Source organism: Perca flavescens, chromosome 3, assembly GCF_004354835.1.
Source record: "Perca flavescens isolate YP-PL-M2 chromosome 3, PFLA_1.0, whole genome shotgun sequence".
Classification (NCBI taxonomy): Eukaryota; Metazoa; Chordata; class Actinopteri; order Perciformes; family Percidae; genus Perca; species Perca flavescens.
Genome location: NC_041333.1, coordinates 7,433,530 through 7,503,746, shown reverse-complemented (window position 1 = coordinate 7,503,746; position 70,217 = coordinate 7,433,530). Strand labels below are relative to the sequence as shown.

General features: G+C 40.4%; 1 protein-coding gene and 1 long non-coding RNA gene across 4 annotated transcripts; one reads left to right on the top strand and one right to left on the bottom strand.

Annotated features, from left to right (window-relative positions):
* The first annotated feature begins 9,472 nt into the window (after window positions 1-9,472).
* On the top strand, window positions 9,473-53,939 carry LOC114552282 (vascular endothelial zinc finger 1). 3 transcript variants are annotated; one of them, XM_028572949.1, is made up of 7 exons: window positions 9,473-9,613; window positions 31,776-32,530; window positions 41,125-41,194; window positions 41,288-41,456; window positions 47,171-47,212; window positions 47,919-47,984; window positions 48,172-53,939. In XM_028572949.1, the coding sequence occupies exons 1-7, from the start codon at window positions 9,581-9,583 to the stop codon at window positions 48,537-48,539; spliced, it is 1,503 nt and encodes a 500-aa protein (XP_028428750.1). In that variant the 5' UTR covers window positions 9,473-9,580; the 3' UTR covers window positions 48,540-53,939. The 3 variants fall into 3 exon arrangements, with proteins under 3 accessions (XP_028428750.1, XP_028428751.1, XP_028428752.1); XM_028572950.1 differs by lacking the exon at window positions 47,919-47,984; XM_028572951.1 differs by lacking the exons at window positions 47,171-47,212; window positions 47,919-47,984.
* A 3,955-nt stretch (window positions 53,940-57,894) lies between these two features.
* LOC114550713 (uncharacterized) lies at window positions 57,895-58,779 on the bottom strand. The gene is made up of 3 exons (XR_003691724.1): window positions 58,671-58,779; window positions 58,373-58,464; window positions 57,895-58,015 (listed from the first exon to the last, which is right to left on the bottom strand). It is a non-coding gene; the product is annotated as an uncharacterized LOC114550713 (long non-coding RNA).
* Between the last annotated feature and the right edge of the window lie 11,438 nt (window positions 58,780-70,217).

Genomic DNA, 70,217 nt, shown 5'->3' with positions numbered 1-70,217 from the left:
GATGATTGTATGAAAATAATTGTTACATGTACGCAAGATAAGCAGAACGTGTTAGACCTATGAATCTACATATTCTATGTTATAAGGGTTATAATGGGTGGGTGACAGAAATACATTAGTACAATATTCTCTAAACTGTAAACGCAGCAGCGAAGTGATTAGCGCAACACCTGAAAAGCACCGTTGGTACTCTCTGCTCCTCACCACGGGGCTTCACATGTGGAAATCACTCCGGCCAAGTAGCAGAAGTTGCATTGCGTCACCTTCTGAGAATATAGTTCCCAGTTTGTATACGGTTAGAAGATGGCTGTCTTATGTGACCTTGTTATTTGTATACGCTGTGACTATACGAATCACAACATGTAAATAGGAAAATGTTGCTGCTATTTTGTCACTTATTGGGAGCAGTAGGCTAGTTGGAGCTGGTTACCTCCAGGATCTGTGCTAAACTAGGCTAGCAGTGGGTGCGCCAGACAGAGTAGGCGGCAAGCTACATAGGCCTACCGTGCACCCCCCCAACACTCCCAACAAAACCATACTTTTTTGAAAGGTCTGGATGTGTAAAATATGAATCTGAATGTTAACCTTGAACATTTTGGGTTGCACTACCTGTTAGCCCTGTGAATAGGGAAACCTTAAACGATTTTAAGCGATTTTTAACACATCAAGATGGTTAATACTTATTGGTAGGTGTCTAAAATTAACATAGGTAAGGCCTTATATTGATATAATGAGCCCATTTCCCATATACAGCATCCACACACACACGCACACACAATAACTATATACAAGAACTACATACAGCATGGAAAAGAACTATATACAGCATGCGCACACACAAATGCACAAGAACTATATACAGCATGCACACAAACACACACACACACACACACACACACACACACACACACAAAAACATGCTGTAAAAGAACTATACAGCATACAGCATTTCCCTTTCCCAAAGAAACACTGAACAAATAGTAGGTATAATTACCTACTATTAGGGTAATATGTTTTACCAATCAATGAAATGCATGCATCTTTCATTCATATGTCAAGTGTAACATGATACTCAATCCTGGTCTGACTCAGAGTTGTCATCATCAGGTAAGTACTGTTCATCTGTTACGCTATCATCATTTGATTGATCTTCCTCATCCCTGCCACTCACAGATTCAATAATATCTGACAATTGCTGTGGGAGAACACATCCCTCATACCACAGAGGCTCAATCTTTTGGTCAACCAGTGTCCAACCATATCCATTGCAAGCATTGAGATTTATCAACGACAAAAAAGAGACAAATTTAGCCTTCTAGCTCCACAGACTCCCATTCATTTTGCACTCGCCCGCAATCAGCCCCAGTGGAACTCTGGTGGAACTGCAACCAAATTCGGTTTTTCTGCCACATGGCATCATTTTGTCATAAATTACATGCCACTGCATCAGCAGAGACCTAATTTATTGATATTGATTGATTTCAATATCGATCAATCCAGTTTACTGTTAGGCTACAAGTTGCTAGTTGACAAGTAGCTAATGCTTGGTGAATAACGGGGTTCCGCCATCCATTCCGACATACCCCTACTCCGACATTGACGTCTAATTGCCGGAGTGGCGGCACTTCCATTGTTTTCAAACATCCCACCACTCCGACAATTTTTGTTTCCATTAGGGTTAGGGTTAGGGGTTAGGGTTAGAGAATAGCAGCATGTCGGAATAGCGGCATCTCGGAATAGCGGCATGTCTGAATAGAAGCATGTCGGACTGGCAGCATGTAACTGTATAACGTTAGCTAATGGTAATACTTGGTGGGTAACATTATAAAATTACGACATCGTTCAACACGCTCATATCAAGTTATTTTTAGTATGATTGTTTTCCACGGTTAACAGCAGTGGCTAACCCACAAATTCATCAGTAACGTTAATATTAGCTGTATAGATAGACAACTAATCTAATGCTAATTCTAGTTTTAAAAGTAGACCTTTCTCACAGCAGACACAAAAACACACACACACACACACACACACACACACACACACACGTCATATATATATATATTTAACATTGACGTGAAATATATTGTGATAGTGTGGTTTTAGCTGCTGGCTAATGTTAGATTACTTGCTCACTAGCTAGCTAACTGGTCAGCTACCAATACAAATCAAATCAAGAAAAACTTAATTATGTCGGGGAAACTGCAGCTATTTTATTAGAATGACATGAGTAAACGTTCCTAAACATAACGTGAATAAACTTGAATGGGTAAACTCTTTCGTGAACAGATCAAGCCCCCAGGAACAGCGCCATGTCTTAAAGCAACCATGGGCTTAGCGGTGAATGGTGGAATTGCAACGTCTGACAACTTTCTGGCCCAGAAAGACTTTTCCCAAAGACTTTGCATGGCGAAAGAAACTTCTATATTTCACCCGGAAATGGCGAGCGGAATGAGCGTGACTAGAGTCACTCAAAATCTGACGAAAATCTTTTAAACTGACCTTTGTTGATCTAAAATGAAGAAAGATTCAGCAACTGCATGGCCTATTTTCGCTTAAATTGTTTTCAGAAACATGTTTCAGTGAACTATTTTAGTACAATATGAGATTGTATTCTGAACAAGCCGCCATGACAGTCTGGCTTTGAATTTCCGGAGAAAACAAACCCACATGACGCGTTTGTCCAATCAGCTGCCGGTTTTTATTTTTGGGCAACAATACAGATTAGCACTCCGACTGGCTTTTCTGCTGACGGTTGGCCATCTGGTTGATGTGTAACCGCCTTTACAAAGAAACCTCAGACAGACCCAGGTTCTTGGTAGGCGGTGTCTGACGGTGGCGGTTGGGGGTGTGATGAACAGTGGCAATAATGGTCACAATAAAGATAATGGATCAGTGACTAGAAATAGTAGCTGTAGTAGGTCATGGCATAGCAGGTCACTGCAGGGTGTCACGGGAGGTAGCAGGGCATAGCAGGGCATCACAGGATGTAGCAGGGCATAGCAGGGCGTCATAGGACGTAGCAGGACGTAGCAGGGTGTAGCAGGGCACTGCAGAGCGTAGCAGGCGTAACAGGGCATAGCACGGCGCGCAGCAGGACCACGGCGACAGGCTGCAACCATTATTTAGGGGCCACCATAATCCAAGGAAACATGCTGGATGAAAAAAGAAAACATATGGACTTTTGAGAATAAGCTCCCCAGAGCTAGGTTAGTAACAAGCATTTCTGGAACATGGATGCACACAGATGGATAGAGAGAGGAGATAGAAGCTCAGTGTGTCAAAGGAAGTCCCCCGGCAGTCTAAAACTATAGCAGCATAATTAAGAGAGATGATAAGCATAAAACGATTAAAACACAATGTTTAAAGGGGTGATAGAATGCAAAACCGATTTTACCCTGTCATAGTTGAATAACGACAGTTCGGTGGGTAAATAGGACATACATAGAAGCTCAAAATCCCATTGACACCCTTTTACTATGAAAATCTCATATTTTGAAACTGCCGCTGAAAACGGGCGAATCTCAACAAAGCTGGAAGTTGCTGTCAACCTCCCAAGATCTGTAACTTTGTCACGCCCATGGGTGTATTAAGAGAACAGTCACACACCAACATTAACATAGGCTACTGACCTGAGATCAGGTAGTCTTCTGAATCAACTACGTAAAGCTCAAATATGGGCCGTTTTACGAAAATGGATGGCTAATTGCAAATTTTGTCCCGAATGTGTGTCGGAGTTCAACGGCCGGTGCTGCCTGGGTTGCTACATCGCCGCTCTGCCTGTCCTCCATCACAGACCCCAGCCTGCTGTGAGCTCGATTGAGCTTGGCCGGCAGCCCGGTGCTCAATACCCGCGCAAACTTACCCTTTTCTGGATGACTGGACTACCAAACGCTGCTGCCCTGACAGAGCTCCAGGGCCTGCAGCTCGCTGTTCTCCCTCCCCTCTTCCTGCTACCGGCCGGCCGGTGAGTGACATAGAGCGCGGTCAGCGAGCTTGTTACACCCGCAATCTCTTAACGCAGCCCGCAGGTTCCAGTTAATCTTATAATGCATATGTGTGTTGAGTTATATAAACAAACAATCGGGGAAATAAAAGCCTCTTGTCCACGAGTCTCATTGATAGAGCCCGCGTGAGCTGGAGTCCATCAATGACAGCTAGCTAGCCTCCTCCTAACGAGACCTCTGACATTCACAAAAATGCATTCAATTGAAATCCGAAATCGGACAAGTGTTAGCTAAGCTTTGTAAGACCTTGGGGAACCTGTAATATTCATGCTGTGGCGAAATTCAAACTGTAATATACTAAACTATACTATATAATATAGACCCTTTGCAAACACCTGACCACGACCACGTGACGACACCATGACGGACGGCAGAATCACCGGAAGCACAAGCTAAACAGTGTAGTAGACGAGCGGAAAGTTTCATTAGTTTCAAATAAATAACACTAAATAAAATGTAATAATAATAATACTATCTTCTTCTTTATGGCTTCTTCAGACATTGTTTAAATTCACCTACCCTGGTCCCTGTCTCGATCCTGCCGGTAGCTATTTGCCCCGCTAGCCGTTAGCCGTTAGCTGCCGTCCGGTGAGCGTAGTCAGCCAGGCTTCTGTGATAATCATCTCAATAACAATCCATGGAGCGGTGGTGGTGTGGCTATGTCCTGCAGTTACTGAAGGCTAGCTTTAGCTTACGCCTGGAGCAGCAAGTTCATCTGCCTGTTGCCCCTCTGTCTGTCTTGTTCTTTCCAACTCTTGTGAGGCTAGTTCTTCGTCTGTATACTCGGATTCGAATAAATAAGGACGACCAAATAAAGGCACAAAAGGCTCTTCCGTGTGTTGTATATCTGCCATGTTCTCCATAGTTACGTTACTCCAAGCTTCTTCCCTTGTAAACAAATCTGCCCTTCACTCTTCACACACTACGCTCTGATCGGCACACTACTGTTTACCTCTTCCTACTACAACTAGCAGCTAGCAGCTACTACCGCACTACTGTTTTTTTTTTAGGGGATGATTATCACAGAAGTCTGTCTGAATACACTCACAGGACGACAGCTAGCAGCTAACGGCTATCAGCTAGCAGGGCAAGCTAGCTACGAGCACGTACCGTTGTTCACTGGCTGAGCCGATGCAATTTTCTAATGGATGCCTGAACGCATCCCAGCTCTGGGAAATAATTCATCACACGTTAATCCATGCAGTAAATCACGGAGTGTCTATGATCAGTATTAACTAGGGGTGTGACGAGACGCTTACTCCACGAGACGAGACACATCACGAGATTGGGTTCACGAGAACGAGACGAGACGAGATTTTAATTTTTTTTTTTAAAGAAATCCTCAATGATGAAATATATGAATGGAAAATAGTTTTTTTATTCAACTGAAAAATCACAAAATGCAAAACAATTTAGGTGCCTTTTGAAATCAACTATTAATGATGAATGTTATTTAACTTTTTTTTTACTATTTTAATGAATCATATGCAGTAAAGGACATGCAAACACTGCAAAATGTTTTGTATAAAATCTACCAACTGGCTTCTGCCCTGTGAAATCTAACTCCTTTCCACAAATCGAACATAAAAAAATAAACAGTATAAATAAAATAAATGTGTAAACAACAGAAAATGTTTAAATGCAAACAGTAAGTGTATCAATAACCAAAGTACTGCTCTCTCAAAACTACAAGTGCAAACAGAAACAATTTTTTTCTATAAGATAAACTACACAGAACAGCCTAAGATATGGTCATGTTATTTTTCAAGAATATAAGCATGTCGACTATTTCTGGCAGCAGTTGAGACCTTTGGGCAGTAACTATGTCTCCTGCAGTAGAAAAAACACACTCACTTGGAACTGAGGTAGCAGGGATGGAAAGGTATGCTTTGGCAAGTGGAGACAGCAAAGGATATTTAGGAGTTGCCGAAATCCGACATTTTCCACCACAGAAAATGGCCTCATATCAGCTGCAATGAAAACGCCTATGTCCCTCGTTATTGCCGTGGCTCTTGCACTTACCGGTGGCAGAGATGCAAAGGCTTTTAGAGTTGTTTGGCCTTTTAATGTTTTCGTCATGGTGCTGTAGTTGGTAGAGAGCTGTGGTGGTGCTGTAAGTGTTTTTGCATAGTGCTCGTGTTAGCCGCGGTATACGGCATTTTTTTCTTACAATATTTACATATTGTGTTCATCTTGTCTGTCACTCTTTCGCCGTTTATTATTTCCGCAGGAAAACCAAAATGTTTGCACACAAATGATTTAAAAGTGGCAGGGGGATCTTCAATAGTAATTTCACGCTCCATCACGCTGACATAACATCGCCTCACGAGACAACTTTTCACCTCGACGAGAAGTCTCGTCACGTTTTAATCTCGTCACACCCTTAGTATTAACCACACATAATGTAACATCCAGCCATCGTCTTATCTGTGATTATATTCGCTGCTGACCGGTGGATATTTCGACAGCTAGCTGGTCGGCTAACCGGGGTGTGAGCTCCGCAGACCCGCATTCAATTCAGTTGTTTGGCCTTTTTGAAGCTAGTTTCCGTGCCATGTCATCTTTAATTTAACCAATATTTTTTGTATGCGTGTTAAGTTAAATGATCAAGGGAACGGCTTACTTTTTGGGATATGTAGGTCAGTGAATAACCGATGATAGTTATGTGGGACCTGTTAGCAGGAACAGCTGGTTAGCACGGCAGCTAGCTGGGTGAGGAAGTTTTATTATTATTATTTATCAGTCATTTAAAACAGAAAGGCAAAACATACACATGCTTGTGTTGGTGAGGATTACTCTGCATATTGTGTATGTGAGAACAAGAACAGCGAACCATAGACGGTATATGAGCAGCGAACATGTTTGTTTGACTTGTCGTCCGTCTACAGAATAGCTCTTCCGCTGTCCGTCATGGCTAATAAGACCCCCTCAGATTAAATTCAAATCGGACACAACGGTTAGCTTTGTAAGACCTTGAGGTAGCTGTGATATAAGTGCCGTGATGAAATTCAAACTGTAAATATATTATAGTTATGCCGAAAGTGTAGCTAGCTAGCTAGCTGTGATATTTCCCCATTGTATTGAATGGGACATATAGCTAGCAGCTGCTCATCCTAACAAGACGCCTCGCGTTCATAAAAATGCTTTAAAATCAAATCGGACACAACGGTTAGGTTTATAAGACATTGGGGTAGATGTTATATAAGTGGCGTGACAAAATTCAAACTGTAAATATACTATAGTTATGCCGAAAGTGTAGCTAGCTAGCTGCAATCGTTTCCCATTGTTTTGAATGGGACATATAGCTAGCTAACTCCTCGTCCTAACAAGACGCTTCGCGTTCATAAAAATGTCTTAAAATTAAATCGGACACAATGGTTAGCTTTATAAGACATTGGGGTAGATGTTATATAAGTGGCGTGACGAAATTCAAACAGTAAATATATTATCGTTATGCTGGCAGCCGGCCGCGGAGCCCCGGTAGTGCAAAGGGTGACTTTGCCCTGGGTATGGAGCTTTGTCGTCAGACTGTGTGGAAGCTCCTAAAGTCTGACACATCTTACCAAATTTGCAATTAGCCATCAATTTTCGTAAAACTGCCCATATTTGAGCTTTATATAGTTGATTTCTCGCATAAAAAAGTCTCAGAATTGAATTTGGTAACGAAACATTGCAGTGTTTGAAATATGAGATTCTGTCGCGTCTCTAATGTGTGTGTATTGGGGATTCGCTCAACCAATCAGCGCATGTCTCTAATGTGTGTGTATGGCGATTCGCTCAACCAATAGGCGCACGTTTCTAATGTGTGCGTATGGCAATTATCTCAACCAATCAGCGCGCAGCTCATCTAAATATTCATGAGCATACCATATTTGGAAGAAAAGCTCTTGTTACAAATAGGGCCAAAACACAGGGATGCATAAGGGCCAATACAATTTTCAGCCCAACCAATGTTACATACCCCATTAGGAGACCATAAGGAACAGTGTGAAATACCCTATATAATCATTCTATCACCCCTTTAACGTTAGTGAATATTTAAGACAATGAACGCAAACGCTGTATCCAGTTCTAATCCAGTTCTCTTAAAGGTGCTCTAAGTGATGTGATGCCTTTTTTAGGCTAAAACATTTTTTGTCACATACAGCAAACATCTCCTCCCTATAAGCTTGCTGCCTGTCCTCTGAACACACTGTAAAAAAACACGGTCTCTGAAGACAGCCCAGCTTGTAGCCTAAAAAACACGTCACATCACTTAGAGCACCTTTAATAAATGTAACGGAACAGATGCATTTCTAATCAGCAATGGAGTTTGACAATGAAAACTACAATTCCCATAATTCCACGAAACTTCACAACGTCATCAAAAGTCTGTGATCCATTGTTTTGATTGAGAGACCCCTAGCGGCAGAAAAATACATATTGTATGGTTTAAGCAGCAAAACTAAATGTAGTTATAAACTTGACAGAGGAAACAGAACTGGCCTTTAGCTTCTGAAATAATCCCAATGAAGTTAAGTTGCTGTTTCTCAAGCATCTCTGCAGACACACTTTCAAATGAAGCTGTCTATCCAACAGCAGCTCTGCCTTGTTAACATTTTAGAGCACGTTAATAATATTTTCCTTGTTGATTGTGTATTATTTCACCCCCGCTAAATTTCCCTGTTAGGCCTACCTATATATTACCTACTCCCATTCCTCTACGGGAGTGCCTGAAGTTTGCTCTTTTGCACGTTTTGAGATGAAACTTATATTTCTCAGGTTTTTACTCATTATTCACTAAATGGACAGTAGCCCATGGAACAGATTATTTATATATTTCTTAAAACGGAATTGAACACATAACAAGATTATATTGATCTCTAGTGATGGAATGTAATTCAGCAATTTACTCAAGTACTGTACTTAACAAATTTGAAGTAGGCCTACTTGTACTTTATTTGAGTCTTTTATTTTCATGCCACTACATGACACTACATCTCAGAGAGAAATATTATACTTTTTACTCCACTATGTTAATCTGACAGCTTTAATTACTAGTTACTTTACAAATGTTTTTTTTTTGCAAAACTTAAACTACCCAACAATTTCCAGGCCTACAGGTACAGCTGAAATGATTAGCTTTAAACACTTGGTTAATTGACAGAACTGTTTTGATCGTTTCCAGTTTCTAAAATGTGAGGATTTTTCTGCATTGAGTAAGCTATTTTTACTTTTAATAGCCAGCTTTAAGTACATTTTCCTGATGATTGGTTACTAACATACTTAAGTAGCCTAACATTTTCAATGCATGACTTTTACTTGTAATAGAGTATTTCTATTTTATATATATATATATATATATATATATATATATATATATATATATATATATATATATATATAATATAATTGGGGTTGTAATGGAACTGGAAATATTTGAAATGAGATGTCTTGTAAAAATCCAAACGCCCAAAAAAGTCCATTGGACTTGGTTCAGCCCTAGGGGTTACAGGAAGTTGTAGCTACCATGTTTAGCTGCTTTGTTGTAGATTCCTTGTAGGTTTCCTGCAGATTTTAGCCTAAGTGTTGCAATGGAACCGAGCTGGAGTACGTTTTTATTCCAAGTAAGTGGCACAGTACAACAGTAGTCTGAGAAACAGCATTCGCGTTTTTGAAATGACGTAAATGTTGTTAGCCAAATATTTGTTATCACTTTCTGAAATGAATTAGAGTTAGCCAAGCAAAACAAAGGTGTTAGCGTTAGCCTGCTAGCTAGCTTCACTGTGTGGGCTGCTGTAGCAATTTGCTAACCAGTTTTCTGTCGAACCCGAGACCTCCGGCTGTGTCTGATTCCGATATAGCTAACGTTACGGAGAGTCATCAAGGCCGCCTCCGTGGTGTTGGTTAAATGTTCTGAATTAGCTAGCTATATGTCTTATCATACTGCGACGTTTGTCTCAACTTGCACCGTGAAGTCACTTTATGGTGCCATTGCTGTTGATGCGCGCGCGTTAGCAAATTAGCTGGTAGCTCGAGCTATTGCATTTCGGTATGCTAAGCTAATTGGCTAATGTGTTAGCTAACCCGGGTACTTTTCTCGTCTTCACCACATCAATCCTCGCCACAATACAGATAACGATAATTGGTAGGCGGGGATTTATTGTGAGTGCCAACTGAATTCTGTTGATGAAGCAAGGCAACAAAATGAGTTTTAATAACGTTGACGTTACACCAGACACTCGTCGGTTAACGAGAAGCTAACAGAAGGCTAACACTGTAAATTGGAGGGTACCAAGCACGCGGACAGCAGCGACTTAACCACACTAAAGACGCCAAACGTTTTTCTTTCAGTACAAATCTGTAGCCATGGATTGCAAACAAGAATGCAAATAACGTTAACCATCAGTCTCCATTGATCCGAGAGTTCTATACGCAAGCCCTATGTAAACTTCAAAGTATAATGTGGCCTTTTGTTTAGAAAAACATACATTACAGCATGTGAAACTTGTTTTAAGAACTTTTCTAGATTATGGCAAGGGACTCATTAGTTCGACACACATGGCAAGCCGTTTAACATTCAATCGAACCAAACTCCTATCTGTAATTACATGTTAGATATCCATAATAGCATTTCTCTGTCACTAATCATAATGGTGCTAAAAGATATCCACAATAACATTCTTACTAGTAGAAATTGTTTTCAAGATATCTACCACTTTGATTGTGGTAGTCAAAATAAAATTTAAATTCTTAAAAAGAATAAGTGGCAGTCTAACATTTATTAGCCAGACTGGATATTTATTGCAGGTGTCGGTAATTCAATTCTTCCTAGTCAAAAAGAACATTTCAGATATCCACAATTATATTCTTCATAGCCACAATTGTCATTTCAGATAACAACAAATAGGGCTGGATGATTAATCGAAAAATAATCAAAACCAAAATTCAGAGCCTATAACCGACGTCATTTTACCAAGTCGGTTATTTCGGTCTTTTAATCCTATTAATATTTCCGCGGCCGCCCACTGTGTGTTAATGTATTCAAGAAAAAAAGAGGGAGTTCTCTGCGCTTCTGCAGACCACAACAATCCGGTGCAACCAAGGCAGGACACAACAGAATAAATAGCAAAAAATTTCCTGTGCAACACGGATGTCTTCTACTGGATGAATTTATTTCTTAAGGTGCATAACAGTGACTAACGTTTCGATGTATAGTTACATCTTCATCAGAGTCCTGTTAATGTACTTTCCCCTTAAAACATATTACGGCCTCTGCGTGTGTACTCACGTGACTCCGCCCCGTCCAGTCTGCGACATTGAAGCAACATGGAGGAGAACTCAAACACCGAGTCAACTCAGCAACAGGAGCCGGAGCCGCTTGTACCAAAAAAACACGCAGTGTCCGTCGTTTGGACACATTTTGGTTTCAATAAAGACGACACCGAACAAACTCAAGTCAAATGCAAACACTGCAGAAAAACTGTTACAGCGACCAAAGGTAATACCAGCAATCTATTTCAACACCTGGAGCGCAATCCCATTACCGAATATGAACAGTGCATGGCTCAAAAAAAGAAAGAAAGGGTGACAATCGCCCAGCAACAAGTGCATCCACAAAGCAGGTGTCAATAACACATGCATTTACAAATGCTACACAATATGAAAAGGATTAAAGAAAATTGAAAGAAATAACTGACGCCATTAATTACTACATTGCGAAGGACATGGCTCCCATAGCTACGGTGGAGCACAGTGGGTTTAAACAACTCGTTAAAACACTCGACAGAAGATACACTGTGCCATCGCGACACTATTTTTCCCAAACTGCGCTGCCCAATATGTACCAAACATGTCGTAAAAAAGTAGCCGCTGAACTTAAGTCTGTTAAGCACTTTGCAGCCACATCTGATCTGTGGTCATGTAGGACGATGGACGCATATTTGAGCCTTACATTGACGATGAATGGAAGCTGCGCAACAGGTGCCTTGAGACAGCATATTTTCCAGTCGATCACACGTCAGAGATGAACTTTTTTTTACATTAAAACTTAAATTACTTTTTTATAAGACGTTTTTATTTCATTGTAAACTCTACTGTTGTAGATAGGATTATGCACTCTTTCATTAGACAAAATAACCGTGAACATATTTACAGTATAAGAAAAGTTTTTTTTTTTAAATAATCGTTTAATAATCGTAGTCGAGGTAACTTGTTCGATTAATCGTGATTATGATTTTAGCCAAAATCGTCCAGCCCTAACCACAAAGTCATTCATCCTAGGACAAATTACATCACTTTTGTCATTCATGTGTATTGGGTTTTTTAATTTCAGATATCCACAATGTCATTTTTCCTATCCAGAATCAATATTCTAGATCTCTGTAGTACCAGTTCTTAATAGGAAGAACTTTAATTTCAGATATCTACAATTCAATTGTTACTAGTCATAATTTTAATTTAAGATACATAGATATATACGGATATCTACAATAGAGGTGTGAATCTTCACTAGGGCTGTCAAAATTGCTCAAAAATTACGTTTGAATATTCCCTCTAAAAAAACACAGAATATTCTAACTATTCGAACATCTGGTTGCGCATGCATCCAAGGTGGCGCACGACATCGTGACGTCAAAATGATGTAATATCCGGCCGGCGCGTCCGATTTTTATTTTTTATTTTTTTTATGGCGCTCGAGCCAAGGTCGCGCACGGCTCTTTTTTTCAGCGGCGTGCGACAAAGCGGAAACAGGAGCCTGAATGAGTTCGCCGACAATCGCATGTCAGGACTCTCACAGTGACTGCAAGTCTCTCTGGTAAACTTACTGGGTTAAGATGAGCTCTTTTATGGTGAATGAAAGGCTTGATCCGACAAAGTAGGTCATTGAATCAAATCGAAGCATTAACGGCAATGCTGCTGCCGGTTCTGGCGTTGTTTACCTTTTTCTTCTAGTCCGTAGAAAGAGCAACGTCGGTAGCATTTGTTCATTAGCGCCACCGCAGGTATAAATAGTCACGGCGATCTTATGATGTCACATTAGTATGCGCCAGCTGGGCTGCGTCCAATATGTAACGGCTTTCAGGCGCGCTAGCAAAGCAGACAGCCAGACAGCCTCTGCTACCGCGAGCGTTTGTTTTCCACATTTTTTTTTTTTTTTTTTTTTTTATTTGAATATTCATTTTCGCCTTCGAAATTTGTTTTTTAAAAACTATTCGAATATATATTCGAATTTAGAATATTTGTTGACAGCCCTAATCTTCACTGATCTCCCGATTCGATTACCATTATCAGGTCTTCGATTCGATATCTCGATGCATCAAAAAACATTTTTCTATTCGAGCCATATAGGATATTTGACTTGACAAACAGCCCAAGCTGTAATACGTAACTTTAGACTGGAATGATGAAGTGTTTGGGTCATTTCACTGTGTTAACACACACCTACCCACACACACACACCCACACACGCAGCCTTTGTGATTAGGAAATTGAGAGAGGAAAAAAAGTTGCGGGCTGGATGGTAGCTCATGTGGACGTGCAGCAGGACGTTATCTTCAGTGAAGCAAACACAGAAATCCAACTTACAGTTAACTGTTAGTCCAAGAAACGCAGCTAAAAAACACAGCTACGGCAAAGTCCTCTTCAGCAGGGAAACACGCTGTTGTCCTCCCCAGTCCAAAATCAATATTCTCCGAATCAGCAACTCTCCAACTTTAGCTAGTCCGTTAGCTCCAATTTTAGCTAGTCCGAGCTCCAACTTTAGCTAGTCCGTTAGCTCCAACTTTAGCCAGGCACACTAGTACGTTTGTTCTAAACCAAGGGTGTTAGACAGGAAAAGTGTCGTAGTGTAGCTACATCTCTTCAGCTTCGTTATTCCACTTAGATCTTCTCCAAGCTAACTAGTGTCTCTCGATGTTTCTCAGTGTTTTCTTTCCTCTTCTCGATTTGTGATTCTCTCCACTCTCCCGTGTCTCCACTCAGCCGTTTTGCGTGTGTGTGTCTGTGTTTGTTTGTTTGTGTGTCTGTCTGTCTGCATGTCTGCCTGTGTATGTGTGTGTGAAACTGGGTTGGCTACCGAGAATGTTATTTTTCGTTTGAATGTTTATGCCGCGGCCGGAAAATTAACGAGCGACGTCATTGCGTTATATTCGGTTATGGTGGGCCACTGCATCGATGCAGCATCGTCCATGTCCGCATCCAGATGCATCGATTATTTGATTCATTTCAACACCTCTAATCTACAATAAATATCCAGTCTAGCTATTAAATGCTAAAAACGACTTGCCATAGACACACATCCTGTCACAATGGGTGGGCAAATAAAGCTGTATAAAGTATTCCAGGAGGGGAAATTGAATTTAAAACACGGGTGCTAAGTAGTTAAAACGAAACTATGCGTGGAGTTACTAAAGTAGCTTTACCTCAAATAATTCTGAATTTGGTCAGTAAAGTCTTTAATGTTTGTGTTAATAGATTTGATTATGTCAGTGTTTCTGCTTATTGACAACAAAGTAAAACTTTTTAAATCTATTGCACATTAGAGGCTTATCTTTTACCAACTGACCGAGAAATGCATCTCCAATTTTTGATTTTTTTTTTGCTCTTTTTTTTTTTTTTTTTTTCAAGTACTGTCAAATTGCAACATAATTTTACTGCCATATAATTTAATAATGTGATTACAGCTAGGGATGCACCGATCCGACTTTTTCAGTCCCGATACCAGGGCTTTGTGTATCTGTCGATTACCTATCCGACACCATTGCTGAATTAATAATAAACTGTGTACCTTACACCTACTAAGGCTGCAACAACGAATCGATAAAATTCGAAATCAGCAATTATTGTTGACAAATATATTTGTGTGTTGTATAAATGAACTTAACTTGCACTTACTACCATGATGGTAATTAATGAATAAGCTTCAAGTGTGTGTTTGTTTGTGTGTCTGTCTGTATCTGCTCTTTGGGTTACTTACACAATTATTAACTAAAACATGTATGTAAGCATGTATTGAGTTGCTGTAAATTAATGCTTTTTTTTTATCCAATTCATCGATTAATCAAAAAAATAATCGACAGATTAATCGATTATTAAAATAATCGTTAGTTGCAGCCCTACACCTTCCTTCCACCATGTGGAAGAGACTAAAGGCACCAGACTTTACTAACTAAACATTACTTTCCTAACTAAGACAAAATAACATAGATGTAATATATTGAATTCTTATTCATTTATTTAAAAAACAATTGTGCATTAAAATCGAAAATATAATGTAATCAAACTTCTTAAAATAAATTTAAATAAATAACAATAATGGGCCTTCAATAATGTGCCACCTTTTATATAGGTTGATAATGGCTTATTTTACGGTCTCCTAGAATATCACAAAAACATTTTAATGGCATCATGTTTATTAAAAGCTTTGATTACTAAAGGGTTTGGCTCCACGACATTATACAATAACTTTATATGAAGGAGAATCCATGAAACAGTTATAGAAGCTAAACTATTTTTATTGTGCAAAGTAGTAAAATAAACTCAAATCAAATGAATAGCAAACACATACAAACAACTTTAACATTGTTTCCCTTTCAAAGCTAGCTAGTTGTATAAACACTACCTTGGCCACAGGTAAGTTAGGTTGTTGTAATGTGGTTGTAGTGGGTGACTGAACGTATTTCCGCTGTCAGCCTCCTTCGGTGTTTGAATAATGTTAGTAGGTTGGTGGACGTATTTCAGCGGGGCAAGACATCTTAAATCCAGTGTTTTAATCATTGCTCTGAACTAGGGCTGGGCGATATGGACCAAAAGTCATATCCCGATATATTTTGGCTGAATATCGATATACGATATATATCCCGATATTTTTTCCGCAAAGTGAGAGCAAATGTTCAGTCAAAGCCAAAATCAAATATGACATGTCACATGTAGTTTCATAGAAACAGTTGCAAAATCAAATAAATAATAAACCGGTTTCTTCACCTGGTTCATGATTAAATGCTCAGCTGTTCAAATAACAATAAAATGTAAACCTAAATACTGTATAACAGGAGTACCTTTTTTGAAATCAAAGCTCCATATTTGTGATTCGTTCCAAAGGTCAATTAAGCTTTTGATATTAATATAATCTACTTTGTTCAAAATGTAATGCCTCATGCCTGTAAGCCTAGGTTTATAGTCCCATTCTTCCACTTGATACTGCTTCCACTTAAGTAAACTAAAAGATGAACTATCGACTACAAAACAAAGAAACTAATTAATGTGTTAATACAAAGAATATTTATTATGATCGGTTCACAGATCTGAGTCCAAACGGAAACTTCACCCTTCTGAACTAAGAGTTTCTGCTTCAAGGTGAAGTTTAAAACAGACTGAAATGTCCAGGCTCATTCCTCCACTATTTATTTCTGTATGTATTTATGCGTTACATGTAATTTTAACGGGCACTGAGCTCCAGATCCTGCAGCCGCAGACGGTCTCTGCTGCCCCGCTGTAGCTTCTCTCCGTCCGCCTGCCGCCGCAAACTTAGTGGAACTTTCCGCCGATATCGACATACAGGTCGTCCTGGACTACGTGTAAGATCCTACCGATCACCACTCTGTCTTTGGCTGGTCCGATTTGGATCAGCGGGGACCCGCAGCAGCGAGGCAAAGCTGTGTTTTTCCCGGGGAAGAGACGCTGCGGCCGGCCGGAGCTCTCTCCGCCTCCCGCTGCCGCCGGAGCTCAGATTCCTGGTCGGGCGGCATACATAATCATAAAACACATTGTCACCTGTTAAATGTTATTCATTGCGGTTTGTTCTTTTCATTTCCTCTATCGAACATAATTAAGCAGTACAAAAGTCCGGCATCTTTAGCGTTGATCTGAATGCTTCGGACCCCTGTTCCAAGATGGCGGCGGTTTTGACGTATGTTTAGAACCTCAAGGCGACATCTGTGTATATATCTATGGGAGCAAGGATCACATTTGAACTATATCGATATATGCGATATGGTCTAATTCCATATCTCATTTAAAAATATATCGATATATTTTTTATATCGATATATCGCCCAGCCCTACTCTGAACCCTTCCTACTCAACAGTCTGTAGCGGGACCGTAGGGGGATTGTTATTGCGTTCATAATGTTGGTCTGCTGCATGCTTGAAGTGACATGTCTTTAACGTTAGCATAGTAATGTTAGCACGGTAACGTTAGCACGGCCGAGTAACGTTGGAGCGACGGGCAACAACAGAAAGAGTTAGGTAGGGCTGCCACCTCTTAGTCGACTAATCGGTCGTTTTGGTCTTAGTCGACTAAGATTTCTTTAGTTGATTAGTCATTTTTTATGCTTATTCATGCTTAATTACTTATTTCCAAGAAACTTCTGAGCACATTTATGGTAAACACAAGATTTAAAGTGGTGCTTTTGCAGGATTAATTGTGGAGAAACTCAGTTTTACAGATGGTTAATTAACTACATTTATATTGTGCTTTTCTAGTCTTAACCACCTCTCAAAGCACACAGCTCTGTCAATTAAATCAACTAATCGATTAGTCTACAAAATCGTATAAGTGTTAGTCGACTAAGAATTTCTTTAGTCGAGGACAGCCCTAGAGTTAGGTGTGGGTTATTAATTGCTGTTATAAAGTTACTACCATGAGTGAGAAGGGTACGCAGTTAACAGGGGTCCCGGTGCTAAGGCGGAGGAAAAAAAAACTGGATCGGCCGTAGGGCTTAACGATTAATTGCATTTGCAATAATATCGCGATATGTTAAAACGCGATTTCCTAATCGCAAAGGCTGCAAATCAGTCTGCACTCCGCAGAGAAAGCATCAACTTGGCAGTCTAACGCCACGCCGTACCTTGAGCTGATTTCTGTCATTCAAACAACTCTGAGTTGAAGTTTAAAACGTTTACAGCCATTTTAATGAAATGAAGGGTTTTGTTCAGGCTCGAGTCCATTCATGCAGTTAATGGATACAGGCACGCAGAACTGAATGCTTGGTTGGCAAAGATTAGCTCTGATTAGCGGTTAGCTCCAGTTAGCGGTTAGCTCCAGATCAGATCAGAATCAGATCAATAAATGCAGCATGGCTGCGGTGTTTCAACGGTTTTATTAGTACAGTTAATCGCACGGCAAGAACACTAGCAACTAACGTAATGACAGCCTGTCTGAGCAAGTGCAACGTTGACGGTGTCATGCACATGGCACGCAACTTCACGAGGGGGAGGGGCTGGATGCAGCTCCTCTCTGTGCGCTGTAAAAAAAACCACACCATTTTGTGTGTGTGTGCGTGTGTGTTAGAGGTGTGAATCTTCACTGATCTCCCGATTCGATTACGATTATCAGGTATTCTATCTCGATGCATCAAGATGCTTCAAAATAAATTTTTCTATTAAAGCCATATAGGATATTTGACTTGACAAACTTGCATTGTCAGGTGCAATGCCCAAGCTGCAATACATAACTTTAGACTGGAATGATCAAGTGTTTGGGTTCATTTCTTTAAGGTAGCTACCACAAAGGTTTACCTATTTTGGATTAGTCATATGCCACCCTACTTTTAGCCAGCAAATCTATTGTGCTGTATTGGAATAACTAACCCCAGACAACTCTTTAACAAAAAAAGGTGTTGTTGTTTACTGAACAATAACTTAAATGTATAAATAACATTTAGCCGTTAGATTGAATAACAAAAAAATACTTCACATCCTTCAAATATGCTTACTGCAATATTTCTTCAAATGATATTACACACAACTACCCCTTTACCCGTTTCTCTATCAGTTTCCACTTATAACACTCCAGCTACACAAAATTATTCTTCCTTACAGCAGTTTCAATGTAAAACTTACTCAAACCCTGTTAAACCATGTGTTAACACACACACCCCTGCACACACCGAGAGGAAAACAAAAGAAAAAAGTTGCGGGCTCATGTGCAGCAGCCAGCAGGACGTTATCTTCAGTGAAGCAAACGCACAGAAATCCAACTTACAGTTAGCTGTTAGTCCAAGAAACACAGCTCAAACACGAAAAGTCACCAGCTACAGCAAAGTCCTCTTCAGCAGGGAAACACGCTGTCGTCCTCTCCGGTCCAAAATCAGCGTCCTCCGAATCAGCAACTTTCCGCTGTTAGTTCCATCTTTAGCTAGTCTGTTAGCTCTAACTTTAGCCAGGCACACTAACGCAACGTTTGTTCTAAACCACTGCTGTTAGACAGGAAAAGTGCCGTAGTGTAGCTACACCTCTTTAGCTTCGTTATTACACTTAGATCGTTTCCAAGCTAACTATTCTAGTGTCTCTCTGTGTTTCTCAGGGTTTTCTTTCCTCTTCTCGATTTGCGATCCTCTCTCCTGTCTCCGCTCAACCGTTTTGTGTGTGTGTGTGTGTGTGTGTGTGTGTGTGTGTGTGTGTGTGTGTGTGTGTGTGTGTGTGTGTGTGTGTGTGTGTGTGTGTGTGTGTGTGTGTGTGTGTGTGTGTGTGTGAGAAACGGGTTAGCTAGGCTAATGTTGTTATTCATTTGTATTAAAAATTAACGAGCGACGTCATTGCGTTATAATCGATTATGGTGGGCCACTGCATCGATGCAGCATTGTCCATGTCCGCGATGCAGTGCATTGATTATTTTATTAATTTCAACACCTCTAGTGTATGTATGTGTGTGTATATGTATGTATATATATATATGTATGTGTATATATATATATATATGTATATATATATATATATATATATATATATATACTGTCATGGCAGCTCGTTCAGAATACGATCTCATATTGTACTAAAATATATATATATATATTAGGGGTGGTACGGTTCACAAAACCCACGGTTCGGTTCGTATCACGGTTTTAGGGTCACGGTTTTCGGTTCTGTACGGTTCTTGTTATTTTTTTCTTTTAATCTTTAACACTCCAGAATATACTTCAGCGTATAGCTAAAATTACCAGTGGCAGTTCTATATTGTTTTATTTCATCATAGGTAACATGAAATCCAAAATGTTCCTACACACCAGACTATAAACGACGCTGGCGCATCCTCCAGCTCTGGGCAGCCTCTCTCCCGCTTGACATTTCTGCAGGTGACGTGACCTGCAGCGGCACCGCACTCCACTTGAGGAGCGGTCAGCTCGGTGTCTCTCAAAATCTGACGAAAATCTTTTAAACTGACCTTTGTTGATCTGAAATGAAGACAGATTCAGCAACTGCATGGCCTATTTCTCGCTTAAAATGTTTTCAGAAACACGTTTTGGTGAACTATTTTAGTACAATATGAGATCGTATTCTGAACGAGCCGCCATGACAGTCTGTTTTGAAATTAGGGACCAGCCAGACCCATGTGACGCAATCGTCCAATCAGCTGCCATGGGTTGTTTTAACATAGGTGTCGAAAGTGGGCACTACGGCAGTAAGAGGTTAGTGCACATTAACAGTGTACTGACGAACCGTGCGGTACACACATGCTCCAAACCGAGACTAGCGAACCGAACGGTTCGGGTGTTTTTTCATGAACCGTACCACCCCTATAGAGGATGTTAAACAAGATCTTATTCATTATTTTACCTACTACTGTTAAAAAAAGCAAATACAGGCTACTCTTTTTGCATTTGCTCTGTTTACTTTAAGTTTTTATTTTTGTATTCCTCCTGAAAGTGACTATTTTGTTGTTGGATTGATAGCCTACATCTGGCTTCAGGTTGCACTACAAATTCATTTTACTTGAACAGTGCAGTGTTGAACAATTTTAATAAATAGACTTGAATCCTATTGAAATTTGTTTTGTGTAAATTGTTAATAATTGAGCAATGGGAAGACCCCAGCTCTGTGTATTCTGGGTCTGCTGCCAGACAATAACACTGACCGGTAGACAAAGACTATGGATACGTCTGGCTACTACAACAGGATGTAGAATAATTCTACGGCACTGGAAGTCATCTACTCTGTGCTGTTTTAGGGAATGGACTGAACAAATGACAAGAATGGCTACATATGAGCGAGTCACTTACAGAGTAATGGGGAGAGAGGATATCTTTAATCAAGTCTGGGGTTCCTTCCTGATGGGAATAGAGGGGTTGTCTGTCTGAATATAAGGCACCGGTTCTGATCCAATCCAATATAGCGTTTGACTAATAGAATAATGTATTGTAATGTAAGGCACATGATGTTTTTTTTATTTTTTTTATTTTCTTCTTTCTGTATTCGTAAAACCGGACAGTGGAAGATATAGATGTTGTGTCAGTTGTGATGGTGACATAGGTTGTACGGTCTGTCAAAAATATTAATTAAAAAAATAATAATAATTGAGCAATGGGAAAGTAATCGCTAATTGAAAAATGAATCGTTAGATTAGTCGACTAATTGAAAAAATGATCGCTAGATTAATCGTTTAAAAAAAAATGGTTTGGTAGGGCTGGGCGATATATCGTTATTATATGGATATCGTGAGATGAGACTAGATATCGTCTTAGATTTTGGATATCGTAATATCGTGATATGAGATAAGTGTCTTTTCCTGGTTTTAAAGGCTGCATTACAGTAAAGTGATGTCATGTTCTGAACTTATCAGACTGTTGTAACTGTTCTATTATTTGCCTTTACCCACTTAGTCATTATATCCACATTACTGATGATTATTTATCAAAAATCTAAGTGTGAAGATATTTTGTTAAAGCACCAACTGTCAACCCTAGAATATCACCGCAATATCAATATCGAGGTATTTGGTCAAGAATATCGTGTCTGATTTTCTCCATATCGCCCAGCCCTACCAACGACATATATACAATATTTGCTGATGTCTTAAAGTCAACGTAGGGCTGGGCGATATATCTATATAAAAAATATATTGATATATTTTTAAATGAGATATTATATATCATATATCAATATAGTTAAAATTTGATCCTTGCTCCAAGCAAGCTGCTGACTCCTTTTGGATTGGCCTCTTTTATTTTATAGGCTTTTTATTTAAGATATATTTTTTTTGTTTAAATGTGCACCTTATGGAGCTTTGCTTTAAAAAAAGGTAATCCTGTTGTTAAACAGTATTTATGTTTACATTATATTGTTATTTGAACAGCTGAGCATTTAATCATGAACCAGGTGAAGAAACCTGTTTATTTATTCATTTGATTTTGCAACTGTTCACTGAAATAGCCGGTTTCTATGAAACTACTTGTGACGTCATATTTGACTTTGACTGAACTGCTCTCACTTTGCAGAAAACAATATCGGGATATACAGGGCTCAACATTAAGGCTTGTCCGCTTGTCCGGGACAAGTGGATTTTTTGTAGGACAAGTGGAAGAGAAATTTACTTGCCCCACTGGACAAGTTAAAACGAGCCGAATAAAGCTGTCACTCGTGGCGATAGAAGTGTGCTTTGTGCGGATGAAGCATGAAGTTAATTTGACTCTTGACGGCTGGCTCTCTGCCTCGTAACGTTACTAGCTGCTCCGCTACTCGTTTGTAGCGGATTAAATATCAGGTAATAATCAACTGTAAAGTAGCTACACCTTTTTAAAGGATCCCTTGGTAAGTGAAATTGTAGAGAGAAAAAAAAAAAAAAACACATTGACACCAACATTTAGTGGCAAAATCCATTGTTATGTCTACAAAATTATTTTAGATATAGTATAAGTTCAAGTCACCACTACCTCTGGTCAAAATATTGAATTAGTATCTCAATATATTGACTCAGTATCTCAGAATATAAACAAAGAATATCAAAGTAATGAGAAACTATAAAATATTGACTTAATCTCAATATATTGGCTTAGTATCGTAATATATTGACTTAGTAACTCAGAATATTGACTAAGAATCTCAAAGCAATGAGAACATTCAAAATATTGACTTACAATCTCAATATATTGACTCAATATCTCAAAATATCTCAATATATTGACATAGTAACTTAGAATATTGACTAGAAATCTGAAAGTAATGACAAACTTTAAAATATTCACTTAGAATCTCAATATATTAACTTCTGCACACCGGCGTGCAAAGTATAACTTGGTATTATGAGTCTGGAGATCCTTTTTTCTTGTTGAAGGGGAAATCTATTCTTGGGACACATTTGTTTCTACTGTTTGAACTGAATTGTATTAATGTTGATAGGATAAAACAGGATGAAAAAAACAAAAACTATTAAGAAATGTTATAACAGAGGCTCAACATACATATGTTTCACTAAACTAATACGGTACGACATACGAGTAGGGGTGACCCATACGTGGTTAGTTTTAAGACAAAATATATACAGTAATAACATTTGTTATGTGAAACAAGGAAAAAAAACAACAAAAAAAAACAGACTACCAGTCGCAAGGTCGCTGGTTCGATCGCTGGCCCTGCAGTCCCATCTCGAAGTGTAGTTGGGCCAATGATGGAGTACTCAAGTCCTGAGGCCTGTACTACAAAGCAAGATAAACATGTCCTGGATTTCTTTCAGTTACCCGGCTTCACTAACCCTAACAACCGCGGTCCCACATAACCTGTGTCACGACGGTGGTTATCAACTAGTTCAGTCAACTCGGGGTTTTCCAATCCAGCGGCGCGCGCGTTCACATAAAAAAGGCGGTGTTTGCACACCACGACCAATCGCAAAAATCTACCAGAGCCGCATATTTTACATAAGAAGAGCAAACTATAATTCTACATAAATAAGAAGAACACAGACACGGTTTTACAGGCAAAATGCAGGAAAGAAAGCTGACAAAAAAAGCCGACGCTGTTTTGCGTAAATCACAACGCCTATCAATATCACTTCCAGTGGTGATAGTAAGCTCCAGGATTTCTATATACCCACTTAAAAATGCCCAATGACACGTAACAACCAGGTGTGCACCGATCCAATATTAGGATCGGATATCGGCCTTGATATTGAAAAATTAGCTGGATCAGGTATCGGAAAAATTAACTGATCCACGGGCCGATCCAGTCATTTTTTTTTATTTTTTATTTTTTTCTCCGTCGCAGCACTGGGACCCCTCTTAGTTTTTCACCTTTCTCACTCATGGTAGTAACTAGGATAAACTGCCATAGCATATAACAATTTGTGACTTAAACAGTTTCTAACACTAATAATTTTACATTTACAAATGTAGCTACACCGCCCAACGGCATGCTGGTTAACATTATAGCTGCTAGCCTAGCTAGCTAGCCAGGTAACATAACAGTCTGTTAAAGGAACACGCCGACTTATTGGGAATTTAGCTTATTCACCGTAACCCCCAGAGTAAGACAAGTCGATACATACCAGGGCTTGACATTAACTTTTTGAGGCACTTGTCCTTTGGACAAGTACATTTACGTTTCACTTGTCCATGAACAAAAGTCACTTGTCCGGGTAAAGATTAATCATTTTATAATTTTTTTTATGTTTTGCTAATGCAGAATTTGAAGAAACCATTGAAAGCATCCAAACACTATCAACATTAATACAATTCAGTTTAAACAGTAGAAACAAATGTGTCCCAAGAATAGATTTCCCCTTCAACAAGAAAAAAGGATCTCCAGACTCATGATACAAAGTTATACTTTGCATGCCGGTGTGCAGAAGTTAATATATTGAGATTCTAAGTGAATATTTTAAAGTTTCTCATTACTTTCAGATTCCTAGTCAATATTCTAAGTTACTATGTCAATATATTGAGATATTTTGAGATATTGAGTCAATATATTGAGATTGTAAGTCAATATTTTGAATGTTCTCATTGCTTTGAGATTCTTAGTCAATATTCTGAGTTACTAAGTCAATATATTGAGATACTGAACCAATATGTTGAGTTACTAAGTCAATATATTACGATACTAAGACAATATATTGAGATTAAGTCAATATTTTATAGTTTCTCATTACTTTGATATTCTTTGTTTATATTCTGAGATACTGAGTCAATATGTTGATACTAATTCAATATTTTGACCAGAGGTAGTGGTGACTTGAACTTATACTATATCTAAAATAATTTTGTAGACATAACAATGGATTTTGCCACTAAATGTTGGTGTCAACGTGTTTTTTTCTTTGTTTTTTTTTCTTTCTACAATTTCACTTACCAAGGGATCCTTTTAAAAAGGTGTAGCTACTTTACAGTTGATTATTACCTGATATTTAATCCGCTACAAACGAGTAGCGGAGCAGCTAGTAACGTTACGAGGCAGAGAGCCAGCCGTCAAGAGTCAAATTAACTTCATGCTTCATCCGCACAAAGCACACTTCTATCGCCACGAGTGACAGCTTTATTCGGCTCGTTTTCTGTGAACGATGTGGGGTAACGTTAAAGCGTAGTTAGCATGCTAACGTTAGCTAACTAACACCTTGCCTGGCTTGCTGGTTCCGCGGTGCTTTCATGCTGTATCGCTTGCAGAGAAGGAGCTGAACAGTGGGCTGGGTCTAACGTCAGCGGTCCGCTCTCCCGCTGCTGCTGGGTCTAACGTTAGTTAATGTATTTGTTTCAAATCGGTAAAGTAAAATCTGTAACATAAACGGAATGAGTGGCACATAACGTATATAATGCTTCATCCACACAAAGCACATTGCTATCGCCACGAGTGACTTCTGTTTTCAGCTTGTTTTCTGTGAACGATGTGGCAAGGAGGTAACGTTAAGGTGGAGTTAGCAAGCTAACACCGGCTAGCTCGCCGTGCTTTCATGCTGCTTTGCTTTCGGAGAATGCGCTGAACAGCGGGCTGGGTCTAACGTTAGCGGACCGCCGACCTGCTGCCCGGGATTGTAGGGTAAAATATGTATTTGTTTCAATTCTGTAACATTGACGAAATGAGTGGCATTTTGATTTGTTTGAGTTTTAACTTGTCCAGTGGGGCAAGTAAATTTCTCTTCCACTTGTCCTACAAAAAATCCACTTGTCCCGGACAAGCTGACAAGCCTTAATGTCGAGCCCTGCATACCCTTCTCATCTCCGTGCGTGCTGTAACGCTGTCTGACGGCTCCAGCATTAGCTTAGCCTAGCACAGATCCTGGAGGTGAATGGTTCCAGTAATCCTACTGCTCCAAATTGTGACAAAAGTGACAAAATAACTCCAACATGTTCCTATTTACATGTTGTGATTTGTAGAGTCACAGCGTGTACACAAAACAATGTAACATGAGACACAGCCATCTTCTAACAGTAAACAAACCGGGAACTATATTCTCAGACAGGCTTGCTGCGAGCATATCACTCCGCCAAAGTACTATATTCTTCCGCCTGAGAATATAGTTCCCGGTTTGTTTAGGGATAGAAGATGGCTGTGTCTCATGTTACGTTGTTTTTTGTATACCCTGTGACTATACAAATCACAACATGTAAATAGGAACATGTTGGTGTTATTTTGTCACTTATTCGGAGCAGTAGGATTACTGGTACCATTCACCTGCATGTTCTGTGCTGGCCTGATGCCGCAGGCGGCGTCAGACAGCCTTACAGCACGCACGGAGATGAGAAGGGTATGTATCGACTTGTCTAACTCTGGGGGTTACGGTGAATATGATGAATTCCCAATAAGTCGGGGTGTTCCTTTAAGCTGGGAGAGGCTCCGGTCGCTACTGCACATTCAAGAACCGAGAACAAAGTTAGCTAGAGGATGAAGAAAGACCGGAGATACACCAGAACGTGTGCTCAAGAGAGCAGAGTCTGTTGTTCCGAAGTTTTTTGTTTCTAAAAAATCGGACATAATTTAGCCACTGTTGTTGCCTGTCGCTCTAACGTTACTGTAACGTTACCCGGCCGTGCTAACGTTAAAGACATGTCACTTCAAGCATGCAGCGGAGAAACGTTACAACGCAATCCACCTACGGTCCCGCTACAGACCGTTGAGAAAGACGGGTTCAGAGCAATGATTAAAACCTGGATTTAAGATGTCTTGCCTCGCTGAAATACGTCCGCCAACCTACTAACATTATTCAAACAGCGAAGGAGGCTGACAGCGGAGCTACGTTCAGTCGCCCACTACAACCACACTACAACAACCTAACTTACCTGTGGCCAAGGTAGTGTTTATACAACTAGCTAGCTTACAACTATTTTGTTTTGAAAGGGTAACAATGTTAAAGTTGTTTGTATGTGTAGGCTATTCATTCGATTTGAGTTTATTTTACTACTTTGCACAATAAAAATAGTTTAGCTTCTGTAACTGTTTAATGGATTCTCCTTCATATAAAGTTATTGTATAATGTCGTGGAGCCAAACCCTTTAGTAATAAAAGCCTTTAGTAAACATGATGACATTAACATGTTTATGTGAAATTCTATGTACTCCTGACAGTAGAATAAGCCATTATAAACCTAGGCCTATATAAAGGTGGCCCATTATTGAAGGCCCATTATTGTTATTTATTTAAATTTATTTTAAGAAGTTTGCAATCGTTTCTAAAACGCATCATACATCTTACAATGTCCTCTCACAGAAAGTCTTTGGATCGGATTGTTTTACTACTGTGACTCTGACTGTGGGAGCACAATGGTTGAAACCATTTTTTGAGACAGTGCGAGTAATTCTTAAAACTACTCACACAAATTTTATGACTTATTAATTTTATGTTGAAAAGGTGGAGAGAGCGAGTATGCCAGAGTTTGTCAGTGTATGTGAGAGGGAGAGGGTCCTTGAGTGATACGTTAGCCTACTACTGCGTGGGTAGGTAACGTCATCTACACTCATGTATGCACAACAGATGCTGTTGCACAGCGCTGTTACCATGTCTCCGTGAAAATCATGATGTCGCAGTCCATAATACATTTACGAGTGGTGATCTGCAGCCGAGGTTCATAAATTTGGTTTGCTAAAGAACTTACATTGGTGAGGAAAATGCTGCGAAGTGAAAGCCAATAAGGCTAAGGTAGCCTTAGCCTAACGTTAGCCCTCTTCTCTTTGTTTACGGTCTTAACACCTGCTTGCACATCCTGTCGGCGGAGCTGTATTGATAGACCTCGGCAATGCTGTAGTATTACGTTTCGTCACAAAATCGACCGCAACATTTGCCACAGTATTGCTCCCTCACTTGGGGTGAGAGAGGTTATGTTAGAGACGCAAAGAGAGGAGACCGCTTCTTTGGAAAAAAAAAAAAAATCCATATAGGCTGCTAAATATATAAATCTTACCTCGTAAAAACAAATAGTGCATGTGTGAGCTCATCTGTCTCTGGCTCCCGCATAGGGCTGTGCAATTAATTGAATTTTGATTTCGGCTCCCAAACGATCACCAAAATAGTATAATCGAGAAAAAATTATTATTTTGCCATGTTCTGTTTTGCAAGAACACTCTTATTTTGTCTTGTGTTCTGAATGACACGCGCATGCGCACATCCGCCTCTCCTGAAGCCAGTCAGGGAGCAGGGCTCGACATTAAGGCTTATCCGCTTGTCCGGGACAAGTGGATTTTTTGTAGGAGAAGTGGAAGAGAAATTTACTTGCCCCACTGGACAAGTTAAAACTCAAACAAATCAAAATGCCACTCATTTCGTCAATGTTACAGAATTGAAACAAATACATATTTTACCCCACAATCCCGGGCAGCGGGTCGGCGGGCCACTAACGTTAGACCCAGCGGTCCGTGTACTTGGCGGCCAACGGATTTTCGTTTTGAAAGGAAAAAAACAAAAACGAAAAACGGCCAGTTTCCCAATTACCATTAGTAAATAGGAAAACAAAAAACGGAAAACAACCCATTATTCGTTTTTTGTTCTGATATTAAAAAACGGAAAACGAAAAACTATCTCGTTATCCGATTTTCTTTGATGTGTTTGTAGATGGAACTCGGAAATTAAATTGTGTGTATAAATGTTATTCCTCATTCATTTTTTTCGTGACCCGGAAGCGATCGTAGGTAGTAAGCGGCTGCATACCCGGAAATCATTTGGACATCAATGAGACCCATGAAACCATGGACAGTTAGAATGATACGGACGTAAAAATGTTTTTAGACGAATATGCTAGTTTTATATTAGAAAACCGAAAGAATATGATGTATTGTGGGGATATAGCAGCTGCGTTGGGTTCACAGTTTGGAACGATACGGGGGTTTTGTGAGAGGAGTGTGCGGAGGTGGTGTGCTCAGCAGGGACTTGTGGCGAAGCACAAGTTGACTTTTATTATGAAGTGGTCACAGGAGATTAGCGCTGACTGCTCTCATTCATCAAAAAAGAGTCTACACAACAAGACAACCATCATAGTCTAATAATAATGAAGCGAAAACATTTTCAAAATTTCTCATTTTCACATAAAAGGTCTAACGTTGTTTTGCGCCATTGCTTTGGCAAATATCTGCTTTCCCTTATCAAATCGCAAAAGACTCCGATTTAATACAACAATATCTGTCAAACAAACAGGGCTATAATTAGTATAAATAAGATATAAAATCAATATAAATGTGATTTTTGGAGGTTAAAAAAGTAACTAAGTAACTACATTTTAAATTAGCTACTTTTACTATTTTACTTGTACTTGAGTAAACAACAAAGTAACAGTACTTTTACTTAAGTAGAACATTTTTTTTACTCTTTTCACTTCTGCTGATTTATTTAAATCTAAAAATTGCATAGACCTAGCCCTAGTCTGCGTATCGGCCTAGCTGTGGTCAGCTTTTTATTTACTTTAAGAGTAGCATTCATTTGTATGTTTAACAAAAGCGGTAAACGGCGATTGATAAAAAAAGAAAAACTTGCCTCAGAAGATAACTCAGGAAATTTACCATGAAGATCCATTTTCTATAACGCTAGAATATGAAGCGTAAATATCTCTTTCACTCTGTTCCTATTAATGTTGATAGTGTTTGGATGCTTTCAATGGTTTCTTAAAATTCTGCATTAGCAAAACATAAAAAAAATTATAAAATGATTAATCTTTACCCGGACAAGTGACTTTTGTTCATGGACAAGTGAAACGTAAATGTACTTGTCCGAAGGACAAGTGCCTCAAAAAGTTAATGTCAAGCCTTGGGGAGGCAAGTCGTGTGCATATCATCCGCTGGAATTTAAAAACTCAGCGGGAGTAAAGATGGCAGCAGCTTTTGGTGAGCAAAAAAAAGGCAAAACCAACTCAGTTGTCTTGGAACAGCTAACGTTAGCTAACCCTGCGCTCCCTCTGCCTTTGCCCCCCCGCTGTAGTAGACGTTGTATTCCCCCGACACACTGTATTCACTTAATGTTTAAAAATGTTTCCAGCTTAGTGGAAGTGCATAGGCATACTGCTCAAAAACATGGTAATGTTCCCTCAGTATTTAGTTTTGTTGTTAAACTGTATGTAAATGAGCAGGGACGTTAAATCACCTGTTTCACGTAACGTTACTCTAAGGTACAGTCTATGTGCTGGATTTTTCCAAACGTTAGCTAGCAAATAAGCCCACTGACGGCAACATTATTGTTGATATTTTGGCACAATGTTTAGTAATGACAGTAGTAGTGGTCATAGTGAGTGAACATGTGATGTGAGATGCACATTGTGTTATGCCTGTGGAACTGTTCATTAGCTGTGTAACGTTATGTGTGATATCTGTAAAGCTGAACCGACTCACAGTAGTAAAACTGATTTTATTCTGATCCAAAGACTCTTTCTGTGAGATAAAGGACACTAACAGATTATACCCTGGAAACCATTCATATCCATTATATCCAAATGTTAATGAGTAATTGTGTTAAATAATCGTGATTATAATTTTTTTCCATAATCGAGCATCCCGACTCCCGCATCACTCAATATTTCCCACACTGGCTGTTAGATAATTAGATACCCCCTTTCCATGGAAGTCTAATTAGACTAATAGATATTGCTATTTCGGTGATAACGAGAAAAAAAAAGGCTGAGGCAATAATGTTATAATTGACAATAATAATACTTTGTTACATTTCTTCAATATTAGCTACGTTGTTTAAAAGCTGTCATTGAAATGACCAGTGATGTTCTATTCAAACGTCTTGTCGTTGGCGCAGGACCAAAGATGCTAGAGCGCTACATTTGTACTTTAGTGTATTATGTAATTAATATATATTATTTTAATTTGCTATGGGAACTAAAGTTATGTTAAGGCAGAGACCGGACAACTAGGTGTTATTCACAGACAACCAAAATAATCATTAGTTGCAACCCTAATCATTACTAAACATTGTGCCAAAATATGAACAATAACTTTACCTGAAACCATTGACCTAACGTCACCGTTCATTTTACATACAATTTAGCAAAAAAACAAAATTCATTAACATTACTATGTTTTTTTTCATGTTGGTTTTGAGCGGTCCCACTAACCTGGAAAACTTTTTAAACTGTTAATACAGCGTGTGGGGGCAATACATCTCCTGCAGCAAGGAGTCAAAGGCAGAAGGACTCCAGGGTTCAATAACATTAGCACTTTCTGACAGCACTTTACTGCAGAGCAATAAGATTTTACCCATTTTAAATAGTAAAAAAATTGCCACAAATAAATCAATGTATGGAAAACACTGAAAGTGACTGTTTTTTATATCTGGAGAGAAGAGTTTGTTGAAACCAAGATATAAATGTTATTTCTGCTGTTTTAATGGCTAATATTTTACACTGGAGCAGAAAAACTTCCCCTTTTTTCTTTCGTTAGTAATGGCCAAATAAAGCTGCATGAAGGCTCTCTGTTCAACAGTGTGTTGAAATTACGCTGACTTGCTATACCTTTAGCCTTTTTCTTTAAACCAAAAGCGCCATCTGGAGGCCTCATTAAATAAATAAATAAATAAAATGGTTCACAAGGCTTCATGTGGCCATCAGTACGTCATATGTGGTTCACTGATGTGTATTAACATAATTTTATTTTCTCATTACAGCAGGCCAATGAGGCTCTGCATCACCAGCACCAAGTAGCCGGAAACAGCCTCTTGCCTTTGCTCAGTTCTGGAACAGAGCCGCCTGATCAGAAACCGGTGCTGCCCATTCCCTTGGACCAGAAACCCCCTGTCAGTGCTGCAGAACTTCTTAAAGACAATGTGGCTAGTGGAACTGGGGGAGGAGGAGGTGGAGGTCCTCCAGTTGCCGTGGTCAAAAAGGAACCCAAATCAAAGACGCCCTTTATCTGTGGCTACTGCAACAAGGCTTTCCGGGACAGCTACCACCTCCGGCGGCATGAGTCTTGCCATACTGGCATTAAGATGGTTTCACGGCCTAAGAAGACACAAACAGCGCCCACCATGGTGCCACTCATATCCACTGTACCACGTGAGAATAGCGGAAATCCTTCATACATTACTACAGTAGCTGGTATCCTGACTACAGCCACAACGTCAACATCCACAGGCACCAGCATCATGACCCCAATGCAACACCAACAGCAGCAGAGCATCCCTAAGAAGCCACCCAAACCAGTGAAAAAGAATCATGGTTGCGACATGTGTGGTAAGGCCTTCAGAGATGTGTACCACCTAAACCGCCACAAGCTGTCGCACTCTGATGAGAAGCCGTTTGAGTGTCCCATCTGCCAGCAGAGGTTCAAGAGGAAGGATCGCATGACATACCATGTTCGCTCCCATGATGGTGGAGTTCACAAGCCTTACATTTGCTCTGTCTGTGGCAAGGGCTTCTCCAGGTATTTGGACATTATTTTTGAACTTTTTGATGAAATTTAAATGCCTACCATATCGAATGATAGACACTATAAAAAAAGTTGAAAATAGGGCTGAGTGGTATGTCCTAAAAATAAAAACAATATTTTTTTCATAGCACAGCTATTTTAAAATGTATTTTTTTCTTCTTAAAAAAAAAAAAAAAAGACTACAAAAGACGAAGGAATCATTGAAATAAGTTTTTTATTTTACCTAACAATTATTAACAAAAGCAAACAGAGATGATTTCCCTATTGGGATTAATAAAGTGCAAACCTACCTTTCCCCTTTAAAAATGTACTTGGATACTGCATGGATTGGTAGTAACTAGGGGTGGGCGATATGGACAAAAAATATCTCTATTTTTGGTGATGATAACGATAATTAGACAATATCCTTTAAAAATGTGTTTTTAAAAGTCCGATTTACTTAATCACTGATGATAATAATGGGCACAATGTTGAATGAAAACAGTTCTTATTTATTTTCTTTAAAATGTAAGTATTCAAGTAAAAACAATTCAAAGACATAAAATACTAATACTATACTAATACTAATTGAACTAGCGTAGGAACATTGAACTCTGATTCAGTTGTACAACTCTGCTGTAATGTAAATTGTGCAGCATAGAAGCAAGATGAAATCATAATAATAAACAAAGGGCTCTGTTCTGTAACATATTGCACACAACCATGTCCTTATTGGAAGCAGTCCTGGAGCTGGGATAGGGCAGTGTCAAGCCAGGTTTTGATAATCCTACTTGGCTGTATAGTCCTTCTGACCGGGATTTATGCTGGGATCAGGAGTAGTTGGATGTGATCGGACTGGCCCAGGTGAGGGAGAGGCACAGTTCTGTATGCTTTCTTGATATTAGAGTATGCATGGTCTAGGGCAGTGGTGTCAAACTCAACTTCCCAGAGGGCCACACTGGAAAATAAGAATCACACCAAGGCATGTGTCGTATAGTCTTCTCACGTACAGTTTGGTCGACATAAAGTCCTAAAGAAGTCGTGAGAAAGTTCCTCAGCCATTGTAGAAAAGAAGCACCCAAAAACATTGGAAAAAGTGACAAAAATGTTGTATAAAGTGACAAAAACGTCAGAAAAAGTGACAAAACTAGGTGGGCCAAAATGTATTGTGAACCTAAATTGATATGCAGGCCAGATCATAATCTGCGAGGTGCCAGATTTGGCCCACGGGCCTCGAGTTTGACACATGTGGTCTAGTGTGTTCTTCCCTCTAGTAGCGCAATCTACATCCCCTCTAGTCCCCTGCTATAATATGTATCCCCTTCAGGTGATCGCGCTGCAGTTTGTTCACTATGGTTAGCAGTGAGCCAAACTTGTGCTAACGTTAGCATCGGGGGCTATGTAGACGGAAGTGTGCTGTTTTTGTGGTAAATAAAATGGCCTGTATATTACAGGGCTTCCAGGTCAGGTGAGCAGTGCTGGGGAACGATCCTGCGGTTGGTACTCCATTATGCACAAAAATGCAGTCCTCCGCCCTTTGTCTTGCCGGAGTGCTTATCTCGATCCTGCCGGTAGCTAGCTCGGCCTGCCAGCTGCCGACAACAATCCATGGAGCGCCCGGTCTGGCTATGTCCTCCGGGATGTTATGAGCCGCCTGGAAGGTTCTCGTAACGGATGTGTTGTATCAGTCACTGTACTTGTATAAATATACACCGACAGAGAGCTAGTAGCCGCTGCACAATCACGGGCCGCCATCTTTGTTGACACTAGTGAATGTGTAGTGTTCCAATGCGTGTTTTGAAGTGTTTTTTTCTAAGTAATTTAAATACTCAATAATTCAATTTGCACATTGTTAACACAACAATGATGATATTATTGTAAACGATATGTATCGACCACCCCTAGTGGTAACAATGTAGGAGCCGCACACTTTTTCCCCCCCCCTGATACAGTGTAGCTTCGTGATTGCTAACCCCCTTCACTTTAACCAGCAGGTAGCAAGCAAGACACAGGAACACAGGGTCTTGAGGAGTTGTAGCATTTATTGACCGGCAGATAAACTGTACACAGACTGTAACTTTCACAGACTGTAACATTACTGCTAACTTCATACTCACCAACAAACACACATCCTACTCTCTTTTTCTCTTTCTTTCTTCACCGCACATGCATTGCATGTGTGTGTGGCTAACACTGTGCCGCTGTGTACGCAAACCGTGTGTATGCTGATTGTTTCACAAAGCACGTTTTTAAAGTGGCATTAAAGAAATGCTACCTTGTTGCGTATTTAGGGTTGGGTACCATTCACATTTTTACCGGTACCTAAAATTCGGTGCCGGTAACCAACGTTAACAGTACCTCTTTCCCTCTTTAATAAAAAAACAATAATTTACGTTTTAAAAATAATCCCAAAACTAATCATCATATTCATATAACATTTGGTTGTTTTATTTATTCATTTTACATGCTAGACAAATAAAACCCATCTCCTCTCACAAACTTTTCCCTAAAGTCTGCAATTTGGGCCTCTTTACCCTATAAAATCAAATTATTATTAATTTCTTACTGCTGTTTCCCACAGGTTGAGAATTTACTTGTTGTTGGTGGGTGGAGCAGGATGTGATGGCTGGGTTCAGTAATAAACTAGTCAAAACAAAGGTTTATGAACTATTTATAGAAATGTATGACTATACAACCGATATTTTAAAGAAATAACTATTTACATATTAAACAATCCAGACTAAGAGATGATAGAGATGTGTAACCTTAATGTGCTTCGTCAATTAAGTGGTTGGTTTGTCAAATACATTTTATGGTTCAGCAGATAAAATACTTGATTACCTGGAGCCCAAATGTTATATAGGCCTATATTAAGAACTTAACCTTAAAACTAGGGGTGCACGATTCAGAAAATGTCACGATTCAATATCGATTTTTAGGCTCAAGATTCGATTAAAAAACAATTCTCAATTAAAAAATAAATAAAGATTCACAGTATGTAAATTTAGTTACTTTTCCCATGTGATTGCAGTAGACATACAACTTAAAAGAAACAACAAATTAAATGTAGTTTGATATTATTTTATGTCTTCATACAAAAATAAAAACTTTTGTAACTAAAAACTGCAAAGTGCCAAGCTTTGGCAACCTTTCAAATACATTTAATTCAAGTATAAAATAAAAAGAGCTTTTCGTTCAGAGTTCAGTGGGAGTTTAGAGCATTGAAAGAGTGCATTGGTTGACTGGCATGTTAGGTACTTTAGGTTGTTGTTCGTCCACGTCTTTAATGTTAATCTCTGGGTGATGGCGTACCATGTGAGTTCTCAAGTTTGTGGGGTTTCCAGCATATAGCATGATTCCTATCAAGTTCCGTCTTCCCCTTGAGGTTACAAAAGCCGGAATGTGCCCAAACTCTCGTCTTCAATGAAGATGAAGCAGGTTGAATAATTCTTTCTGTGAGGGTTGCCATTGTTTGTGCCGACTAAACTACTTCTGCTGCACTTATTCTTCTTTTGTCATAACAACAGGGTTCCCACGGGTCCTTAAAAAGTCTTTAAATGTCTTAAATTAAAATCCGGGTAATTAAGGTCTTAAATTGTCTTAAATTTACCGTAAAGTTGCTGTAGGTATTACATTTTCAGCCAGTGCGCTTAATGATGATGGGAAAGCACAGTGGCCCACCGTAAAACATCTAATAGTTGATTAATTTAGTATGGTGTGAAATGAGTCTCCCCGTTAAATAGCTGTTTTGCGCAACGTCGGCTACAGACGCTGACGTTGGGCTGCATGCCGCCATTACGCGGTTGTCGAGGTGAGGTTCAACATGCAAAGAAGATGGGGAAGTGCAAATTTAACGACAAGTGGATGGAAGAGGATGTATTTAGGAGGTGGTTGGCGCCAGCTGAAAACAACAATGAGGCAATGTGTAAATTCTGCAAAACAACTTTTTCATTAGGGACTATGGGGCTCAAAGCCGTCGAGTCGCAGACGAAAGGAGGAAAGCACCAGCGGTACGTGGCAGCAGCTAGCCATAGCTAATCCCTGCATTGTTTGCAGCACGACCTAACGACCTTACAAGTTCAGACGGCTATAACAAGTTTCATTTCACCGCCAGACATCCAAAAGGCAGAGGTACTGTTTGTTCTCAATACTGTGACAAGGCACAATTCATTTAAATCTAACGAGGACATACGTGGCGTTGTTGCTGCCATGTTCCCTGATTCGCAGCTTGCAAAGTCATTCACCTGTGGTGAAAATAAAACTGCCTATGGCGCCAAATATGGCATCGCTTCATTCATCAAGTAGGATCTATCGTGCAGCGTTAGTGAGAAGCCATATGTTGTCATGTTTGACGAAAGAATGAATAAAACGACAAAGAGCAAACAAATGGACCTTCATTTGCGGTTCTGGACTACTACTACTACTACTATGAGACTGGCACACACCATGTCATCTCCCGCTACTATGGGTCAGAGTTCATGGGTCACTCCAGAGCCGAGGACATGTTGGGTCATTTCAGTGTAAGTAACGTTACGATTGTGTTTGAAATCCCATACTATTATTCATACTAAGTGTGGTGTGAAATTGAGTAACGTTAGTGCGGCCCAAAGCTCATATGCTAGCGGTGTAAACACCAACACTCCCCCGGTGCTCAGTGCTGCCACTCCGGGCAGAGTCGGCAGATGACTGGTTATGTGCTCCAGTCAGGTCACAGGTCTATGGTCACTTTGACAATGTAACAGGTAACAACACATTAGCTCAGAGTTTAAGGGGTGTAACTGGTGGTAGATGTGGTTTATTGCAAGGAAAAGAGAGAGGAGTTGGTGGACCTAGACCGTGAAATTGAGAAGAGAGCGGCAGAGCTAAGCCACGTCTTGAGGAGAATTTGAGATGTTGTTGAGCTTATTATGGAGACTGCTTTAAGTCTTGGAAGTATTATTATTCTGTCTCCCACTGAGCCATGATGGAGTCCACTTTAAGTGTTATTTTCATTATTCTATATGGTTCCTTCATACAATGCATTGTGTTGTTTAGTGTAATCCAACTTATGTATGTTATGTTGGCTCTGTTCTGCATCACAAAGGAACAAAATGAAAATGCCAACTGTGAGCTTTGATTGTGTTTACATCTATATTGGCCAAACAGTGTTGGAAGTGTTATTGTTTATTATGCTGTCTCCTAATTTGAAAAAAGGGTCTCATGAAAAAGTATTTTTGCAGAGTTTACACATTGCACATAATTGATAACAAATGGAAAACTTTAAGTTTTGATTTCCGTTGTAGGAGGCAATAAATTGAGTATTCCAAAGAAATTGTTATGACATTTCTGGGTCTTAAATTATATTTGTTGAGGTCTTAAAAAGGTCTTAAAAAGCATTACATTTTACTTTTAAAATGGTGCAACAACCCTGAACAAGTGCCCAGGCGTCAGTGTGAATTTGACGCAGCGCCATCTATGGTAATGGCGAGCTAAACTCATTTCAGGACAATAGCAAACACGCCATTACAAAACGAAAATAAAAATGAATTAATTTTTAGAATTCTATGAATCGATTTTGAATCAGAAGAGCTTGAATCGCAATACGAATGTGAATCGATTTTTTTTGCGCACCCCTACTTAAAACCATATAATCCATACAGACAATTACATGTTTTTATAAATCTCAACAATTATGACTTCAACAAAACTGCAGAGCCGACATAGTTTACTCCGTCCACACCTCTGTGCGTGTGTGTGTCTGTCGGAGCTCTGCTCTCTGTCACTATGCAGAGAGGACAGATAAGCCTGCGCTTACGAGCTCAGACTTGAATTTGGTACAGAAAGAGAAATATTTTTTTCCGGTGCCCAGCCCTAAGAGTCCATAAGTACAGTTAATGAATACGGGCACGGAGACAGGAACTGAAGGTGCTTGGTTAGCACGATTTAGCTTTGTTTAGCTCCAGTTAACTCCATCATAAAGTTATGGAGTGGAGGGTGAACAACCAGACTCTGATAAATGTTTCTACAGTTTATTAGTACAGTTAATTCGGAAAGCCACAACACCACCAGCAGCTTGCTGCTACTGCTACTACTAGCGTAGCCTCTGAGCCTGAAGTGAATCGCTGATTAATGCACATGGAGCGCTGGTCTGTGTGCGCTGTAAAAACAACAACAAAAACATCATTGATTGGAAAAAAATGTAATTCAGATTTTATCTAACTAGGCCGGTATAAATCTACCTTTCGGGGCACCCATGTAGAACCTACGTATGGGAAACACTGCTACACTGTAACTTTTATTCTTGTATTGTGTATCTTTTTCTATTTTAGCCTGTTTTATTTTCTATTGCTTTCATGACTGTTTTTAATTGCTCTTTATTGTTAAAGTGTTTTGAATTGCCTTGTTGCTGAAATGTGCTACAGAAATAAAGTTGCCTTGTCTTGCCTACAACCTTTAGCCTGTCAGTCTGTCACCACTGCATAGAGAAAGCTGTTGTGTCGGTCTGTCTCAGAGGAAGTGTAATGTTAAACGCACCGTGACCGCTTTTGCCTCACCATTATATTATATTGCAGCAAACGCTGTCTGTATGAAGTGTAACCACACTTGTGACCGATTTATCAGCATTGCCATAGTCTACATCCACGACGTTTCACTTCCGGGATTGCTCCGGTGCCGCAGGAAATTCTGCCAGATGCATGTCTTTTCGCTGATGTCAGTTTTCTTTTGCTTTCTTTGTGTTGGAATTTTAAACTCTGGTGGATTTATGAGGACTATGGTTAACTGCTCCTCAGATCTCTGCATGGAGAATTGAGACAGCTAGCTAGACTATCTGTCCTATCTGAGTTTTCTCTCGCATGACTAAAACAACTTTAGTACGTACACGTTCCACCAAAACAAGTTCCTTCCTGAGGCTATTTTGCAGCACCCATGACGATTGTGATTGTTTTAAAGAAATGCCAATAAACCCGAGCACGTTTTTCTCCCATCCCGGAATGCTATGTTGACTAGCCAGACCCTCCTTCGCAGTGCCTCGGAGGATGGTCTGGCAAAGCGAGACTAGCATTGTGACTTGAACAAGCTACACAGGTGAGTTTTGCTCCATCTGCACCGCAGCTCTGTGTGTCGGTGCTGAGTCTCGCTCTCCGTCAATCATGCAGAGAGAGCAAAGAATCTCACTCTTATACAAGGACGTGAATTGGTTCTCGGTAGTACCGATGTAATTCGGTCGATACCCTAAAAAGTACCAAGTTTGGTACCCAACCCTTAGCATATTTAATGTCAATTCTATTTTTTTAACTTTTTATGACCAAGAAAGAGCACGTTGACATAGCTACCCTGCAGCCTGCTATTCATATGTTGATTTTATTGTCTGCACTTGTTGATGTGCCATTTTAACTTGTGGTCTGTTAAGATGTGTTTTACTAGATAACCACAATGGAACCAAATTTGACTTCATTGTGTTATTAGGGATGCACTGCATGAAAATGTCACTTTATGAGGTTTTTTAACATTAATATGCGTTCCCCCAGCCTACCTATGGTCCCCCAGTGGCTAGAAATTGCGATAGGTGTAAACCAAGCCCTGGGTATCCTGCTCTACCTTTTTGAGAAAATGAAAGCTCAGATGGGCCGATCTGGAATCTTGCTCGTTATGAGGTCATAAGGAGCAAGGTTACCTCCCCTTTCTTTGCTTTGCCCGCCCAGAGAATTTGGCCCACCCTTGAGAGTGAGAGACATCATGGCTTTCAAACGAACAAAGTGGCAGTTGGTCAAAAAGTAACCATGTACATGTAAACCGGGTCTAAGGAAAGCTCATTGTGGGACTGGCTCTAGTGGCTGTAATTTTGCACCAAGGCTGAATTTCAGGAAAGAGACTTCGGATACAGCATTAGGGGACCACTAAGGTCTATGTAAAAGCATCCAAAGAACACCATGTCATGGGACCTTTAAGCAAATTTGGCTGAAAATGGCCAAAAAAAAAGCATAAATAATACATTTTACCAAACAATTAAGTTTTTTTAAGACACGATCAAATAGCAACCAACGTAGAGTGAGAGGCGTGCACGCTTTATAAATGCAGCAAACATGTCAGCAGTATGGAAGCACTGTTGATTTCGATCCTAGTTATTGTCTGCTCCATGCACAAGCACAGACAGCGAGAAACTGTTTGGCGCTGCATTTCATGTCATTGTTGAGAAGAGTTACACCTTTCCAATTTGGGCTCCCAGACTGTGGTCGGGAAGCACGGTGGGTTAGTTTATCGGCACTACTAACAACCGATAAAGCCACAGTGTCCTGAGAAGCTTGTCTAGTAACGCTACCGCCCAACACTGCTTCCAATACAAAATTAATTTAGTGCCGTGACGGCATCAGCACAGGTTGCTAATGTACTTTTTAATTTGCCAGAAGGTGTCATAGTGACGCATGCTGATTCAAACGGTTAGCATAAAATCAAATCGGTTTAGTCTCGTACGTGAAACTGGAAATCAAAAGTTGATACATTTTTCTGCCATATTACACAGCCCTGCCATATTACACAGCCCTAACCTTTTGTGTCAATAAAATGATGTTACTACTAAAGCCAAAGCTGAAGGATTTCCTTTTTTTCCTTGTCTTCATCTCACCTTGCAGACCTGATCACCTAAGCTGTCATGTCAAGCATGTCCATTCCTCAGAGAGGCCATTTAAGTGCCAAGTAACGGTAAGAGTCATGACTCAGTCTTCTGTGTTACTATTATATTGTTATTAAATAAATTAAAAGAATAAAACAATATTCACTGCTTTTATGTCCTAGGCCTGTACCTCCGCCTTCGCTACCAAAGACCGTCTGCGCTCCCACATGATCAGGCATGAAGGCAAAGTGACCTGCAACATCTGTGGCAAAATGCTAAGCGCTGCCTACATCACAAGTCATCTCAAGACGCATGGTCAGGCCAGCTTCAGCAACCCATGTAACAATAAAGGTAAGCCATAGCCTCCTTTTACCCATCCTAAAGCTTCTCGCTACTTTGTCCACTTTTCAAGTTTAACACATAATCAGCAGGCAAGTTGATACTGATGGTTTCTATCAATACCCTACTTATCCAGCGGTGATTTAATGTACAGTGGAACTGAGCTACAGACTACTACCACTACCTGCCTTAAGTGCAAGAAGTCAGTTGTTCCCCCAGTCAGTGCCCTCACTGTCATCCGCTTTTAAGTTGTAATGTGGTTTTGATGCTTTTAACTTGATGTGTTGGCCGTTTGTGGCGTGAAACTGTATCTTCAACTTTGTTTTGTTTTTCAAGAGCAGGCTTCTCAAAAACTGTTATGGGCATGATGACCTGAATCTGATGCATCATTTTTTTAGCACTAACCACTTGGCATATTATCCTTTTTCACTCAATTAACATTAGCATTTCTGGCAATACTTAAATGTTTTATTAAAGAAGTGAGCCATAGATATGTACTGAAGTAGTAGCAGTGCAGGCCATAGTGGGACATTAAGCAAGACAATGGCAGAAGCTGCACACTTGATCCAGGTGCCTCCACAATCAAAGGAAATCTGCAAGGCGAGGAAAGCATAAATGTGTCTATTTTGATATTTTGCTGGTGTCACTAGTTTTTAATCCTTTAAAAGTACACTACCGGTCAAAAGTTTGGGGTCACTTAGAAATTTCCATTCCACTCCATTATTCCACTCCGACAGAATACCAGCTGATCTGAGTGGGTGGCTGATCTTTAATGCAATATCTACATTGCCCATTATCAGCAACCATTCATCCAATGTTCCAAAGGCACATTCTGTTTACTAATCTGATATCATTTTAAAAGGCTAACTGAGAAAACATTGGAGAACCCTTTTGCAATTATGTAGGCATATAATGTAATCTGAAAACTGCTCCCCTGGTTAAAAAAACAATGCAATTGATCTCAGCTGGTATTCTGTCTATAATGGAGTGGAATGGAAATTTCTAAGTGACCCTAACATTTGACCGGTAGTGTATATAGTCCTACCCTGAGTCAAAAGTATAGCCCATATTAAAGGACCAGTTTGTAGGATTTATGGGATCTATTGACAGAAATGGAATATAATATTCCTAATTATGTTTTCATTAGTGTATCACCTGAAACTGAGAATCACGTTTCTGTTAGCTTGGAATGAGCCCATTTCTACTGGCTCTAGAGAGGGCCTTTTGCGTTTTGATTTGACCTGAGGCCCCTGTAGGTATTGCTACATACTTGGAAAGGGAGGGGTTAAGGGTTAGTTAGTTGGTTGCAATCTGCAACCTCCCAGCTTGATGCCAGTAAATCATACACACTGCTCCTCTAACCCCTTAGTTTTTGTACACATCATGCTATTTACATAAATCCTATATTTAAGTTGTTAGTAATGCCACACATCTTTGGAAAGCTACAAGTCTTGTGATACGATTGATGCAAACCATTCCAAGATTAGGGTTGGGTACTGTTTGGATTTTTACAATTCCGATGCCGAACCGGTAATTTTAAAACGATTCTGCTTCCTAGCCAATTCCTAAACAGATTCTTGAAAAACTGAAAAATGACATAAAAGAAAGGCTTTTTTTTTTTTAATGGAGTTTTTTTTAAATTTAAAATTATTTAAATTGAACAATATACAGGGTTTGTACCGGTGCTTGAAATCCTTGAAAATGCTTGAATTTTGATGTTGTGTTTTCAAGGTTTGAAAAGTGCTTGAATTTTGGATAAAATGCTTGAAATTGTAACTGTATTTCTTTCACAACAAATACCTAACTTACTGAATAGTTTGTTTATTAAATGAAGAAATAAAATGTAGGAGAGCCTTAAATTAAACATGTGTGACTGCGATCTGCCACCACGCCAAGACCCGCCACACACGCCCTAGGAAGCAGCTCGCTTGGTTGGGGTTAGACATTTCACCTCGAGTGGTTAAGGTTAGGATAGCCGATTGGTCACGGTTACACTACCTTACGTAAGCATCATGGACACCTGGCCAATAAATGGTATTGAAGGGCGGGTCTTGGCTTGGCCATAGTGGGATTCGTAATAACGCTGCCGACAGGTTGTTGTTTCAATGAACGTTGGCTGGAAGATGAAAAATCATTATGGATTAAACGGGGACAAACCCTATGAGTTGCCTCTTGTAAAGTCTGCAAAAAAGACGTGCAGCTTTTCACACTGGGCGAGTGTGAGCTCTCGAGTCACATGAAGTAAGTTTCAAGTAAGCCAACTGAAGTAGCCTACTGTACACGCCTATTTAGTTTACGCTAGTAACTTCTAGCTAGGAATTCGCAGGCTAGCTAAGTGACTGAGAGTACTTGGTGTGGCAATGTAATGTTAGTATTGCATGTCCGTTATGGCACGTTCATTTGTGGAATATGCAGTGAACATAGCCAAAGTTACATCACAATAACTGTAACATTACTACCCGCAAATTAAAACCGGCAAACTTTAGCCCAGTCCTTAACAACAATCGTTGATTGCTGAACAGAAATCGTGTCAGATTGAGTGTCATACAAGTAACCTACTGTAAGGTTGAGGATGCCCTTATGCACTATTTGCACTGCTCTATTCCAGTAGATAAATGTATGTCTTCTGGGTTAAAATGGAATTTGTTGCCAGTTGTTGTTGCACTGTCTCACATTTTGTTCAAACCTTGTCTATATCAAGAATGTGTCCCAAAACCAAGGTCTGTAAAATATTTCTGTTCAAATCCTATGTCTTCATATTTTTAACCCTTGAAAATACTTTTACAGCCTGAAAATCACATTATCTGGGAAGCAATATTTGGACATTAATTCATAGGCAGCCCAAACTTTGTAGGTTGGAAGACAAACCTGTCAAGGGTAGCTTAAACTTTGAGAAAAATCTAAGTGGGTGCACCATTTTTGGCTCAGATCCTCCCACTCAGTGCTCCTCTCCATAGCTGTCTTGCTGTATGTTATGTTATGAACCATGAAGAGAAGGTGATAATTCAGGGTTAGTGAAGTGAACCTGTCGAGTGATTTTGTTTGGGGTAATTGTTTTTACATTGACTCAGGCAGGTTAGATAGCTTAGACAGTGATACATTTTGAAAAAGAACTAAAACTAAATATCTGATCCTTCTGCTCTTACGAAACACAATTTTGGCTGTTTATAGTATTATGTCTTTTAATGTGACAAAAACACTAAATAATAATTTTGACTATGTATTGGTATATATTTTATGGTGGTGTAAGGTGCTGGAAAAAGCTTTAAAATGGACCTTGAAAGTGCTTGAAAAGTGCTTGAATTTGACCTTGAAAAAGGTGTACGAACCCTGAATATAACGTTTTAAAGTACTTAAATATATAATAAGTAAACCTAAGTCACCTAACGCATAACTACAATAATTTAACAAATAACAGATACACTATTAACAAGTAACAACAAAATAAATGTTAGACTAGCAGAGCAAGTGTAATATGTTTACTAGCGATCACGTGCAGTGAATGGTTAATATGCCATTTTAAAAGTAGCCTACATTTTATGGTAGCTAGCTAATGGTAGACTACAGAGAAAGTGTGATATTTGTACATCCGTTTTGGAGTGTGAGCAAAAAGCATTCAATCGACAGTGATTGTAGAGTGCATGTCCAATATAGCGCGGACACGCACTTCACACCGCGAGCGGGCACGTGCGCCTCTCAGCAGAAAAGGGAGAAAGGGGAAAAAAAAAGAGTCTGCCGCTGTCCGGAGCAACAGAGGGAAAATATTTCAGTCGGAACCGAAATTTGCATTCTAATCCAGTCCGAATACTACCGTTAGCGTAGGAACCGGGTTTCGGTACCCAACCCTATCCAACATACAATCACAACAGCAGGTATGATCACCGCCTCTGTAAAAGTAACAAACAATTACAAAATTGAGGCAACTTACCTTTTGAAGCCTCATTGTAATCCACCGATCGGTAATATTCTGACAAAAATGGTCTTGTTACATTGACAAAGGTCCAGACGATCAAATCCAGTGAAATATTTAGTCCAAACACATTATCACATTTAAATGTATTCACGGACAATGACTGACAATTTGTATATAGCAAATGAAATTCTGAACATGGGGAACTTATACAAGCCAAAACAGGAACCCTCTGTGTAAGGCAAAAATCTGCTCAACTATGTTTGTTTTTTTACTTTATTTATTAGACAATATACATGATGAATACATATGAAGTCCCAGCTATAGTCATCTACAGGCATCTTTTCATGAAAAAATATTCAAGCGGAAATGAAAACCATGACAACATATCTCAGTCTTTGCTGCTCCCATTGGGACCGTTCCTTTTTTTCTCGTGTATCTACTAACTGTATGCAAGTGCAATACTAAACTGCAAGCAGTAATGACAGGGTCCAAGCCTCCCCGGCAAAAGTCCCTCCTGGAGCGAGCCTCCCCTGGCGACCTGCGGAACCCAAAGCATGTTTGCTGCGATGCAAACCCAAGGAAATATTGCAACGCGTGTGCTGCAATGCCTTGCAGTAAATACAACTGCAAATTTCCCATTTACATTCATAGAGTTACAGGCCAAAACGCATCTACCTTGATTATACCGCCCCCTGAGGGCAGATCTTCACCAAATTTGGTACAAAGCCTCGGAGTGGCATGTGAAAAGTAATACCACGTTTTGTTTTGATAGCATTTACTTACAACAAATGCTAAAGTTAGTGTTTGGACACTAGCTACAAAAATGTTTGTTGCTGATTTATGCAATTTTTAACTGATCAAGATTCTTTTGATAACTTTTTGTCAGGGCCACCTAAGGATGCTATGTGCCACGTTTCAGGCAGATTGGATGCATAGGAGTTCTAAAATGTTTGTTTTGCACATTTCGCGATTTTGCGACAAACTTCTTAACGAAAATGTGATGTGCGTCATGTGATTCAAGTTTATTCAACAAACGCGTGGATATAAGGTTTTTAAATAGCGATGTGTAATGTGGGAGTTATAAGCAAAAAGACCTTTAACTCTATTACAGCGCCACCTAGTGGTCCACATGTGTAAAGTTTGGTATGCAACGTCCATGACCCATTGTACCCTGTAAATTTGAAGTTGCTCACATTAGTGTAAGTGGTGAATCGAAACATGGGTTCCATAGGTTACGCCCACTTTGAAGAATCAGTACAACACTGTAGGCATGGCCTCAGGAGATGGTACCCTGCAAATTTAGTAAAAATCGAATGAGCCGTTCATGAGATATGAACGTTTCGTACTTGTAGTGCAGCCAATTTCCCTAAAATTTGTTGCCAAGACTCGGAGGGTCATGGCAAACAAGAATCTAAATTTTCATGTTGATAGCGTTTATTTTGGCTGAGATATGGCAAAGCTCGTGTTTTCGTAGCTAGTAACACAAATTTGTATATACGTTTTTTGCGCAATTTTTAACCGATAAAAAATTCTTTTGATAACTTTGTGTCAGGTCGGTCTGGAGATGCTAAGTACCAAGTTTCGTGCAGGAGGTGTACGAAAAAGTAGGTTTACGATAAAAGAAAGAAAAGAAGCATAATTTGTTTCCCTGACCCCACTAGAAACCGTGAAACCCATCTTAAAATGTTTAGCATTAAACACCCTATTACCATGCCACATACACACAACCATGTTCTGTTGAAGCTGACTCCTAGATGATGGCACTGCTGCCCTGTGCTCTTGTAACCCCATATGTGTCTGTATTTCTAAATAGGCATAAGTGACTGGCAGTGGAACCACTCAGGGCCACGAAAAGGTAATCCAGTAGCTTGTAGCAGAAACCCCTAAACACTGAATTATAACCTCTGCAAAACATAAGTGGCCAGTTTTTCTACACATACCATATCACAGTACAGTACATTGAGTACAGAATAATTTTTTTCTGGTATTATGTAAGGACTGGTGTAATTAAGGTTCTTCTGTTATGAAGACATCGAACTTTGCTAGTATAAGGTTAAATTTCATGAAGCAGGATCAGTAGTTCATTTAAATTAACCACAAACTGGACTATAACACTAAAGCTGGATGCACACTACCTGACCTTTCATAGGAGGTCATCTTGCATTACCAACTGTAATTTCTGTCCTGACTTTGACCAGATTGATAAATCTGCTTTTTTGTCCACTCATTCTTCAAATTTACCAACTATAACAATAAACTTATTTGACAAATAATTGGGATATCCCAGTTGAGATTGGGTAAAAAATTACCAAGCAGTGAGCCAGCCCCATTACAGCATGGGTGAGACAAGTTGATAATGACCCTGGGATGTGCTGGCCGTGAACTCATGGGAATGTCAAATTGGCAGTCCTAAAGTGTAATGTGCGTCCAGCCTTAGGCATACACAGAGTTTAAGATGTCCTTCATAATGTGTTACTGTTTAAAATGAAAGTTTTGAGTTAAAACAAATGGCCAGTTAGCTGGTTAGTCTATTGATCCTGCTTTTTGAATTTACCCCTCAGGTGAGTTGACGGTAGGAGAGATTTTAAATAACTCCTTCCAAGTCCTAATTGACAACTCTCACAAAGGTAGGTTTCTTCAACAATACTACCACAGTTGACATAATGTATTAATGATGTATTGACATTTTCAGTGACCCAGCTAAACAGCCAAGAAGCTGAGAGGGCGGTTGACTTTCCCTGTTTTGGAGTGGTAGTATATTTATACAAGGTTGACCAGCCCTAAATTTACTCTTATCTGTCTTTTTTAACACAGATGCCAACAATGTGCATAACAACTCGGCCAGTACGACGCCTGTCACAAACTCTGCAGCCATCACCTCGTCTGTGAACCGAGGTGGCATTGCCAGCAATCCTGTCACCATCGCTGCTCAGATGAACATCGCCACCAGCACGGTCAATATCACGTCACCGGTCAACCTGCAGCACCCTGTCACCATCACTGGCCCTGTGAACCTGGCCTCCGTCAATATCCCTACAACAGCACACATGAATATCGCCCACCCAGTGGCTATCACCACTCCCATGTCCATGAATATCACCGGGCCACTCAATATTGCCATGAGGTCCATGGAGAGCATGCCTTTTCTATCCCAAGTTCTGCCTTCCTCCCCTCCTTGGTAGAAACTTTTTTTTTGCCTATATAAGAGTCGATAATGTTTTAACTGCCTAATAATGGATGAGACTGTCATATCTTAGTAAAATGGCCTTTTTATGGGTTGATAATGTCTTAAACCTGAAAAGGTGATAACTTATTCAACCACATAGATAGTAACCAATAAATGCTACTTGCAGGAGTGATAATTACCACGTAATTTGTTAATTTTTAAGTTTATTTGTATTTATAGAAGAAAAAATATTTCAAATTCCATTAGTCAATGATAAAAAATAAATAATTGTTTGCTTAAAGTCACCCGTTACAGAGTATTAACCTAAATAGCATGTGCGATAAAGTTTGCTGCCCTCCACAGGAGAATCTGTCAGATTAATTGTCTATTTTAGGGATGGGCAACATGGATACACTCGTATATCATAGCATGTTTTTTATTATTTTTATTTTAGATATTGTAATATAGGACATTACTAGACATTTATTGGACATTTTTAATTGATACTAGATGGGAGATTCTGTTTTGGCAAACCCAGTGAATTAATTGTCTGACAAATTAAGGTACTTCATCACATTGATGCAAAAAATCTTGTAAATCAAATATAACCATAAAGTACGTGGATTTGCAACATTATCCACACTGGCCTAATACACCAAAATGGAGAGATACCTCAGTATAAACGATAAGGCAGAATTTCGATGGATATCAAGTTGTTACAGTCTTGAACTATATATCATCATATCGCTCAACCCTAATAAATGGTGTTACTCCCAGCTGTATAGTTAATCTAATACATTGGTCACAGCTTTTGATAAGTCTTTGTCATTCCTATTATTTGGGTTTCTGAGGGCCATGTCAGTCTCAAATATCAACAGATGAAGTAGTTTGGCAAAAAAAAATCATAACTTAATTTTTCTCATAGTTATCCACCACATTTCATAGTCTTCATCAGTTGTTCTAGAGTTGTCATTGTATGATCGAAGTATGGAACCTTTTATGGGGGGGTGGAGGAATATAACCACTGTGTCTGTTTAAAAAATGGTCTTTAGTGCCTGATGTGATTAGCCTCCAATCTCCATCTACTGATCAAGACCATGATTTATAGTTGAAAGCTCTAAAAAAAAGCTAGCAAATGGTCCTGAAGTTAAGATTATTTTCCAGACTATCTCCAAGGTGAAGAATGAATAATCGCTTGGATTGGTTTGTTACCTCTACTGCCTGATTTACCCAAATGATGTCACTGGCCACCGAACATTTCAGATAACTTCTTTTACATGGCACCGTAATCCCATGATGCAGTTGGAGGTAGATGTTTGAATGGTGACATTTTGTGCTGATAGATATTCTCTGTAAATAATGACCATTTTATGCCAAAGATTTTTTAGTGTTTTCTCCCAAATGCTATATTTTAAAAGATGAGGGAAAACCTTAAAACGTTTAAAACATCATAGAACGCTAGATTCTCCTTTTTAAAACAGAGTTATAAAATTGCCGCCTCAAGTGGGGCTGTCTGACTCCTGTCTGACTGATCTTTCATTAGAAGCCAACAATACCCATTATATTATTCCAATAATGTTTCATTTTGCATTATTTAAATATGTGATCATGTGTATATAATTATTTGCATTACTGGCAGTTCATCACATGAACAGGTTTCATTACACTTTAAAACCAAATGAGTATTTTCTTTCACTTTGGTTTAAAATTATTGGGCAGTTATTACAATATCAGCTGCTACATTGTCACCCTTTTATTTATCCCTTGTCTACTGCTTTTTTAAATGTGTAGTTTTTTACAATGACAAATAGTTGAGGTTGAGCCAGCTCAATGCAGCAGTGTTGGCATTAAACTTATATGCTGTGGAGAGGCAAACCTTTTTCCAGGATTCTTTCAAGGTGACCACTTAGATGATTTCTTTAAGTGGGCATTTGGCTTCAAACATGGGAGATACATGATACCTTACTATACCTTAGGCTTTGTTTATTAGCTCCTTAAATGAAAGTGTATTGCTGGAGTTGTTCTTAAATGCTTCCTCTTAAGGCAATTTTTTTTTTTTTTTTCTGTTATTTTAGTGGACTTATCAGTATTTGATAGTTTATGTATTTAAAAGTTAAATTACAAAAAAACAAAGCTTCCATTTCGGGGGTGAGTGAGATTGTGGATTTCACTGATGGTGCAGAGATGCTGTTTAGATCCATCAACCCCCCTCCCTTCAGAAGTTTATCTGACATCTGTTTGGGGGAATTTTGTATGTATTTATATCAGGACATGACCGCAAATGGACAATGACTTGTACTGAAAGCATGTCACTTATGATTTGCCCTTAAAATGGCAGTATTATCAAAAGTCAAATAATTTAAAATTTTGATTAGAGGTCTTAACTGTAGAGGTCAAGAGAGCTACCCAGTGGCTCGTTATACTGTACTACAAACAATGTCCCAAATGTAAAGCCTCTGAACACCCACACAGGTGTTTTCAGTTATTCTGGCTGATTAGACTCTTTTCATGTTGAGCTTTGATGGGAACTTATTAGGTTAAAAATTCTTTCTACCAATAAGGATGAAAAAGGTGTCATTTGTCCCGCCCTAACAGGTGCAACAACACTAACCGAGGACTCAGGAAGATGTCAATCACTCAGTCTAACCACACCCACACAGTCCTGGAAAAGGTCCAATCAGCCACATTAACAATAAACACCTGTGTGGGTGTTCAGGGCCTTTAACTTGTGGTATATTCAGCTGGTTAGATTGTTTACTTTAGCAGGTATAGGATCCCATCACTGTCAGTCAAACTCAGGAAGGTTACTGAGAATAGTCTTTTACCATGTTCAACAATTTACACACTGACCATTTCTTTGTAAATATGAAACACTATTTTATTGCCTTTACCTGTGGGAGAGGGAGCATCTCTCTACTTACCATAGGCTAGCAATGCAAGAACTATATTACCGCTGATGTGGCCGTCCATTCCGCAGAAGAGAGAGAAAATGAGCAGAGACTAAAGGATAAGGCTGGTGTCAGTTTTTTTTTGCATAATCAGGAAAAATCCCATTAAAATGCCAAAAACCACCATTTTATTCTACCAACAAGTATCATCTGTGTAGCTACGACTTGACATCACAGCTTGTGCCTCCAATACAATAAAACTCCATTGATGACCAGAAACTATTGCAAACACATTAAGGGCCATTAAGGCCATACCGTTGAATTGGTTACCATGCTTCATTAACATGAACACTTATTCCCCTCAGATTGTCAAAACACTGGTGCATGTCATCAGTCCCACATGGTGTTACTCTCCGAGACAAAGTGAAGCCACAGAATTCTTTGAGTATAAAAACCATGTTATTCTCATTGAATGAGTATGTCAGCACTATGGCCCTTGTTTGTATTTTATTAGTTTTTAGCAAATGGGGTTCTGTGGCAGTGTTAGCAATATCAGTCTGTAGCTACACAGATCATACCTTGCAGGATAACTCATTGTTGGTTGTGATTTCTTCAGGAAAAATATCAATTATTATAAAGAGACAAAACTCCCACTTGATCCTTTTTAAGCTGAATTTTCGCTTTAGATCTCACTTGCCTAGCTCAGTATTTTATTTTTTTTTCTTTTCTTTCTGGCAGTTCATCTTTACTGAAAAATTGAGGCTGTGATCACAAAGGAGGCTTTATATCCTGCTCAAAGATCAGGTGGACTAGTTGTATCCCACAATAGTCTTATAGGGATGTGGCACAAATAAATTAATTGATTCATTGTATGTGCATTCATTTTCAGCTGACATAAATAGCCCCCTGACGATGGACATCTTAATGCCAGAACAGACCTTAACATCGTAGCAGATGAAAGTCTTCCTTTCATGCCTTAACCCACAGAGGACCAGATACTTTGACCATTATTCGATCATTTTCTCATTCAGAGTCTATTCTATTCAGCAATCTGAGATGATCTTGAATGCAGTATCCGTAGAAAGGACCACCTACCTTCATTTACATGGTCAGTTTTATCATTGAAACGCTAAAGGTCTGTCACTATGTATGTGTGACAGTTGTTATCAGGGCCAGAGCTGAACAGGCATCTGTTTTTTTGGTCGCTGAGTTTAGTATGCTTCTAACAAAGGTTGAAGGTTGTTGCATCTCATCAGCCATGTCTAAAGACAAAGTGTTTCTTCATGATCTGAAAGGCCATAGGCCTAGGTCCCGAATTCCACCTAAATAGTTTCGAGAACGTATGCTTGTCACGACCAAGCTCATGGACAGTGACTGGAAAAAAATAAGAGTGAACATGTCAAGTCTCTTATGTGATCTCGGCCTCAACAGGCAGGCTCACATAATGCCCTACAATTCCCTGAGGGAGTTTGTCTTAAACATGAGTGAATTAGTTCGTAGAAGCCTGTTTGTAGTTACGGGCCTTTTTCAGTGCAGGAACTCTGAAACACTTGCAGCAATCTGTAGGATATGCACACTACAGAAGAGTGGTACTTAGGGGCCCCTTAATTTCATTGTATGCTTGCGAACCCTGTCCATCAAAGGAAATGTTCTAATTTGGAATGGCATCCTGAATTTAATTCATTTTAAATCTTTATTTGATTTGATTTTTTTCAGTGTTGCATGTGTATGACTGAGCTTGTCCAGTGTAGGTTTCAGTTCAACAACCATTATTAAAGGCTAGTGATTTTTTTATGAAAACAAAACACTAAAACATTAGGATGAAAGGAAGTGTGTAGTGTCATTTTTCCTTCTCCAGTGGCTGTTAACAAGTGTGCCTGAAATACTTTGCAAGACTTTTCCACATGTTAATGCTTCTTCCTCTAGGCGTGCTGTGTGATGGAATAGTTTTGTGAGGGAAGCCTTCATCAGTTCAGACGGCCAAGGGCCCCACAGGTCTGGCAACCAAACTATGTTGTAAAAAGCTTTTTTTATTTTTTGAACCTAATGATTGTGAAGTTATTCTACTTCAGGAACAACGTTGAAACATGAGTTGAGATCTTTACTTGGGTCAAGGTAAATATATCAGTGACATTTAACCATGTGGTTTATTTTTTTAATTAGACTCCAAACTAATGTGAAAAACCTTTGGCCAAATAATGATTTGGAAGATTGTGAAGTTTGTGATGAATTTGGCAGATGTGAAGGCAAATGAATGTATATCTTTGTACAAAATAATTTAGTTCAGAGGACATGTTAGTTATGACAGACACATGCAAGAAAAAAATAACCTTTTATAAATCTTTTTGTATTAGAACATTAACATGGTAATTTTGTATATAAAACTGCTAGGCTTTCTGATTAGCAGAAAGGTAAAACATTCCTACATTTTTTTTTTAAATGTATGTCCATTGAGAATAATTATGTGCAATGTTTTATGTGCCTTTTATTTGGGTTTGTCTAAATAAAAGAAAACATTAAAACATGATTCTGGACTGTCCATGCTGAGTCTTACAGAGGAAAGTCAATACTGTTTAGCTCAAATAAATCTCTGGACTGACCCCCCTGCACTCAAGACACTCGAGAGATGCACTCTTCTGGTTTAGTGCTTTTTCTAGCTTTCGTCGCATTTTCTGGGAGGCTGAATGGTTGCTGAAGTCCCCTGTCTTTATGGATGTTTCTGATCTCCAGACTTCTCAGTGTCTTCACCGGCTCACAGGCGGCCAGCCCATTATGAAAGTGCCTCTGTGACTTTGCTTATTGGAGTGGATTGTGGGGGATTGTGTGCCAAATCATGGTATGTATGTGTTGACAAAAACATTTCAGTGTTTTTTCATTCTTTAACTATTAAACTTGGAAAATGTGATGGGGCTGTGTGAAGTGTTCTTGTTTGACATTCAGTGGTTAACTGGCATCTGAATGGGCAAAGATTTGCACTGTATAATGTAAAGAAAAACAGCTTACTGACTACCACAACTGTATTTTAAACACTTAAATGGCCAAACGTATGTGGACTTAATCTTCCACATCAAAGTCATTTTGGGGATGGTTTTTCTGGTTTGGGTAAGGTGCCTTTCTTGTGGAAGAAGCACTGATTCGCTAGTCAAAGGCTAGCACTCCACTTATCATATTGGTCATTGAGTCCGGCTGCCCACTGGCCAATTCAGCAACTCAAATCAGCCAAAATGGATGCCAACTGCTCCTCCGACTGACGACGGCACGGAACGCGCTGAACAGACTCAAGTCACCGACCTCGCCAGACTGACCAATAGCTGATAATCGGGTTGGTGTGTCAGAGCCTTAAGGGAAAGCGTATGCTCCAGCGTGAATGTATGTCTAAAGCCCGGGACACAGGGCCGAAAATTGGCCGTTGGACAGTCTGGCGAGGTCAGTGACTCGAATCTGTACAGTGTGTCCCGTGCCGTCTTCAGTCTAGGGGGCTGTCGGCGTTCATTTTGGCCGACCTGACATGTTCAGTCGGCGGCAGGGCAGTCGGGACTCACCCGGAAATGGGGAGCAGAATGAGCCTGATTAGTCTCTCAAAATCTGACGAAAATCTTTTAAACTGACCTTTGTTGAGCTGAAATGAAGACCGATTCAGCAACTGCATGGCCTATTTCTCGCTTAAAATGTTTTCAGTGAACTATTTTAGTACAATATGAGATCGTATTCTGAACGAGCCACCATGACAGTCTGGCTTTGAATTTCCGGAGAAAACAAACCCATGTGACGCGTTCGTCCAATCAGCTGCCGGTTTTCATTTCTTGGGCAACAGTACAGCCTGCTGCTATGGAGACGTATTACGTTTCTCAAGTCGGTGTCGCCTCAGTGTGTTCCAAGGCAGTTTTTTGGACCTCGGACCCGACTGATCATTTCCACTGGCTTTTCTGCCGAGGTATACTTTTAAAGCCGGTACACACCAGGTGTGTACCGACTTTAAGACTATTGTGTGTTGCCAACTTGCAAAAAACCTTTTTTTCACAGGCCCCTGTGCATAAAACCAGGTCCATAAAGAAATATATAGTAATATATATATAAATAGTCAGTGAAACGCCCCAAATTAATATTCATCCATACCGACATGCACACAGAGGAAAACAAAACAAAGGACTTTCACTCAATGTGAAGTTGTAGTTAGAGGGGTGGAAAAGAGGAAAATATGTTGGGCGGGCACAGTGTGGGCATTACTAATGCCAAAAAACATGTTGCAAACGCAGCCTCAGAGGTCGGACCGTGGCCCATATTAAAAAGAAATGGTACGATATTAAAGTCGATGATGAAGTGTTTCTGCCACAGCCAGCGCTGACCTCCCTTGAAGTGGGACAAGTGTCGGCACTGAGTGCTCCTCTGTAACGCTGGGCCCAAAACAACACAGAGATCCAACAGGATAGCTCAAGACAGTCGGAACCGGCTCTGAGGCCACTTGCTGTCGGTCTCCATTTGCCACATAGCCATTGTGCATCACTACGCATGGCATGACTTTTTTTATACCTATCAATTTGATTGTATCTAAAAAGCTAAAGGTGTCGGAATTAAACCTATTGTACATGACAAATAGTTCTGTGCAATTTATTTACCTACAATAAAAACAAACATTTAAAACAAAAATAAAACGATCTAAAGCCATACAAATAAACACTGTATAAAACACTATGATACTGTATATAATGACCATATTAAAATGATGTGCTCTACCAGACAGAGGCATCAAAAACAGCATCATTATTTGTCCTGTTTATCATGACAATAAATTCCATAACATGCCAATATAATTACAGAACATTGGATGGATCAAACAGGGGTTTGTGTAGCATATTAATTGTAAGAATGGCTTTGAAAATTCTTCATATCATCAATGAGAGGCAATATTTTGATTTATTTTACACAATGGTCTCAGTTTCATGTGTTTCATCCATCTGCCGTAGGTGTCGCCGTTTCTCCTTTCACCCATTTCTGTGCGTAAGCCTGGGTCAGTGTCCATGGTGGACTGCATATTTTCCCATCAAGTTTGCTTTTTATAAATCCCAATTCTTGCGTAGAGAGCGGTGTACAGTTTTTGTGCGTATGCCACATTTATAAATGAGGCCCCTGATCACTAATGATGTCAAAATAAATATTTTATTTGAAACATAAGTTGTATTTGTTGACCCAAATATATGGTGCTCTTGATTTAAGATAAGAGGCTCAATCCCCCTCCCTCCATCATATCACTGACAATCCCATACAAAACATTTTGTAATCAACTAGAAAAAAAAATATATATATATATATACATATACATACATACATACACACACACACACACACACACACACACACATATGTGTGTGTATATACACACACACGTGTACACACACACACACACAGTCAAAAGTTTTAGAACACCCCAATTTTTCCAGGTTTTTATTAAAATTCATGCAGTTCAATGTCTTATTGTACTCTGAAATGAAAGAATAGAACAAATGAACAATTTAAGTTAAAAAAGAAATCATGGAATAAATTTATAAACCAAAATGTATTCTAAATTTTTGACTCATAAAAGTAGCCCCCTTTGGCAGATATAACAGCTGAACACACTCGTGGCATTCTTTCTACAATGGAAATCAAATATTCTTCAGAAAGTTCTTCCCTACTCTGTTGCAGAAGTTACCATAAATGTGTGGCACTTGTAGGTTGCTTTGCTTTCACTTTTCTGTCCAGTTCATCCCAAACCAGCTCAATGGGGTTTAAGTCTGGTGACTGTGCTGGCCACTCCATGTTTTTAAGCTTACCATCTTGTTCTTTTTTCCTAAAGTAGTTCTGGCATAGTTTGGACTTATGTTTTGGGTCATTATCTTGCTGTAGGATGAACCCCATCCCTGCAAAATGCCGTTTTGGTTCAGGGTGCCTTTCACTCTGTACAAATCACCGACCCTGTGGTACTTACTGACACCTTGACTTTCTTCGCAATTTCTCTGTACGAAAGACCAACATTCTTAAGCGTTATGATGGTCTGTCTCTTCCATTGTTAATTGCCTTTTTCCCGCCATTTTTATGGCAACACATTACTTTCTGCAGTACAATACTGTTCAAATAATGCTCACGAGGGTATGGTACTTTTATACAAACAGAGGGGGTTGTAAGTAATCCAGACAATGTGGGAATTGGTAGCACCAACTTTCAAAACTTGATCAACTTCCATTGCTGCAGAACAGCTTTAAGTTGTTAACCCATTTCTTGTTCCCTGAAAAAGGCCTTTTTGTAAAATTCAGAAAATTATTTTTCAGTTTTGGGTAACCTTACTTTTTTAGCCTCAGGCAGTTCACCACTTACCTTTGTACCATTTCAAGCTATTCATTGGACTTGAACTGCTAAAATTTCAATAAAAAACAAAAACAATTGGGGTGTTCTAAAACTGACCGGTAGTATATTTCTATAATACAAAACACCTCCAGTAAACGACATACATTTCATAGAAAAAAAATCTTAACTAGTCCTTGACACTGTTCCAGTATGTAATCAGAACACTGACATTGTTCCTGCATGTTCTTCAGGGTCACAGTTGCCTCATGGTGTTTTTTAATGTCTGTGTAAGGGTTAAAAATATGTCAGATGCAATACAAATACATGCAGCAAAACTTTATACATAAAAAATCATAAATACATAAGATTTACAAGGCTTTAGTATTTCATACTCCTGAATTATAAAGAAAATATGCAACACATCTTTCAATGTAAATGTAACACATCTATATAGACTTGTACCACTTGACTTTAAATGTCTCTTTTTCAATCTGTCACACATCACACTTGCTACCATAGATGCCTATGATTAGTGGACAACCACACTCAACCTCCTGAGCCACAGCCACCCCCTAGATTGATCACAGCCAGAAACATATGCATATAGCATCTAATTGTTTGATAGAAAATCTTAACAAACCTTGTAGTATCTTGAAGACAAGGCTCTATAGAGGTTGTCCCTCTTGCGGTCATTCCACCCCATGGCATGGAGTGTTAACATGTCTGTCCTTACTGTTGATTATAAAACAAACAAATCAAATTGTGTGGCAAGTTTTTATCAGCAGTTCACCCAAATTAAGCAATAGAATTTCATACTAGTTATGGCCAAAAGAGTGCCCACATTTTCAGAAGTCCCATATTATGATTATGATAAATTTTAAAAGTGCAGAAACAATTGTATAAATTTATAAATCTACATGGCAAGTACATTTACCAACCTGACATTGACATGTATTTGGTGGTCACAGCACATCTTGAAAGGAAACTGTTAACCTGCTCAACCTCTTCACCAATAGTGGTGCCTACCCCTTCCTGGTTTCTTGCACTTAACTTGATCCGCAAGGAGATGTAGAGTAGGTTAACAAGGAAATATTAGTTTTATCAAGGCAATGACAACACACCTATTGCATTTATACCTGCTATTAAATGCACTGTAAACACCAGACTGCTGGTGTGAAAAATTATGAAACAATACGATTTAAAAAAATAAACAAGCAAATATATCCATGCCTACAAAACGGCTATTTTCCACACCCTCTTCATCCAACTTGTTAGCCTGCCTGGATGTTTCCCTGGCTGCTGTCCAGGGGGAGTCACCATACATCGCTTTTCCACTAGTCTGGTGAAATAAAGACAATGACACTAAATTACCTCTCCGTGAACCATCACCTTATCGTGGTGGAGAGGTTTGTGTGTCTCTGTGAACCTGAGGGCTGTGTTGTCTGGAGCTTTGTGCTCCTGGTAGGGTCTCCCAAGGCAAAGTGGTCTCAGGTGAGGGGCCAGACAAAGAATGGTTCAAAAACCCAATGAAAAAGCTAAGCAGAGATGGAGTGACCCTGCCCGGAGGAAGCCGGGGCCCCGCCTGGAGCCAGGCCCAGACGGTGGGCTGCCGGCGAGCGCCTGGTGGCCGGGTTTGCCACGGAGCCCGGCCGGGCACAGCCCGAACAAGCTACGTGGCAACTCCTCTCCATCCCATGGGCCCACCACCTGTGGGAGGAACCGTTGGGGTCGGGTGCGATGCCACATGGGTGGCAGTGAAGGTCAGGGGCCTCGACGGACCAGACCCGGGCAGCAGACGCTGGCTCTGGGGACGTGGAACGTCACCTCTGTGGGGGAAGGAGCCGGAACTGGTGCGGGAGGTGGAGCGCTACCGGTTAGATCTGGTGGGGCTTACCTCACGCACAGTCTTGGTTCTGGAACCATACTCCTGGATAGGGGTTGGACTCTTTTCTTCTCCGGAGTTGCCCAGGGTGTGAGGCGCCGGGCGGGTGTGGGGATACTCACAAGTCCCCGGCTGAGCGCCGCTGTGTTGGAGTTTACCCCAGTGGACGAGAGGGTCGCCTCCCTACGCCTGCGGGTTGTGGGGGGGAAAAACTCTGACTGTTGTTTGTGCATATGCACCAAACAGGAGTTCGGAGTATTCGGCCTTCTTGGAGACCTTGACTGGAGTCCTGCATGGGGCTCCAGTGGGGGACTCCATTGTTCTGCTGGGGGGACTTCAACGCACACGTGGGCAATGATGGAGACACCTGGAGAGGCGTGATTGGGAGGAACGGCCTCCCTGATCTAAACCAGAGTGGTTGTTTGTTGTTGGACTTCTGTGCTAGTCATGGATTGTCTATAACGAACACCATGTTCGAACATAGGGATGCTCATAAGTGTACCTGGTACCAGAGCACCCTAGGCCGAAGGTCAATGATCGATTTCATAATCGTTTCATCTGATCTGAGGCCGTATGTTTTGGACACTCGGGTGAAGAGAGGGGCAGAGCTGTCAACCGATCACCATCTGGTGGTGAGTTGGGTCAGAGGGTGGGGGAAGACTCTGGACAGACCTGGTAAGCCCAAACGTGTAGTGGGGTAAATTGGGAACGTCTGGAGGAGGCCCCTGTCCAACAGACTTTCAACTCACACCTCCGGCGGAGCTTTTCGTGCATCCCTGTGGAGGCTGGGGGCATTGAACCCGAGTGGACAATGTTCAAAGTTTCCATTGCTGAAGCTGCAGCGAGGAGCTGTGGTCTTAGGGTCTTAGGTGCCTCAAGGGGCGGTAACCCACGAACACCGTGGTGGACAACGGTGGTCAGGGAAGCCGTCCGACTGAAGAAGGAGTCTTTCCGGGATATGTTGTCCCGGAGGACTCCGGAGGCAGTTGCAGGGTACCGAAGGGCCCGAGGGCTGCAGCCTCTGCCGTGAAAGAGGCAAAGCAGCGGGTGTGGGAGAAGTTTGGAGAAGACATGGAGAAGGACTTTTCGGTCGGCACCAAAGTGCTTCTGGAAAACTGTTCGCCACCTCAGGAGGGGGGAAGGGAACCATCCAAGCTGTGTACAGTAAGGATGGGACACTGTTGACCTCAACTGAGGAGGTAATAGGGCGGTGGAAGGAGCACTTTGCAGAACTCCTGAATCCGACTAATACGCCCTCTATGTTAGAGGCAGAGCTGGAGGATAATGGGGGATTGTCGTCGATTTCCCAGGCGGAAGTCACTGATGTAGTCAAACAACTACACAGTGGCAAAGCCCGGGGATTGATGAGATCCGTCCAGAAATGCTCAAGGCTCTGGGTGTGGAGGGGCTGTCCTGGTTGACACGCCTTTTCAACATTGCGTGGAAGTCTGGGACGGTGCCAAAGGAGTGGCAGACTGGGGTGGTGGTTCCCCTTTTTAAAAGGGGGACCAGAGGGTGTGTGCCAATTATAGGGGTATCACACTTCTCAGCCTCCCTGGTAAAGTCTACTCCAAGGTGCTGGAAAGGAGGGTTCGCCAATAGTCGAACCTCGGGTTGAGGAGGAACAATGCGGATTCCGTCCTGGTCGTGGAACAACGGACCAGCTCTTCACTCGCAAGGATCCTGGAGGGAGCCTGGGAGTATGCCCAACCGGTCTACATGTGTTTTGTGGATTTGGAGAAGGCGTATGACCGGGTCCCCGGGAGATACTGTGGGAGGTGCTGCGGGAGTATGGGGTGAGGGGGTCTTCTCAGGGCCATCCAATCTCTGTACAACCAAAGCGAGAGCTGTGTCCGGGTTCTCGGTAGTAAGTCGGACTCTTTTCAGGTGAGGGTTGGCCTCCGCCAGGGCTGCGCTTTGTCACCAATCCTGTTTGTAGTATTTATGGACAGGATATCGAGGCGTAGTCGGGGTGGGGAGGGGTTGCAGTTTGGTGGGCTGGGGATCTCATCGCTGCTCTTTGCAGATGATGTGGTCCTGATGGCATCATCGGCCTGCGACCTTCAGCACTCACTGGATCGGTTCGCAACCCGAGTGTGAAGCGGTTGGGATGAGGATCAGCACCTCTAAATCTGAGGCCATGGTTCTCAGCAGGAAACCGATGGAATGCCTTCTCCAGGTAGGGAATGAGTCCTTACCCCAAGTGAAGGAGTTCAAGTATCTTGGGGTTGTGTTCGCGAGTGAGGGGACAATGGAGCGGGAGATTGGTCGGAGAATCGGGCGCAGCGGGTGCGGTATTGCATTCAATCTATCGCACCGTTGGACGAAAAAGAGAGCTTAGCCAGAAGGCAAAGCTCTCGATCTACCGGTCAGTTTTCGTTCCTACCCTCACCTATGGTCATGAAGGCTGGGTCATGACCGAAAGAACGAGATCCAGGGTACAAGCGGCTGAAATGGGTTTCCTCAGGAGGGTGGCTGGCGTCTCCCTTAGAGATAGGGTGAGAAGCTCACTCATCCGTGAGGAGCTCGGAGTAGAGCCGCTGCTCCTTTGCGTCGAAAAGGAGCCAGTTGAGGTGGTTCGGGCATCTGGTAAGGATGCCCCTGGGCGCCTCCCTAGGGAGGTGTTCCAGGCACGCCCAGCTGGGAGGAGGCCTCGGGAAGACCCAGGACTAGGTGGAGGGATTATATCTCCAACCTGGCCTGGGAACGCCGATCCCCAGTCGGAGCTGGTTAATGTTGCTCGGGAAAGGGAAGTTTGGGGTCCCCTGCTGGAGCTGCTCCCCCCGCGACCCGACACCGGATAAGCGGACGAAGATGGATGGATGGATGGATGGACACTAAATTATCAATTTATTACCCATCAATCCAGATTTTATGTTTTCTCATACTCTTAAAAAGTTAGCCAGTCTTTTCCTTCTTTAGAGAAATACTTCTTCAGAATCTTAGAGCTGTGAGTCTTAGCAGTGAGTCTGAGTTTTCCTTTTTATGGAACCAAACATGGAATTATTTGTTAAAGTTTAAAAAACAATACTCAACAGAAAAAATACAAGTACAAGGTGAGAGATTGGCAAAAATTCCCTGCAACTCCTACATTCATGTCTCCATTGTGGTACTTACATATTGTCTGTATTGTGGGTTGTCTGTGTGTACTATATGTAAAGTGTAAAGCTTTCGGTTACCATCCAAAGACAAAACTAACTGATCAGGGACACAGGCTGGACAGACAAATGATTCTAATCCCTGTGATGGTTGGGGTCGGCTGGCTGTGAGTCTTTTGTTTTAGTTTTCTTGCAGCAGCACGTGGCTCAGTGGTTAGCACTTCTGCCTCACAGGTTCTGGGTTCGAACCCAGGTCGTCCCAGGCCTTTCTGTGTGGAGTTTGCATGTTCTCCCCGTGCTTGCGTGGGTTTCCTCCGGGTGCTCCGGTTTCTTCCCACCATAAAGACATGCATGCAACTAGGACTACAGTTGAAAATTAGCCGACTGGCTAACACTGGCACATTTACAGAAATGTTGATTAATGTGCATTGTCCTAATATAAATAAATCTTCTTCTTCTTCTAGTTTCGTAGTTCTATTTCATTTCCACTGTCAGTTTCCTCTGTTGGCCCTGCCTCTCTGTCTCCTGTGTTTTCCCCTCCTCCCACTTGCTCCTGCCAGTTAACTACACACACCTGCTCGTCATTCCACCATCACCTCTCCCGCCATGCACACCTGACAGCCATCTACAATCAAGCCCAGTCTATGAATTAGGGGTGCACCGATCCGATTATAGGATCAGATATCGGCCCCGATATAAAAAAAAACTAGAAAATGAAAGTTAAAGTTAAACGTTTATGCTAAACTGAACTGTTGGCCTTAAAGGTTGAATAATGACAAAATATATAGAACATTGTGAGGTCTGAGTATATGTTCTAACTGATAATGACTCACATATGCAGAAATATGACACAAATTGTATGAAAAATCTTAAAGCTCAAATGCATTGCACTGCACTGCTGAAACATCTGGGAACTGTTCAGAGTTGGAAGCTAAACTGCATTACCTAAATAGTGAAGAGCTTGTTAGAAAAGCTGGAAGCTGAACTGTAATACTGTTAAAGATGAAAGTTGAAAAGGCTGAAAGAAGAAATATTTGTATTATTATCAGATATATACACTGCATAGAACGAAAAAGCATCAATCTAGCTGAAATGAGATGTGAAATATATTAGGTGAAAAGAATGGGGCTGAACAAGAAGAAAGAGAGGAAAGAGAGAAGGACAGAAAGAGAGAAGAAAGAAGTGCAGGAGAGAAAAGACGAGAAGAGAGAGGAGAGAAAGAGAATAAAGAGAGAAGGAGAGAGAGAGGAAAGAGAGGAGAGGAAAAGAAAGAGAGCAACTTTGACTAAAATGGACTAAAAAGGCTGGAAGTTTAAAGACTTTGTATTATTATCAGCCATATCCATTGCGTAGAACAAACAAGCATGACCCTAAAGAGCTGAGAGGTGGATATATTGCCTGAAAAGAAACTATATACATGGAAGAAATCACAAATGACCCTGGAGGGATGGAAGGAGGGAGAGACAGAAGGAGGGAGGGAGAGAGCGAGTGAGAGAGGAAGGGAGGGAGGTAGAGAGAGGAGTGATAGAGAGAGAGAGCAAGAGAGATTGAGAAGGAGGGAGGGAGAGAGAGAGAGGGAGAGAGGGAGGGAGGGAGAGAGGGAGAGAGGGAGGGAGGGAGGGAGTGAGGGAGACAGAGAAAAGAGAAAGAAGGAGGGAGACAGAGGGAGGGAGACAGAGGGAGGAAGACAGAACTAGTGCAGGAGATAGCGAGAGATGGAGAATGAGGGAGGAGGGAGACAAAAACAAAAATAGAGGAGGAGACAGACAGATAAGGAGACATACAGACAGAAAGACAGACCAGAACAAGATAATAGAACAGAGAAGACAGACAGACAGAAGTGGAAGACAACAGATCTAGACTACTGTTCATATTAGTGCCTGTAGTATCTGGGTGTGTGTCTGTGAAAGTGTTGTCATGGTAACCAATGGCCTGTGAATGTTTATAAACATGCTTTGATCTGTTTAATCAAGTTACTAGAAACTGTCAGCTCTGCTGTGCTTCAGCTATTCAGAGTCCCTGAGAGCGAAACTATAACTGCTATCAGTCAAATGACGTCATCCTGAGCACCACAAGGCCTTTGTGAACGTATCGGTATAACATTTATATGGATAAACATAAAAATGTGGGCATATCAGCGATTTAAAAAAGTGGTTCCTTCTGCTCTTCACTGGAAAATATGGAGGATGTTTACCATTGCAGCCAATGGAGGGAGATTTGTATCTCTCGTCATTTGGAAGCTCAACCAGCCAAAAGTAAAAGGCGTATCACAAAACTGAGCACATTGTCTGAAACTAGACAAAAATACCTACGTTTTGATGTATAAATTGTGTATGACAAGTAGATAATGTGGGCGGGAGAGCAATTTATAGAGAAGGGACAAAGATAATTATTTTAAGGCTCTGTGCTGTGACTGTGACATCACCCACTCTAAGCAGTGCAATACACACTCTGTTTAATCAATAAAATTTCCTGAAATGATCACTAAACTTAAACAGCTTTTTCACAAAAACTGTAAAAATATCAAACTGAAAAGTAGTAGCCGGATAGCTGAATATTTTGTGAACATTTTAAAGTTTGTCTGTAGGTGAAAGTATGAAGGAGCTGAAACTTTTGGGAGCAAAAGAAGATTTTAAGGATTTGAAGGATGCTCTCATTCACTTCAATGTTAAAAAAAAATATGTTAAAAAGCTTAATATTTTAAAAAGTAGAAATAGTAGAAAAAAAACTGAAAAAGTCCCATCATTAGCTGAAACATTTGAAAAGTTGAATGGTTTTAATAGCTAAAAGTATGTAGTGTTGACGAACTGACCGAAGAGCCGGTTAATTAACCCGACTCGTTTTTTTTCTTTTACTTCATTCGTGCCGTTGTGTGTAGCTGGTATTCTTCTGCTACTGTGTGTGTAGTAATCTAGCTCATTAGCGCCTCCACTGGAGTGGTGGTGATTGAATCAATCAGGAAATGAGCTATCTAGACCGCGCACCAGGCTACTGAACGAGTGCAACCGGCCGGCCCCCGCTCGAGTCTAATGTAATCAAGCAGTGTCTTGGTTCTTGGCAAGTTTGAGTTATTAACCAAGCCTTGTTTCTGGTGCATCTTAGAGGATTGTTTTCATGGCAATTCACACTTTATCGATGGGGAAGTACAGTACATCACATACAAATACACGTCATGTTATCTTGGTAGTTATGTTAAGTTAAATGTTAGAGAACTGAATGTTGCTACGTGGTAGGTAGGCTGTCACGAGGAGACCGCTCACCAGGCTACTGAACGAGACCGTAAAGACCGTAACCGAGGCTACTGCATGAGTTTATATTCAAACGGGTGTCTAGGTTCTCGGCAAGTTTGAGTTATCAACCGATCCCAGAAGCCTTTATTTCTCGTGCATCTTAGATGATTGTTTACACAAATTCATAGACTACATTATCAATGGATATCACATACAAATCCACGTCATGTTATCTTAGTAGTTATGTTAAATTAAATGTTTGTTACGTGATAGGTAGGCTGTCAGCAGGAGACTGCGCACCAGGCTACTGAAAGAGACCGTAACCGTGCCTAATGCATGAGTCTATGTAATCACGGGTGTCTAGGTTCTCGGCAAGTTTGAGTTACCGATAGCACAAGCCTTTATGTCTCGTGTATTTTAGAATTGTGTTCATGGAAATTCATAGGCTACATTACCATGGGGAAAGTATTATATCACATACAAATACATGTAATGTTATCTTGGTAGTTATGTTAAGTTAAATGTTAGAAGTGAATGTTGCTACATGGTAGTTAGACTGTCATGAGGAGACCGCCCACCAGGGTACCGAATGTGGCCAGTGCGTGAGTCTAGTGTCGGTCAGTATGAGTGTGTAAATAATATGTCGGGACCGAATGTATACTGCAACCGCTCGAGTCTTCCGCGGTGTCTTGGTTCCTGGCGGGGGAACGCGATCACTTCCCCTCGGTTGTCCCATCACTAAAAGTATGCAGAAGTTACGCTGAGCCAAACTTACGGAATAAGACAGAAGAATAAAGAAAACCGAATAACAATAGTTATATGCTGTTGAACAGCATTCCGACTAAATAGCTGGAGCGGGGATCGGAAAAATTAACAGATCCACGGGCCGAGTTTTTTCCAGTTTTTTTTCACTCCGTCGCAGCACCCTATTAACTGCGTACCCTTCTCACTCATGGTAGTAACTTTATAACAACAATTAATAACCCACAACTAACTCTCTTTAAAAGGATAAAACACCATAGCATATAACAATTTGTGACTTAAACAGTTTCTAACACTAATAATTTTACATTTACAAATGTAGCTACACCGCCCAAGCGGAGCTGGGTAACATTATAGCTGCTAGCCTAGCTAGCCAGGTAGCATAACAGTCTGTTAAACTGGGAGAGGTTCCGGTCGCTACTGCACATTCAAGAACCGAGAAGAAAGTTAGCTAGAGGATGAAGAAAGACCGGAGATACACCAGAACAACGTGTGCTCAAGGGAGGAGCCCTCTGTTGTTCCCAAGTTTTTTGTTTCTAAAAAATCTGACATAATTTAGCCACTGTTGTTGCCCGTCGCTCTAACGTTACTCGGCCGTGCTAACATTACCGTGCTAACGTTAAAGACATGTAACTTCAAGCATGCAGCGGAGCAACATTATGAATGCAATCCACCTACGGTCCCGCTACAGACTGTTGAGAAAGATGGGTTCAGAGCAATGATTAAAACCTGGATTTAAGATGTCTTGCCTCGCTGAAATACGTCCGCCAACCTACTAACATTATTCAAACAGCGAAGGAGGCTGACAGCGGAGCTACGTTCAGTCGCCCACTACAACCACACTACAACAACCTAACTTACCTATGGCCAAGGTAGTGTTTATACAATTAGCTTACAACTATTTTGTTTGGAAAGGGAAACAATGTTAAAGTTGTTTGTATGTGTATTCATTCGATTTGAGTTTATTTTACTACTAAAAAAAAATAGTTTAGCTTCTGTACAGTAACTGTTTCATGGATTCTCCTTCATATAAAGTTATTGTATAATGTCGTGGAGCCAAACCCTTTAGTAATCAAAGATTTTAGTAAACATGATGACATTAGGGGCTGAGAGGGAGAGGCGGCAGGTTCTTGAGCTCCGACCCTGTGTGTTCTATTTAGCACTTCCATTTTGCCAAATCGACCCTCAACCGACTAGTTTGGTTTAATAATCGCTTCGTGTTCATGTTGTGAATAAAAATGCCAAGAAAGAAAGCAGTCAACCAGATTAGAATGGCGACAAGTGGCGTTGATGATGACGACGACGCTAGCATGGACCACACCTCGGTGGATGGCGAGGTAAACTCAGAGGATGCTGACGCAGCCCCCCAAGCCGATAGCGCTAACATTTTAGCCGCCATTCATTTAATGAGAGCTGACTTCACTGTTAAGTTGCGTGAAGTTATCTCTTCCAACCATGAGATAAAGGAAGCAATTGGTGCTGTTTCAGAGAGTCTAACATCGGCAGAGTCCCGCATCGGCAAAGCTGAAGATGACATTTCAGCGCTAACTAGCAAGGAAAAGTCCCTTCAAAAGAAAGTCCAAGAGCTAACACTAAGACTTGATGACCTCGAAAACAGACACCGGAGATCGAACCTACGGCTGATTGGACTGCCCGAGAAAACTGAAGGGGGGGACGCGATTGCATTCCTTCAACCCTGGCTGCCCAAAATCTTCGGACCGGACACGTTCCTCCCCCCCGCGTAAACTTATCATTAAGTTCCTTAACTATCAGGACAAAGTTCGAGTAATGAGAGCAGCTGGTCACAAAGGAAAAGTGTTGTATCGGGAGCACCATGTCATGTTCTTTCCAGACCTATCTGTGGAGGTACAGAAACAACGGAGACAATATAACGGGGTGAAGAAGAAACTCCGGGAATTAGACCTGGACTTTGGACTTATATTTCCAGCAAAGATGAGGATCTTTCACGAGGGCAGCAGACACTTGTTCCACACGCCAGAGGAGGTGGAGGTCTTCATTCAGCGTGATCGTCAGGAGGACGGGTAAACAACGGTCGGCAATAATATGGACGCTATGCCATCACAGTGCTAAACACACCTATACTTCTTAGAGGGACAATTGAGAGCATTGCCATAGTGTTTAAAGACTGTTTATCCTGAATACAAGTAAATCTGGTTTGGACGTTTCCACTTGCACATTTGACATGAGGGTGAGTTGGGTGACATATTAATATTCACCGGTCAGAGCAACTGGCCTATAAAGCTTAGTGAGAACTTTTCAGTTTCAGTGAACATAACCATGTCGCTACAAGTGGGGAGGGGTATCTGTGTAACTTAGATTAAAAGGGGTGGGGAGGGATACGAGTTTTGTGCTGTTATGAGTGTTTTCCAACAATATGTTTAATCGTCTTTTTTAGAATTTGAAATGACATACAACAGAACTCCCTCTCAGACACAAAATACAATGTTACCATATATAAAATGAAATATCCATAATGCACTTTGACACAAAGTAACAGAGACCAACCATCTCCTAACGAGCAGATTACTGACTGTAAAATTATTCATGAACGTCGTCCTCCTCTTGATCTTCTGTTAAGTCTGTGCTTTCTGTGAAAAGCATGAAAGGTCTCCAAATACTTTCAAACAAGTCCTTTTTTCCTTTTAGCAAGTACGTGATGCGTTCCAATGGAAGAGTAGCCAACATCTGCTTAACCCACTGTCCAATATTTGGTCTTCTTATGCTTTTCCAGTGCAGTGTAATCAACATTTTAGCTTGTAATAAACATATATCGATGAACAGCTTCTCGCTTTTTGTATATCCTGTGTGCTTGGTATATGAGCCTAAAATTATAAAAGAAGGTTCCAGAGGAAGGTCTTTAGAAATAATATCCTTCATAGTTTTCTTTATTGCACCCCAAAATGTCCTAATTTCTCCACATTCCCAAAAACAATGGAACAATGTTCACTTTCCTTCTCCACACTTTGTGCATATGTCTGGGATATTTGGATTATATTGGTTTAATTTAGCAGGAGTGACATAAACACGCATCAGCCACTTGTATTGTAATAATCTCAACCTAGAATTTATAGTTTGCTTATGTGCTTTACTACAAGCCAATTCCCACTCATCTAGTGATACATTTATTTGCAGATCTTTTTTCCAGGCTTCTAATTTTAAGATTGAATTATCTGGGGAGTGTGATAACAGTAGTTTATAAAGATGAGAAACTGCTCCCTTTTTAAAGCTATTTTCACTTATCATTTCTTCTAACTTAGATTTAGGTGGTTTCCATAAATTGCTTTGTTTTGTTCCTATATAACTTCTAAGTTGTAGATACTTGAAAAAATATTTCCTTTGAATGTTGAATTTGTGACTAAGCATGTCAAATGACATCATGTTGTCTGAGTCTGTTGGATATAGATCTTGAATTTTCTCCAATCCATTTAAAGCCCATTGCTTAAACACTGCATCGGCTCTCCCTGGGGAGAAGTTCTGATTTCCCCAAATTGG

Excerpts from the sequence above, each read along its gene's own strand:
- LOC114552282 (XM_028572949.1), top strand. The coding sequence starts at position 9,581 with ATGGAACCGAGCTGGAGTACGTTTTTATTCCAA. Across the intron at positions 47,213-47,918 it reads CCACTCAGGGCCACGAAAAG|GTGAGTTGACGGTAGGAGAG; the intron begins GTAATCCAGTAG and ends TTTACCCCTCAG. Across the intron at positions 47,985-48,171 it reads AATTGACAACTCTCACAAAG|ATGCCAACAATGTGCATAAC; the intron begins GTAGGTTTCTTC and ends TTTTTAACACAG.